The 72089-nt window shown below is 36.4% G+C and overlaps 1 protein-coding gene across 4 annotated transcripts; it reads left to right on the top strand.

Annotated features, from left to right (window-relative positions):
* Positions 1 to 29649: 29649 nt before the first annotated feature.
* On the top strand, positions 29650 to 39971 carry LOC109004775 (squamosa promoter-binding-like protein 18). 4 transcript variants are annotated; one of them, XM_035693894.1, is made up of 5 exons: positions 29650 to 30005; positions 30115 to 30267; positions 30361 to 31080; positions 31385 to 31527; positions 38851 to 39971. In XM_035693894.1, the coding sequence occupies exons 2-5, from the start codon at positions 30203 to 30205 to the stop codon at positions 39717 to 39719; spliced, it is 1797 nt and encodes a 598-aa protein (XP_035549787.1). In that variant the 5' UTR covers positions 29650 to 30005; positions 30115 to 30202; the 3' UTR covers positions 39720 to 39971. The 4 variants fall into 4 exon arrangements, with proteins under 4 accessions (XP_035549787.1, XP_018838995.1, XP_018839003.1 ...); XM_018983450.2 differs by having other exon boundaries at positions 30115 to 31080; XM_018983458.2 differs by having other exon boundaries at positions 29650 to 29859; positions 30115 to 31080.
* Positions 39972 to 72089: the final 32118 nt, after the last annotated feature.

A 72089-nucleotide genomic window follows, 5' to 3' on the forward strand; every position in this document is an offset into this window, starting at 1 on the left:
TCCCTTGAACCCACAATCAATTTGAAAACTCCTCAAGAAAGCCAAAAATCAAGTCAAGGATGGAGAATCTAGACCCGATGAGAACCCGTTTCAAGAACCTAGATTATATTAAAATCTAGACCCGTTGAAGAACCCGTCTCAAGAACCCAGATTACAAAGGAGGAACGCCACAAAGGTTGTGATTTACCTTGATAAGTTCAAAAGTTCAATTAAGAACAAGAGGAGTAAAACTCAACTCACAATGAATAAATTCATCAAATTTCATAAACTTCATAAACTGATTAGAATGAGGCTACATAGAGTATTTAAAGCAAAATCTAATGAAACCCTAGCCAAAATAAACCCCCATCTTCCAAAAGTGCCCCTGGATGAACAGTGCCGCGGCTACAGTGCCGTGCTACAGTACTCGGCTACAGTAACCCTAACCCTAGTTCAATAAAATAATAACTTTCCCAACATGCCTTTGCATAGGCTCCCTTAAGTCCATAATAAACTCAATTATTATAAACTAATAAAATAAGTTCTTTAAATGAATTAAATAAGTTGAAACCCTTCAAGAGTCCAAAGCCTTTAAGTCTTGTCGTTGCCCTCTTCCGTAGCTGATCAAATGAATTAAAATTGGATCTTCATCCTTCAAGCCCCATCTTGAATGTTGGGCTCTTGCTAAACTTGTCCCAAATGGATTACATCAATCCTTGCATTTTCTCATTGATCTTCTTGGCCCATCTGGAAGTTGCAAATGATCTTTAAGACTTGACCCATCTTGGTTCCCATCATTGGCACTGTAGCCGAGGCACTGTTCATCCAGGGGCACTTTTGGAAGATGGGGGTTTATTTTGGCTAGGGTTTCATTAGGTTTTGCTTTAAATACTCTATGTAACCTCATTCTAATCAGATTAATGAAGTTTATGAAATTTGATGAATTTATTCATTGTGAGTTGAGTTTTACTCCTCTTGTTCTTAATTGAACTTTTGAACTTATCAAAGGTCAATCACAACCTTTGTGGCGTTCCTCCTTTGTAATCTGGGTTCTTGGGACGGGTTCTTCAATGGGTCTAGATTTTAATATAATCTAGGTTCTTGAAACGAGTTCTCATCGGGTCTAGGTTCTCCATCTATTGGCTTGATTTTGGCTTTCTTGGGAGTTTTCAAATTGATTGTGGGTTCAAGGGATTTCATTCCCGCGGGTTCATATTAGGGAGATTGGTTGTGAGTAGGGGTTTGAGATACATTTCACAGGGCCATTGTTGCGATGAATGAACAAATGAAAAGGGGAAAAGAAGGAAGATTGCAAGCCAAGAATCATAGAGTAGGGAGGTCGAAGCTGTGGGAACTCAAGAACGTGTAAAAGACAAGGAAGGATTGGAGGGAAGATGAAAGAATGAGAAGGGCCAGGGAAACGAAGAAAGGTAAGGACTGCTAGTCATCATCACCTGACTAAATGATGTGACGGGAAGAGAATGTGGTGATGGTTACAGGGTAACATACACATGTTTTTCTAGTTTTAAAATTTCCACTCCTTGGTAACTGGAAACGACAAGCGAGATGATAAATGGGCTAGCAGGGTAGCCCATGAGTCTCAAATACCTTCTTTGAGTAAAGTGGGGTATATATATATATATATATATATATAAAATTATAATTATTATGAAATTCCACACGCGTACACGTGAGAGGAATTAGTGGGGTAATTGAATGAGTCAATATTGGTCTAACCCAGGGTAGGGGGCCCAAGGCCCATCTTCCGTAAAGGATATGCGACACCCTCAACCCTCGCTTGGGATGGGACAGTGACTAAAGCGTTGGGACATGTAACTCAAGGCTACATACACCCCCGTACATGACAATTATGATGCAGTGCACCTAATGATCTAGCAGTATGCAATAAATTACAGCGGAAAACATTTCTTAACTACATAAGACTGGTGGTAATGTAATGACATGGTACTGAGGTGTAAGCATCCCAAAGTTTTTAAACTTCAATAAAGTACTTCCAAAATAGACATCGTTTCAAGAGTTTCCCAAAAAAAGGACCATTAAAAGTTGATTTCACAAAAAACCCACGTCATGTCTTTTTCTACCACTATTTCCATGATCCCTTGCCAAAAATACAATTTTCCAAGACCATCCCTAGTTAGCCTTTTCTTTATTCAAATTTCTCCTCAGCTCCTAGAAGAGCTGCAACACTTTAGTAATAAATTGGTCGGCGGCTTCCAGCCTATCTACTAAGGATGGCTCCAATTAGCTTTCATGGCTCTTCAAGATCTCCTTAACTATCCATGGAGCTGACCTCTTGCGTTTTCCCATGATCGTTCTCTTGTGGTCTTGTAACAACTTGATGGGAACCAAGATGGGTCTAGTCTTAAAGATCATTTGCAACTTCCAGATGGGCCAAGAAGATCAATGAGAAAATGCAAGGATTGATGTAATCCATTTGAGACAAGTTTAGCAAGAGCCCAACATTCAAGATGGGGCTTGAAGGATGAAGATCCAATTTTAATTCATTTGATCAGCTACGGAAGAGGGCAACGACAAGACTTAAAGGCTTTGGACTCTTGAAGGGTTTCAACTTATTTAATTCGTTTAAAAAACTTATTTTATTAGTTTAGAATAATTGAGTTTATTATGAGAAGGACTTAAGGGAGCCTATGCAAGGGCATGTTGGGAAAGTTATTATTTTATTGAACTAGGGTTAGGGTTACTGTAGCCGAGTACTGTAGCACGGCACTGTAGCCGCAGCACTGTTCATCCAGGGGCACTTTTGGAAGATGGGGGTTTATTTTGGCTAGGGTTTCATTAGGTTTTGTTTTAAATACTCTATGTAGCCTCATTCTAATCACATTATGAAGTTTATGAAATTTGATGAATTTATTCATTGTGAGTTGAGTTTTACTCCTCTTGTTCTTAATTGAACTTTTGAACTTATCAAAGGTAAATCACAACCTTTGTGGCGTTCCTCCCTTGTAATCTGGGTTCTTGAGACGGGTTCTTCAACGGGTCTAGATTTTAATATAATCTAGGTTCTTGAAACAAGTTCTCATCGGGTCTAGGTTCTCCATCCTTTGACTTGATTTTGGCTTTCTTGGGAAGTTTTCAAATTGACTGTGGGTTCAAGAGATTCCTTTCCCGCGGGTTCATATCATTTGGTATTTAGAGCAAGGTTTCCAATCAGGTCTGATTCTATCTTTTAATTTTAGTATCCTTAAATTTAATTCTAGGGCTTCATTGTTCTAGGGTTGCCAAAAAAAAAAAATTGAAATAAAAAGTAGGCTGCCGAAATTCTTAAGGTTTTGGGTTTGGCTGAAATTTGCATCACCTAGGGTTTCAAAATTCTAGGGTTTCCTGCATCTCTAAGTTTATCAATTGCTTGGAGTGTCGTTCCATTGATTCTTTTCTATTTCATTGTCCATGTTTGTGTGTTTGAATTCAATTGGTTGGTTTTCACAATTGAATATTGCTGTTTGTGGATGAATTAGAAAAAAGAAAAGAAAGGAAAAGAAAAGAAAAGAAAAGAAAGGAAAGGAAAAGAAAAGAAAATTCCAAAAAAAAAAAAAAGAAGAAGTTGAAGAGAAGAGAAGGTAGCATATTCAAAGTTGCTACATAGTTACAACAATGAGAAAGAAAGAGATTTGTTGATTGAACCTTACCATCAAAGGGGCTGCTGCATACATCACTCAAGTTGGTATCTTGTCTTATTGCTACTCTTTCATTCGTATAACTTCATTGATTCTCGTGTCATTTTTATTCGTTCATGTTTCTCTTGTTCTTGTTTCCTGAATCTAATTACTAGTTGGGATAAAACAAGGTTGCCTTGTCTTGATTGAGTTCATTTAGTTCTGAAAGAACTTGAGTGGAAAAAACTATTGAGGTAAAAGGCAAGAGAGTGTGAGACTATTATCGGGAAAAAGCCATTAAGAGTGAAACACGAGTAGAGTGTCATTATTCGAGTTGAAACACGTAAGGGAGTGTGTGAGGTTTTCTTTTTTACCACTAACATTCTTCTGTGCAGCACCTTCTAATGTCTCATCGGAGTAGCTCATCACCAAGGGGGCGAGTAGATAACTCATCCTTTGTGTTGCATGCCATGCAACATGAGTTTGGGCGGTTGAACTTGGTGTTAGGTGAAGTGAGGAATAGCATGGATAATCAAGAAGCAATGGTTAGAAATCTGCAAGCAGAGAAAGATAGGAGGCGACATGAGCCTAATATTAAGAATAGGTATGAGAATGGAGAGTATGGTGAGGATGAGGAAGTGCTAACATCTGAAGTTGGATTGGGTAGACATAGAAGAGTTAGGCATGGAAGAGGCCTTAGGGCAAACTCAGGGGGTCGAGATAGAGTAGATAAGAACCTTGGAAGCATCAAAATGAAAGTACCATCATTCCAAGGTAGAACTGACCCTGAAGTTTATTTAGAGTGGGAGAAAAGAATAGAGTTGGTGTTTGATTGTCATAATTACTCTGAGGAGAAAAAGATGAAGTTGGCTGTAATTGAGTTCACTGATTATGCGATTATTTGGTGGGATCAATTGGTATCCAATAGGAGGAGGAATTTTGAGAGGCCTGTAGAAACATGGAGAGAGTTGAAAACTATCATGAGGCAGAGATTTGTACCTAGCCACTACTATAGAGACCTCTACAAAAAATTACAAAATCTTATACAGGGGTCTAGGAGTGTAGAGGACTACCATAAGGAGATGGAGGTGGCTATGATTCGGGCTAAAGTAGTGGAGGATCGGGAGGCCATAATGAAAAGATTTTTGAGGGGATTGAATATGGAGATAGCCAATGTAGTTGAGTTGCAACATTATGAGGAGGTAGAGGGCATAGTGCACATGGCTATGAAGGTGGAGAGACGGCTAAAAGGAAATGGTACATCAAGGTATACTTCGGTTTCTAGTACTTCTTGGAAACCAAAGTGGGACAAAAATGATCAAGTTGTAGCAAAGGAGAAGACCGAACCACCAAAGGGAAAAGATTTAGGTGAGGCTGAAACCTCAAGAAAAAGTGAGAATGAGCTTAATAGTAGGAGTGAAGGTGACAGTGAAAGTGAGATTGTGCTGAAAAGAAAGAGTGAAGGTGAGATTGAGAAGAAAAGAAACAGTGAGACCGAAATGGAGAAAGACAGAAAAATGAGAGAGAAAAAAGAAGAGGGTGAGACTAAAACCATAAGCAAAAGAGAGAATGAGTTGACAAGTAATTATGAAAAAGAGAGTGAAAAAGAAAAAAAGAGTGGAAAGAAAAGAGAGTGTGAAGAAAGTGAGAGAAAAACAAATAGAAAAGTGAGTTTTTGTGCTAAGGCGAGTCTTAATCCTAACGGACTTGACGTATGTTTGCCTAGTATTGTTGTCTCTTTGTTGCAGGGATATGAGGTCATGTTTCCTAGTGGTGTCTTTTGTGGATTGCCACCTTTTAGGGAGATAGAGCACTACATTGATTTTATGCCAGGTGCGACAATTCTTAATCGACCTTTCTTGGAAAAACAAGAGTCATTGACACGCTTAAAGGGACAAGGTAAGTTGTTGACTAGAATGCATACTAAGCGGGAGGATTGTATTGAGACTTTTCCTCATGTATTCAAATACACACAAGGTATGAAAAATTTTGTGGTTGATGCGTTAGCAAGAAGGAATGTCCTTGTCTTCATTTTAGATGCGAAATTGTTGAGATTTGAATATGATAAGGAATTGCATGCTAATAATGATGACTTTGCTAGTGTGTATGGAACATGTGAGAATGCATCTTTTGGTAAGTTCTATAAACTAGATTGGTACTTGTTTAGAATGAATAGATTTTGTGTGCCTACTAGTTTTATGCGTAAGTTGCTTGTGTGTGATGGACATGCTGGTTTGTTGGGTAACCATGGTGTAAGGAAAACTTTTGTTGTGTTGCATGACTGTTTGTGGGAATACCATTTGCCATTCAAAGACTTGTTGCACGAACGTTTGTGGAAGTATCATTTGTCATTCATTGATGTATTGCATGAACATTTGTGGGAGTATCATTTGCCATACATTGGCGTGTTGCATGAACGTTTGCGGGAGTATCATTTGCTTTTCATTGAGTTTGCATATAATTGGAGTGGTCATTCTCGTGAAAATAAGATTTCAGACATGTTGCATAAACATTTATGGGAGTATCATTTGCCATTCATTGACTTGTTGCATGAACGTTTGCGGGAGTATCATTTGCCATTCATTGACTTGTCGCATGAATGTTTGCGGGAGTATCATTTGCCATTCATTGAGCATGCATATTGGAGTGGTCATTTTGGTTCGAGGAAAACTTTAGATGTACTTCATGAACATTTGTGGGAGTATTGTTTGCCATTCATTGAGTTTACATATAATTGGAGTGTTCATGCTACTACTAAATTTTCACCAATTGAAATTGTTTGTTTACTTAATCAATTTCCTCCTTTAGATTTAAAGTCTTTACTAGTTGATGACATGAGTAGCTTGGATGGACTATTCCAAATTCTTAAACAAATTAATGAAAATGCATATGTAATGGATCTTCCAGGTAAGTATCATGTTTCTACTATTTTCAATGTTACTAACAATTTTCCCTTTGATCCAGGTGGAGATTCGAGGTCGAATCCTTTTGAGGAGAGGGGGAATGATGGGATCCAAGATGAGCCTAGTCTTAAAGATCATTTGCAACTTCCAGATGGGTCAAGAAGATCAAGGAGACAATGCAAGGATTGATGCAATCCACTTGGGACAAGTTTAGCAATAGCCCAACATTCAAGATGGGGTTTGAAGGATGAAGATCCAGTTTTAATTCATTTGATCAACTACAAAAGAGGGCAACGACAAGACTTAAAGGCTTTGGGCTCTTGAAGGGTTTCAATTTATTTAATTCATTTAAAGAACTTATTTTATTAGTTTAGAATAATTGAGTTTATTATGAGAAGCACTTAAGGGGGGCCTATGCAAGGGCGTGTTGGGAAAGTTCTTATTTTATTGAACTAGGGTTAGGGTTACTGTAGCCGAGGCACTGTTCACCCGGGGCACTTTTGGAAGATGGGGGTTTATTTTGGCTAGGGTTTCATTAGGTTTTGCTTTAAATATTCTATGTAGCCTCATTCTAATCAGTTTATGAAGTTTATGAAATTTGATGAATTTATTCATTGTGAGTTGAGTTTTACTCCTCTTGTTCTTAATTGAACTTTTGAACTTATCAAAAGTCGATCACAACTTTTGTGGCGTTCCTCCTTTGTAATCTGGGTTCTTGAGACGGGTTCTTCAACGGGTCTAGATTTTAATATAATCTAGGTTCTTGAAACAAGTTCTCATCGGGTCTAGGTTCTCCATCCTTTGACTTGATTTTGGCTTTCTTGGGGTATTTTCAAATTGACTGTGGGTTCAAGGGATTTCATTCCCGCGGGTTCATATCACAACTTCTACCATTTTGGGTGGGGAGTGGTGGTGGAAACTACCACAGTGAGATTTTGAGAAATCTCAGTAAATAAACAAACAACATACAATAGATAACATAAGCATATTGCCTTATTCAACATACAACAAACCATAATGAATGCATGGATATGTATGTTGACATAAAACTTGACTTATGCAATATTGACTTTTTCAAAATAACATGTAACAGAGACCTTTTAACCTTTTCAAGAAAATCTATTTTCCATCTTTTCATCTTTGGTTCTTAAACATATAATGTATCATTTGAGCTCGAGTTCTTGGTCATTCGCATATCATGTCTTGGAGCTCATTACCTTATTCATTTCTTATACCATATGGCTGGATACCACACGGCTTCCCTATGAACCGTGTGTTCCCCGCTAGTTACCGCATCATCCAATGGCCCACTTGACCGTGGTGACTATGTCATATTCTTTAACATACTTATTACGGCAGTTTGGATATTTCGTCTTCACCGTATGTCACCCACTAGCTTTAGGTGCAACTCTGCTCCAGTATCTTTTCCACAATGATCAATTTGAGGTCTGTTGACTGTACTTCGTCGACTCAGGGGCTACCACTCTATTTTAAACATTTCAGATTGGACAGAGGAGTTCCACTAGGGCATTCCCCTGTCCTAGCAGTTGGGGTTGTGACAAAACGTTTACTGACTCGTTTCTTGAAAACAATGCACAAACCCAATGCATGTGACATGGGCTTATGATGATTTGTTATTTTCATGGATCATGTAATCATGTATGCCGAGATTCATGCAATCATACAAACAATATACATCTTGCGTTATGGCTTGAAAATATTAGAAACATGCATATACTTGATTTACACATACGGACAATGACATTCAACGATTAACAAAGGGTAAAACTGATTCACAACATCATTCACTATGCTTGGTCGAAACATATAGTACTTTAAAGCATGATTTTACAAAAGTAACATGGACTTATAACATCTAATATGTTCGGCATAACATCATCAAGCAACATGGCAACATAATCATATAGATCCAAATACAAGGCATAGCTTTACAAGAGGTTTCATTCAACCAACGATCAATATGTCTACACATATATAGGTAAAACCGAGTATATAACATGATAAGAGATTTCATCCAATCCAATATCAAGCAAATGCAAGTTCACACGTCTTATACACATATTATCCAAGAGTAAGTTGAAGTTCTACTTACAAAAATCCAACGATTACAAATAGCAAGCTGAAAATGCATATTGAAAATCATTAGACACGAACATACAGAAACCCTAATCTCATTTGTGAGTGTGTGTCATGTATATGGTTCATGAAATCCATTCCCAAGGTAAGAAGAGCTCTTTAGCATTCCGACTTCACTCTCAAATAAGAAGCTTCAAGAAGAAAGAAACCCTAGCTTAACTAAGAATGGTGGTCGTGGCTCTTCTTCCTTTCCAAAGTCTCACATTTGCTTGAGTAATGCAAAATTGTGGTTCGGGCCTCTTTTTCTCCCTCTTGAGGAGAAACCCTAGCCTTCCCGAGGGTGTGTGTGTGCACGTGTATATGTGAAAGAATCCATGAATCTGAAACCACATTCTTGATCCTCTTTGGCTGTGTGTGTGTAAGAGACAAGTGAATGGTTCTTACCTCGTGTGCTCTTTCCCCTTTGATGGCATTGGTACTCCTTGATATGCTTGAAATGGTGGTTGAAGGAAGAAGGTACATGCATGTGTGGTGTTTGGGTGGAGAGAAAGTAGTGGGAAAGTAAGATACTTGAGTTGAGGATGGTGTAGCCGTGTGACACAACAGAAAGTGACAAAAGGACTCTTCACTTTCGGTCTCTCCCTTCTTATAGGCGTCTGCTCATTCTTTGGAAAGCCAAAATTCATAGTGCATGGGTGCCACTTGGCCGAAAAGCCTCTTCATCTTCCTCATGATGGAGTTGTGTGGGGAAACCAAAAGTCCTTTGGACAAGTGGCGGGAAGCTCTTATATCCAAAACCCTAATTTCCACATATACCCTCCTCCATGTGTCAAGGTTCATTGAAATTGGTGGCAAAAAGGTAAAAATTCCAAACCCTAGATCAATCTTGAACCACTACATGTGTGCATGCTTGCCATGTGGCAAGTGGCGTGTGAGTATTGCCCTAGCCGTCTGCCCCTTACACTTCCCCTCACAAAGATTCTTCCAAAACTTATGTGAGTGTGTGCATGTGCCTTCCCCATGCATATCTTCTTGGAACTCTCATGCTTTCCCTCCATGCATGACAAGTGTCAATAAAGGTGGTTGGCTTTTTATGTGTGGCATGTGGGTCCTTCGGGGTTACTGAAACCCTAGTTTCTCTCACTTCCCTTGCCCACTTCCACATTCAGATTCAACGTAACCTAGAGGTGAGTTATGAATGTGAGACACGTGGCATGTGGTTGGTGAGAATGGCGTGTTCCCTATGTGTGGTCGAGCCTTCTCTCTTCTTCTTACCTTTGGTGCATGCTGGCCAATTGTCATGTGTGTGCTACTCGAGATGCCACTTCCCTATGTTTCCAAATGATGAGCTTCTAGGGAAACTAAAAGGTCTTCCCTTGCCATGTAGTTCCTCCCTTCTCAACCCTCAGCCCCATAGGGTTTCAAGCCCTAATTCCTTTCTAGTGGCCGAAAATCCTATAGGCCTCTTGGGCCTTTTTTTTTGTTTTTTTTTTTTGTTTTTTGTATGTTAGATGCCTAATGCATACAGCCCAAAATTCCTAAGTATCATCTATCATCTTGCTTGGCCCAACAACCATACATAGCCTGATAATGAAAATATGAACAAAGACTTGGCTAAGTCCGGGTTATCACATAATTAGCTGTTCAAAAGAGTTGTGAATCATGGACTATAGTCTCCTGTTTATTAAGGCGGATAGAACCTTGCACTGTGGATACAAATAGAATGGTGACCAGATAATTCCATCTTATTAGGGATAAGCCTTATTGTGGCTAAGTCTTATGCGAAGTTGATTGACTAATAGGAGTAATCCAATATTCTCTACGCCTATATATAAAGAAAGTAGGTAACTGCCTAACAGATCTAATTGAGCATTCTTAAATTACTATTCCCCATTTGTTGTTGACTTAGGCATCGAAAGTGTCTCAGTCACACAGTGACACCGACGTTACTAGTTGCAGATGAATGGTCACAGCTGGTGGTGAGACAAGTCCTTTACATCTTCAGCCTATAAGCTGCAAACAGGAGCAAACCTGCGTGGAGGCCAAAGGAGCCATGGCCATGACTTTCAAAAATGAATAAGCAGTTCTATTTATTTCCAAATAAGAATTGAAGAAATAATTTTTATCACCTAAAAAATTTGAAAATTCTTCAAAACTATAAAAATCTCCTCCAATTCTATATAAAATTACCGAGTTTCCATAAAAAAAAAAATGAAAAGAGATTTCTTGGCCATTTTAAAACCCAAAAATTTGCTTCTTAAATCTAAAAACTGATATATATATATATATATATATATATATATATGTATATATAATAAATATGTCTATACAGATTTTGTCCTATAAAAATATGAATCTTTGTACGTTTGTATATATACTCTTTTTAAACTCAAAAGCCTTCATTTTTTTGAAGTTAAAATATGTTTTTTAAAGCAAAACCCCTATTTGAGGCCGGCATGAAAGACATACTCACCATATGGCTAAGTTGGAATAATTTGATTTGCATGAGAAATTTTAAAATCAAATACCTTACAAATAAAGTTTTACCATGTAGACGACATGGACGATGTGTCTTCTAGACCAGCACGTAACTTTTTTTTAATTTCTTTTTAAGAAAAGGAAACTCTATCACTCAAAAAATGGATTACATCAACTCATTCAAAATATATAATACATTGAATAGTGAATACAATTAGGAACATCTTCAGCTCCTATAAAAATCTTCAGGATAATTGAATGCATCATATGCTAAGTTATGACTAGTAGAATTAGCCCCGATTTGGATTGAGAGATGAGTTGAGATAATCTCATACGGTAAAACACTCTCTAATCCAAATACTCTTTTATCCAACTTTGAGATGGTTTCTATTGTTTTTGTGGGTTTCTATTATTTTAAAACAAATTGGCCATTTCCCATTAAAAAATTATTATTACTTATTTATAAATAAATAAAAAATCATTACAAATACTATACGATCCTTTGTGGGACCCACATCTATCTCCTCTCCAACAACTTAAAACCATCTCATCTCACTTCCAATCCAAACACACAAAATTTTCAAAAACTACCTCAACTCATCTCAACTCACAAATCTCACTATTATTCACAAATAATCTCAACTCATTTCATCTAATCTCTCAATCCAAACGGGCCTGCCTCCATTTATTATGTTTCGTAGTCCAACTTGAAAATGAGTTCATAATTGATTTTGTTTCCTGATGGGAACCAAGGTGGGCCTAGTCTTAAAGATATGTTGCAAGTTCCAGATGAGCCAAATACAAGTTCAAGGGCTTAAACGAAAAAGATTATGCTTTGATTCATTTCATAAGCTATGGAAAGGGCAACAACATGACTTATAGGCTTTGGACACTTGAAGGCTTTCAACTTATTTAATTAATTTCAAGGACCTATTTTATTTGCTTAGAATAATTGGGTTTATGCCTATGTAAGGGTATGTTGGGAAAATTATTATTTTATTGAACTAGGGTTAGGGTTAATGTAGCCGAGTTACTGTAGCGCCGTACTGTAGCCGCGGTACTGTTCACTCAGGGGTATTTTTGAAAGATGAAGTTTATGAAATTTGATGAATTTATTCATTGTGAGTTGAGTTTTACTCCTCTTGTTCTTAATTGAACTTTTGAACTTATCAAAGGTAAATCACAACCTTTGTGGCGTTCCTCCTTTGTAATTTGGGTTCTTGAGACGGGTTCTTCAATGGGTCTAGATTTTAATATAATCTAGGTTCTTGAAACGAGTTCTCATCGGGTCTAGATTCTCCATCCATAGACTTGATTTTGGCTTTCTTGGGAAGTTTTCAAATTGACTGTGGGTTCAAGGGATTCCTTTCCCGCGGGTTCATATCATTTGGTATTCAGAGCAAGGTTTCCAATCAGGTCTGATTCAATCTTTTAATTTTAGCATCCTTAAATTTAATTCTAGGGCTTCATTATTCTAGGGTTGCCAAAAAAAAAATTGAAACAAAAAGTAGGCTGCCAAAATTCTTAGGATTTAGGGTTTGGCTGAAATTTGCATCACCTAGGGTTTCAAAATTCTAGGGTTTCCTGCATCTCTAAGTTTGTCAATTGCTTGGAGTGTCATTCCATTGATTCTCTTCTATTTCATTGTCCATGTTTGTGTGTTTGAATTCAATTGGTTGGTTTTCACAATTGAATATTGTTGTTTGTGGATGAATTAGAGAAAAAAAGAAAAGAAAGGAAAGGAAAAGAAAAGAAAAGAAAAGAAAGGAAAGGAAAAGAAAAGAAAAGAAAATTCCAAAAAAAAAAAAAGAAGAAGATGAAGAAAAGAGAAGGTAGCATATTCAAAGTTGCTACATAGTTACAACAAAGAGAAAGAAAGAAATTTGTTGATTTAAACCTTATGATCAAAGGGGCTGCTGCATACATCACTCAAGTTGGTATCTTGTCTTATTCTTACTCTTTCATTCGTATAACTTCATTGATTCTCATGTCATTTTTATTCCTTCATATTTCTCTTGTTCTTGTTTCCTGGATCTAATTACTAGTTGGGATAATACAAGGTTGTATTGTCTTGATTTAGTTCAACTAGTTCTTAATGAACTTGAGTGGGAAAACTCTTGAGGTAAAAGGCAAGAGAGTGTGAGATTATTATCGAGTAAAAAGCCAATTCAGAGTTACACACGAGTGGAGTGTCATTATTTGAGTGTAAACACGTAAGGGAGTGTGTGAGGTTTTTCACTAACATTCTTTTTGTGCAGCACATTATGATGTCTCATAGGAGTGACTCATCACCAAAGGAGATGGTAGATAACACATCCTTTGTGTTGCAAGTCATGCAACAACAGTTTGAGAAGTTGAACTTAGTATTGGGTGAAGTGAGGGATAGGATGGATCATCAAGATGTGGTAATTAGAAATCTTCATGGCAGGAGAGATAGAAGGCGTCCCGAGTTTAGTGTTGAAAATGGGTATGAGAATGAAGAGTATGGTGATTCTCTTGTTACTAGGCATGCACTCAATACAAAAATTAAGATGGATGATATAGAGTAGAAGAGTGAGAATATTTTTCATACTAGATGCCACATCAACAACAAGGTATGTAGTATGATCATTGATTTGAGGAGTTGTATTAATTTAGCTAGCACTACTTTAGTTGAGAAATTGAATTTACGTACCTTGAAACACCCTAGACCATACATGTTGCACTGGTTGAGTGATTGTGGGGAGGTTAGGGTAAATAAGCAAGTGCTAGTTTCTTTTTCAATTGGGAAATACCAGGATATGGTGCTTTGTGATGTAGTGCCTATGCATGCTAGTCATATTTTGTTGGGAAAGCCATGGCAGTATGATAGGAAGGTGATCCATGATGGGTTAAGGAACATGTACAGTTTTGAAAAAGATGGAAAAACAATCAAACTTGCTCCTTTAACTCCAAAACAGGTCCATGGGGATCAATTGAAGCTGAAATGTAAGGTTGCTCAAAACAGAAAGAGTAAAAGTGAGAGTGATCAAAAAAGAAAAAGTGAAAAGGAGATTGAGCAAACAAGGAAGAGTGAAAGTGAGAATGAGCTGAAAAGCAAGAGTGAAGGTGAGAGTGAAAGTGAAAGTGAGATTGAGCTGAAAAGCAAGAGTGAATGTGAGATTGAGAAGAAAAGAAATAGTGAGACCGAAATGGAGAAAGAGAGAAAAATGAGAGAGAAAAAAGAAGAGGGTGAGACTAAGACCTCAAGCAAAAGAGAGAATGAGTTGAAAAATAATTATGAGGTCGAGAGTACAAAAAAAGATGAAGAAAAAGAGAGTGATAGAAAAAAAGAGAGTGAAAAGAAAAAAGAGTGTGAAAGGGAAAAAGAGAGTGAAAAAGAAAAAGAGAGTGGAAAGAAAAGAGAGTGTGAAGAAAGTGAGAGAAAAACAAAGAGAAAAGTGAGTTTTTATGCTAAGGCAAGTCTTAATCCTAACGAACTTGACGTATGTTTGCCTAGTATTGTTGTCTCTTTGTTGCAGGGATATGAGGTCGTGTTTCCAAGTGGTGTATTTAGTGGATTGCCACCCATTAGGGAGATAGAGCACTACATTGATTTTGTGCCAGGTGCAACAATTCCTAACCGACCTTTCTTGGAAGAACATGAGTCATTGACACACTTAAAGGGAGAAGGTAAGTTGTTGACCATAATGCGTGCTAAGCGGGAGGATTCTATTGAGACTTTTGCTAATGTATTCAAATACACACAAGGTATGGAAACTTTTATGGTTGATGCTTTAGCAAGAAGGTATGTACTTATCTTCAGTTTAGATACAAAATTGTTGAAACTTGAATATAATAAGGAATTGCATGCTAATGATGATGACTTTGCTATTGTATATGGAACATGTGAGAATGCATCGTTTGGTAAGTTCTATAAACTAGATTGGTACTTGTTTATAAAGAATAGATTTTATGTACCTACTAGTTTTATATGTAAGTTGCTTGTGTGCGATGGACATGGTGGTTTGTTGGGTAACCATGGTGTAAGGAAGACTTTTGTTGTGTTGCATGAACGTTTGTGGGAATATCATTTGCCTTTCAATGACGTGTTGCATGAACATTTGTGGAAGTATCAATTGCCATTCATTGATGTGTTGCATGAACGTTTGTGGGACTATCATTTGCCCTTCATTGAGTTTGCATATATTTGGAGTAGTCATTCTGGTGTCAAGAAAATATTAGACATTTTGTATGAACATTTATGTTGGTCTAAGATGAAGAGAGATGTCAATTGTATTTGTGGCAGGTGCATTACATGCAGAAAGGCCAAATTTATACTTTTGCCACATGGGTTGCATACGCCCTTACCTATTCCTAGTGAGTCATGTGTAGACATATCTATGGACTTTGTTTTGGGGCTGCCTAGGAAAGAAAGGAGTAGAAATTCTATTTTTATGGTTATGGATGGATTTATAGAGTTTGCATATAACAGGACCATGCATACTACCACTTTATATTCTCCTTTTGAAATTGTTTATAGACTTAATCTATTTACTCCTTTAGATTTAATGTCTTTATCTGTTGACAACAGGAGTAGTTTGGATGGATGTTCTCAAATTCTTGAACAAATTAATGACAATGCATATGAAATCAATGATAATGTTACTAACATTTTTCCCTTTGATCCAGGTGGAGATTCGAGGTCGAATCCTTTTGAGGAGAGGGGGAATGATGGGAACCAAGGTGGGTCTAGTCTTAAAGATATGTTCAAGTTCCAGATGAGCCAAATACAAGTTCAAGGGCTTAAACGATAAAGATTATGCTTTGATTCATTTCATAAGCTATGGAAAGGGCAACAACATGACTTATAGGCTTTGGACACTTGAAGGCTTTCAACTTATTTAATTAATTTCAAGGACCTATTTTATTTGCTTAGAATAATTGGGTTTATGCCTATGTAAGGGTATGTTGGGAAAATTATTATTTTATTGAACTAGGGTTAGGGTTAATGTAGCCGAGTTACTGTAGCGCCGTACTGTAGCCGCGGTACTGTTCACTCAGGGGTATTTTTGGAAGATGAAGTTTATGAAATTTGATGAATTTATTCATTGTGAGTTGAGTTTTACTCCTCTTGTTCTTAATTGAACTTTTGAACTTATCAAAGGTAAATCACAACCTTTGTGGCGTTCCTCCTTTGTAATTTGGGTTCTTGAGACGGGTTCTTCAATGGGTCTAGATTTTAATATAATCTAGGTTCTTGAAACGAGTTCTCATCGGGTCTAGATTCTCCATCCATAGACTTGATTTTGGCTTTCTTGGGAAGTTTTCAAATTGACTGTGGGTTCAAGGGATTCCTTTCCCGCGGGTTCATATCATTTCCTCTATCACTAGTCTAGTTCGGTTCCAATCCCTCATATCCTTCTTAAGGGAATTCAATACCTATAAAGCATCAGCCTAAAGCAAAATATGTTTAAATCCAAGATCTTGACAAAATTTTGAAGCCATTATCACTGTATAGGTTTATGCTAAGTGAGCTTCAGCTTTAAGGGCTCGAGTTGCTTGTAGGGTGCCTATGTAGAGACTGGTCTTGGAGCTGAAAAATGTGTTCGCTCGACAGGACGCTCGAGTGAAGTTCGCCCGACATGCGCTTGACACTGGGCTCGAGCAAAGCTCAAGTTCGAGAGTTTGCTCGAGGCCCGCTCGACAGTGAGCTCGAGCAAGATACAAACTCTAGTGTTCACTCGACACCCGCTCGACAACCCGCTCGAGCCAATGTTAATTTGGTCGTTTGCTCGAGCCGCGCTCGACATGCCGCTAGAACGAAGTACACAGATTTTGCCAAATTAGAGTTTCTAGTGTCGTTTGCTATAAATATATCATATTAGACTTGTTTTGTAAGACCTGAAGCATAGTTTGAGAGAGAACAATTGTCTAGTGAGTGCATATTGTGTGAGAGAGCAAAAACCCTAGAGAGTATGAGTTGAGATTGAGTGATTGTAATCTCATCTGGTTAATAAGATTTCTGCACCTCTGTGGACGTAGGCAATTTGTCGAATCACATATATTGTGTGTCATGTGCTTAATTGTGTTTCTTTTACTTTATTTGTCATCGTTGGTATGTGTTTTGCACAATATTTCACAACAACTGGTATTAAGAGCCAAGGTCAGATCTAAAGGAGAATGATGGCTGGAGATAAAGTGATCGTATCTGGGATCAAGAAGTTTGACCACATTGATTTTAGGTACTGGAAGATGCAGATCGAGGATTATCTCTATGGAAAGGGGCTCCACCTTCCACTGTTGGGAAAGAAGCCGGAGAGCATGAATGATGCTAAGTGGACCCCGTTAGTTCGACAGGTTCTAGGGCTTGTTCGGCTGACCTTGTCCAGAACAGTGACACACAATGTCAGTAAGGAGAGAACCACAGTGGATCTCATGCCGACGTTTTCAGGTATGTATGAAAAGTCATCTGTGAACAATTAAGTGCACTTGATGAAGAAATTATTCAATCTGAAGATGTCGAAAGATATGTTTGTAGCCCAACACTTGATGATGAGATTAGAGCATTAATTTTGTTGGCATCGTTGCCATATAGTTGGAAGGTCATGAGGATGGATGTGAGTAGTTCAGTCGGCAAGAAAAAACTGAACTATGACGACATACGTAACATGGTCCTTGCTGAAGAGGTATGCAAGAGAGACTCGGGTGACTCCTCAGGTTCTAGATCAACCCTGATTGTTAACAATTGGAGTAGAGGATATGACAGGTCAAACTCCAAGAGCAGAGGGAAGAGCAAGACTAGATCTGGGTAGCAGATCACTTGCTAGAGTTGTGGCAAGCCAGGCCACATCAAGAGAAACTACAGGAATCAAGAAAGTGTTGAGGATGATGCTGTGAACGTAGTGGCAAAAGAAATTCATGATGCCTTACTTCTTGCAGTGCACAATCTGATTGATAATTGGGTGTTGGATTCAGAGTCTTCATTCCATAGCACCTCACATCAAGAAATAATGTAGAATTATGTTGTTGGTGATTTTGAAAAGATGTATGCAGCTGATGGAGAGGCACTCGATGTAGTGGGTGTTGGTGATGTACACATCACACTTCCAAACAGGAGTGTGTGGACTTTATAGCAAGTCAGACATATTCCAGATCTAAAGAAAAACCTTATCTCTGTGGGATAGCTTGATGACAACGGTTTTATAGTAGCGTTCTCTAGAGGAGGTTGGAAGATCACTAAGGGTGCACTAGACTTAGCGTATAATAAGAGATCTAACTCTTTGTATTTAACATCAGGTCCAGTCATGTGCAGGGAAATACAAGAGTGCAAAAAGGTAGGCTTGATCGCACGAAACATGTGAGGAAGTCAGAGGGAGTCAACTTTTTTGTTCCTCATGAAACCCTGGGAAAGTTGGCTAAGGTTGCCAAGATTGGTTGGAGACCGGATGATGGGAACCAAGGTGGGCCTAGTCTTAAAGATATGTTGCAAGTTCCAGATGAGCCAAATACAAGTTCAAGGGCTTAAACGATAAAGATTATGCTTTGATTCATTTCATAAGCTATGGAAAGGGCAACAACATGAGTTATAGGCTTTGGACACTTGAAGGCTTTCAACTTATTTAATTAATTTCAAGGACCTATTTTATTTGCTTAAAATAATTGGGTTTATGCCTATGTAAGGGTATGTTGGGAAAGTTATTATTTTATTGAACTAGGGTTAGGGTTACTGTAGCCTCGGTACTGTTCACTCAGGGGTATTTTTGGAAGATGGGGTTTTATTTTATCTAGGGTTTCATTAGGTTTTGCTTTAAATACTCTATGTAGCCTCATTCTAATCAGATTATGAAGTTTATGAAATTTGATGAATTTATTCATTGTGAGTTGAGTTTTACTCCTCTTGTTCTTAATTGAACTTTTGAACTTATCAAAGGTAAATCACAACCTTTGTGGCGTTCCTCCTTTGTAATCTGGGTTCTTGAGACGGGTTCTTCAACGGGTCTAGATTTTAATATAATCTAGGTTCTTGAAACGAGTTCTCATCGGGTCTAGGTTCTCCATCCATTGACTTGATTTTGGCTTTCTTGGGGATTTTCAAATTGACTGTGGGTTCAAGGGATTCCTTTCCCGCGGGTTCATATCATTTGGTATTCAGAGCAAGGTTTCCAATCAGGTCTGATTCTATCTTTTAATTCTAGCATCCTTAAATTTAATTCTAGGGCTTCATTGTTCTAGGGTTGCTAAAAAAAAAAAAATAGAAACAAAAAGTAGGCTGCCAAAATTCTTAGGGTTTTGGGTTTGGCTGAAATTTGCATCAACTAGGGTTTCAAAATTCTAGGGTTTCCTGCATCTCTAAGTTTGTCAATTGCTTGGAGTGTCGTTCCATTGATTCTCTTCTACTTCATTGTCCATGCTTGTGTGTTTGAATTCAATTGGTTGGTTTTCACAATTGAATATTGCTGTTTGTGGATGAATTAGAGAAAAGAAAAGAAAGGAAAAGAAAAGAAAAGAAAGGAAAGGAAAAGGAAAGAAAACAAAATTCGAAAAAAAAAAGAAAACAAAATTCGAAAAAAAAAAACGAAAAAAAAAAGAAGGGGATGAAGAAAAGAGAAGGTAGCATATTCAAAGTTGTTACATAGTTACAACAAAGAGAAAGAAAGAAATTTGTTGATTAAACCTTATGATCAAAGGGGTTGCTGCATACATCACTCAAGTTGGTATATTGTCTTATTGTTAGTCTTTCATTCGTATAACTTCATTGATTCTCGTGTCATTTTTATTCCTTCATGTTTCTCTTGTTCTTGTTTCCTGGATCTAATTACTAGTTGGGATAATACAAGGTTGTATTGTCTTGATTTAGTTCAACTAGTTCTTAATGAACTTGAGTGGGAAAACTCTTGAGGTAAAAGGCAAGAGAGTGTGAGATTATTATCGAGTAAAAAGCCAATTCAGAGTTACACACGAGTGGAGTGTCATTATTTGAGTGTAAACACGTAAGGGAGTGTGTGAGGTTTTTCACTAACATTCTTTTTGTGCAGCACATTATGATGTCTCATAGGAGTGACTCATCACCAAAGGAGATGGTAGATAACACATCCTTTGTGTTGCAAGTCATGCAACAACAGTTTGAGAAGTTGAACTTAGTGTTGGGTGAAGTGAGGGATAGGATGGATCATCAAGATGTGGTAATTAGAAATCTTCATGGCAGGAGAGATAGGAGGCGTCCCGAGTTTAGTGTTGAAAATGGGTATGAGAATGAAGAGTATGGTGATTCTCTTGTTACCAGGCATGCACTCAATACAAAAATTAAGATGGATGATATAGAGCAGAAGAGTGAGAATATTTTTCATACTAGATGCCACATCAACAACAAGGTATGTAGTATGATCATTGATTTGAGGAGTTGTATTAATTTGGCTAGCACTACTTTAGTTGAGAAATTGAATTTACGTACCTTGAAACACCCTAGACCATACATGTTGCACTGGTTGAGTGATTGTGCGGAGGTTAGGGTAAATAAGCAAGTGCTAGTTTCTTTTTCAATTGGGAAATACCAAGATATGGTGCTTTGTGATGTAGTGCCTATGCATGCTAGTCATATTTTGTTGGGAAAGACATGGCAGTATGATAGGAAGGTGATCCATGATGGGTTAAGGAACATGTACAGTTTTGAAAAAGATGGAAAAACAATCAAACTTGCTCCTTTAACTCCAAAACAGGTCCATGGGGATCAATTGAAGCTGAAATGTAAGGTTGCTCAAAACAGAAAGAGTGAAAATGAGAGTGATAAAAAAAGAAAGAGTAAAAGTGAGAGTGATCAAAAAAGAAAAAGTGAAAAGGAGATTGAGCAAACAAGGAAGAGTGAAAGTGAGAATGAGCTGAAAAGCAAGAGTGAAGGTGAGAGTGAAAGTGAAAGTGAGATTGAGCTGAAAAGCAAGAGTGAATGTGAGATTGAGAAGAAAAGAAATAGTGAGACCGAAATGGAGAAAGAGAGAAAAATGAGAGAGAAAAAAGAAGAGGGTGAGACTAAGACCTCAAGCAAAAGAGAGAATGAGTTGAAAAATAATTATGAGGTCGAGAGTACAAAAAAAGATGAAGAAAAAGAGAGTGACAGAAAAAAAGAGAGTGAAAAGAAAAAAGAGTGTGAAAGGGAAAAAGAGAGTGAAAAAGAAAAAGAGAGTGGAAAGAAAAGAGAGTGTGAAGAAAGTGAGAGAAAAACAAAGAGAAAAGCGAGTTTTTATGCTAAGGCGAGTCTTAATCCTAACGTACTTGACGTATGTTTGCCTAGTATTGTTGTCTCTTTGTTGCAGGGATATGAGGTCGTGTTTTCAAGTGGTGTATTTAGTGGATTGCCACCTAATAGGGAGATAGAGCACTACATTGATTTTGTGCCAAGTGCGACAATTCCTAACCGACCTTTCTTGGAAAAACATGAGTCATTGACACATTTAAAGGGACAAGGTAAGTTGTTGACTAGAATGCATGCTAAGCGGGAGGATTGTGTTCAGACTTTTCCTCATGTATTCAAATACACACAAGGTATGAAAAATTTTGTGGTTGATACTTTAGCAAGAAGGTATGTCCTTGTCTTCATTTTAGATGCAAAATTGTTGAGATTTGAATATGATAAGGGATTGCATGCTAATGATGATGACTTTGCTAGTGTGTATGGGACATGTGAGAAAGCATCTTTTGGTAAGTTCTATAAACTAGATTGGTACTTGTTTAGAAATATTAGATTTTGTGTACCTACTAGTTTTATGCATAAGTTTTTTGTGTGTGATAGACATGCTGGTTTGTTGGGTAACCTTGGTGTAGGGAAGACTTTTGTTGTGTTGCATGAACATTTGTGGGAATATCATTTGCCTTTCAATGACGTGTTGCATGAATATTTGTGGGAATATCATTTGCCTTTCAATGGCATGTTGCATGAACGTTTGTGGAAGTATCAATTGTCATTCATCGATGTGTTACATGAATGTTTGTGGGAGTATCATTTGCCTTTCATTGACGTGTTACATGAACGTTTGTGGAAGTATCATTTGTCATTCATTAACATGTTGCATGAACGTTTGTGGGAGTATCATTTGCCATACATTGACTTGTTGCATGAACGTTTACAGGAGTATCATTTGCGTTTCAATGAGTTTGCATATATGGACTCTGTTTTGGGGCTACCTAGGAAAGAAAGAAGTAGAGATTCTATTTATATGGTTGTGGATAGATTTATAGAGTTTGAATATAACAGGACCATGCATACTACCACTTTATATTCTCCTTTTGAAATTATTTATAGACTTAATCTATTTACTCCTTTAGATTTAATGTCTTTATCTGTTGACAATAGGAGTAGTTTGGATGGATGTTCTCAAATTCTTGAACAAATTAATGACAATGCATATGAAATCAATGATAATGTTACTAACATTTTTCCCTTTGATCCAGGTGGAGATTCGAGGTCGAATCCTTTTGAGGAGAGGGGGAATGATGGGAACCAAGGTGGGCCTAGTCTTAAAGATATGTTGCAAGTTCCAGATGAGCCAAATACAAGTTCAAGGGCTTAAACGATAAAGATTATGCTTTGATTCATTTCATAAGCTATGGAAAGGGCAACAACATGAGTTATAGGCTTTGGACACTTGAAGGCTTTCAACTTATTTAATTAATTTCAAGGACCTATTTTATTTGCTTAAAATAATTGGGTTTATGCCTATGTAAGGGTATGTTGGGAAAGTTATTATTTTATTGAACTAGGGTTAGGGTTACTGTAGCCTCGGTACTGTTCACTCAGGGGTATTTTTGGAAGATGGGGTTTTATTTTATCTAGGGTTTCATTAGGTTTTGTTTTAAATACTCTATGTAGCCTCATTCTAATCAGATTATGGAGTTTATGAAATTTGATGAATTTATTCATTGTGAGTTGAGTTTTACTCCTCTTGTTCTTAATTGAACTTTTGAACTTATCAAAGGTAAATCACAACCTTTGTGGCGTTCCTCCTTTGTAATCTGGGTTCTTGAGACGGGTTCTTCAACGGGTCTAGATTTTAATATAATCTAGGTTCTTGGAACGAGTTCTCATCGGGTCTAGGTTCTCCATCCATTGACTTGATTTTGGCTTTCTTGGGGTATTTTCAAATTGACTGTGGGTTCAAGGGATTCCTTTCCCGCGGGTTCATATCACCGGATACTCTTGGTGTAGTGGGAGTTGTGAGTCGCCCTATGGATGTGCTTACTAATGGCAATGAACGTGGAAGACTGAAGTCGAGCTTGACTTCAGTGCGTCTTCTAGCTTGAAGACGGAAGCTGTGAGCTGTAGAGATGATAGGGCTTGGCTGGAAACAGTGGCTGGCATGTGGAGACTGAGAGATTGTTGGGGAGTATGTGGAGACTGGTTTTGGAGTTGAAAAAGAAGTTTTCTGAAAATGTGCTTGAGCGAAGTTTGCTCGACATGTGCTGGACACTGGGATCGAGCGAAGCTCAAGTCCAAGAGTTCGCTTGAGGCTTGCTCGACAGTGAGCTCGAGCGAGACACAAACCCTAGTATTCGTTTGACACTCGTTTGACACTCCACGCAATGTTGATTTGGTTGTTCGCTCAAAGCGCGCTCAACACGCAGCTCGAGCGAAGTACATAGATTTTGCCAGATTAGGGTTTCCAATGCCATTTGCTATAAATATATCATATTAGACTTGTTTTGTATGACCTGAAGCATATTTTGAGAGAGAACAATTGTCTAGTGAGTGCATATTGTGTGAGAGAGCAAAAAGCCTTAGAGAGTGTGAGTTAAGATTGAGTGATTGTAATCTCTCCTTTAGTTAAGAAGATTTCTGCAACTTTGTGAACGTAGGCAATTTGCCAAATTACGTATATTGTGCGTCGTATGCTTGATTGTGTTGGTTTTACTTGATTTACCATCGTTGGTATGTGTGTTTTGCACAACATTTCACAACAAACCCCAATGCCAATTTTATCTCAAAGTTTTGTCAATAGCAGGTCCTAGTTCACTTAAGTAAATCCCTATAGCATGATTCTCCCATAAGTTACTAGTTTGTGTTGCACTTGCCTTTACAGGTTTGGCAAGTGGGATGAGATATAAAATTCTCATCTTATCTCATTTTATCATTATAATTTTTTTAAAATTTCTACATAAAATATAATAAACAATTCAATTTTTTTAAATTTCAATTCAACTTTTTTAAATCTCAAGACAATAATAATATTAGAAAATAATATTTTAAACTTTTATCTAAAATAAAAAATTCTCATCTCACTATTCAAACTCGCATAATTAAGAATTCCTTCGATTCTTCCTTATTCAAACGTTAATCTGACTGCCTCCATATTTCCATAAAGCTGGAGTCACTCTGGATAGACATCTTTTAAATTTTGTCGCAGCATGCATTGATTCCAAACATCCTTTGAAAGCTGAGCAATTTCACAGATCATGTCCCACAGTTTCAGGAAATTTTGTACATATTGAACATAACCATCTTGAGTGACTTTCTATTTGCAAAGAATAGAGAGGGTGGGAATTGCATCTCTGCATGCTCCCCAGCTGAGAGACATTTTCACGGAACCTTCAACTGCCAGATTGCCCTCCGAGAGCCATTAGACCTTCTTCCTTCGGAGGGTATATTGAAGAACTCTTTTTAAAGTCTTAATATTTATTATTTCTATAACCAATTATCAAATTGATAATGATTTTTCTAGTATACATTGAATGGGTATGAATGAAATTTCATCCCTAATTATAAATAAAAAATGCATAATACACAAATATACGTACATCCAAATAATGATCATTATATAAGACTACTGGTCCCACAATTACATCCCTCGCCGAAAAAGATTGGACTGGTAAACCTCGAGACAACAAATGTCTTAAACATTATCGTTTGGAAAGTCGCCTAGGAGGAGATAGATACTTCCTACACACGACAAGCTTGCACAATTTTTCCTACTGCTTGATAACAACTCCACTCTATGTGTATGCTCCTTTTTGACAATGTAGTCGCAAAAAACTCGTGAGCTTTTCTTTATTCTACCATCAGTAAAATTATCTAAGTATTCATGTAACACAACACACTAGAAATATTTACTAATTCACTCAATAAATTAATTAGTTATCAAACATATAATTAATTTGACAAACATCAAATACATAAAATAAACGAAATGCGTAACACCAATATTAATATCGAAGAGAAATCCTTTAAAGAATTTTTTAAAGGTAAAACTCAACGGAGAGTCAAATCCAGAAAAATCAGTTTTATTATTTGAAAATCAATTACAAGTAAAACTTAATTACAAAACTTTTGTCAATTGACACTCTTACTTGACCAGACAAATGATTCGTTTGTCTTTTACGGCAATAGTAGTTAAAATCTCTGACAATCTTCAAACATTAGCTTTTCTCCTAGAATTCCAGTGACTAAACTCGATCACCTCAACTCCGATACGGAGTATGCACGCACTCAAAAAGAAAGATAAAAAAACTCAAGTGCCCCTCTCTGAGAAACAGTATGAAAATTCTATAATGAATTTTCACACCAAAATATGCACTGGAAAGTGCTCTAGAAAATATACAAATTTGAATCTCTATTAATCATAACTAATAGGATCCCTTAAATAAGCAATCTGAAAATCAATTCCAATTGCAATAGGATTCTGCTGACAGAACAAATCTGATAGGAGTTTGATCTGCAGCAGGACTCTGCTGACGTAATGAGTCTAGTAGGAATTTGATCTATAGTAGGACTTTGTTGACGGTCACAAAGTCGTCTCTAGACATAATGCTGACATTTCAGGATAACTCTTCACTGCAGTAACAGATTTCAGATCAACATTTACATTCATCCAAAATTACCAACTTAATGATAGGATAAACTTTATTATTTTAGTCACCTAATCATGTACAAACTTATCAACTTAGTCACTTAGTCCTAACCAAACTTTTATATCTACAATCAGTACTCCATAATCCTCGACCGGAGTGAGAGTCCAGTTAATTCCTAACCATTCAAATATTTGCTACAAACAACATATTTAAGATAGTGTGTCGAGAGTACCATTAATTTATAAGGATGATATAAATTGATCTTGTAATATAAATTGATCGCTTTTTATTTATTTATTTATTTTTGATACGTTGGAAGAGAACATCTCTATTTTAGATATGTGAGTCTTGTACCATCATGTCACAGGTCGTTGGCGCCTGTTCTGTATTTGTTTAAAAATACTAGTCATTATCATCTCTTTAATATTTTTTGCCGTGATGTCAAATTATTAAACTAAATATTAGTTTAAGCACGTACACATTAATTAAGGTACAAATTTAATTAAAGAAGATGAAAGGAAAATGTCTTTCTTGTTCCATGTTCATCAATCAAAGATCATATGAAAGAATAGTACCGCAGATTATTAATTTGTGAAAGGGTGACGATTACATGCAACAATTGATAAGGATGGAAAAGAAGATGTGGGTGGTGCATGCATGGTTCGCAATTCTAGAGTGGGGCCTGTCTTTTAGATCCCAACACAAACTTAATTACATTAATTATATAGTCGTTCTTTTTAAACCGCTCATTGACAGTGACACTGGATTATTAAGACTACTCATCTTGGATGGCAGTGCTATTATGCATTATTATACATCCATGATTCCATAGTGATGGGCTACTTTCCTACGGCCTCGTGCCCCATATTTTTACTAACTTCCACAGAACAATCCTTCTTTTTCCTTCTCATTTTTAATCTAATTATTAAAATATAACTAAAAATTTAAAAATCTGATGACATATAATTCAGTTTTTTTAATAAAAAATCTGAATTCGAACTCTCCACTCCCTTATAAAAAAAAAATTATTAATTTAAAAAAAATTATTAAAATATAAATAAAACCGTGATCTGAAATTTTCTAAAATACAGCCATTACTTTCGGTCATAGTTAGAAGATTACTTAACAACGAACATGGCTCGGGTTCTAAATATAGGTGTAGAATTTAACTCTCCTCCTCCTTAAGGCTTAAGATATGGAAAATGCTATTTTGACTAATGACCAAAATGGATTTTTTTTTTATAAAAAAAAAAAAAACTTGTATGAATAAAAGATTATTTTTATAACCAATTTACCAAAACACCTAATTTCAAAAAGTGAATAAAACCCAAAAAAAATTCACATTTTCGATCCTTGTAGCAGTGCCCTTGAGATATACCTAAACTTCGTCTAACATAAAAAAACATGTTTGATGCATTAATGTACATTTTGAATTGAAAGGTGAGCTGAGATCATCTCAACTCATCTCATTACTATTCATTATTATTAAAAGTATAATCGGTCTGGTTTGATTCGAATTCAGACAAAATTTGAGATCGAATCGGTATGTACCGATTTTATATTTTCAAAAACCGATTACTCACAAGTTACCCCCTAAATCAGTACTTCCGATTTTACCGATTCCAGTCCGATTTTTCAATTTTAATATACTATATTATATATTATATAATATATATAATAGTATATTATAGTATTATAGTATATAATACTATAATAGTGATATATTATAATATATAATATAGTGATATATTATAGTATATGATAATATATAGTGATATAATATTAGTATAACTATTAATATAATAGACTATAGTGATATAAGATTTTAAAATTTAATCTTATATTAATTAGTAATTTATCATATAATATAAATCTATTTTATATATAATTATATATTATATATAAAAATTATATACAATATAAAAAATTATAATATATAGGAACTAATCCGGTTTGGTCCGATTTGGTTTTAGAAAAAAAAAAATCGGAATCAGACCGATTTTGTCCGATTTTCAGAAAAATAAAACCATACTGGACCGAACCAAACTCAGTACTGGACCAAACCTACCAGTTCAGTCCGGTCTGTTTATCGATTCACCAGTTTTTTTTTTACGCTCCTAACTACTATTCACAAATCTCAATTTACAAATTTTACTACTATTTATAAACTATTTTAACTTATCTCATCTCATCTCTCAATCCAAACGGAGCCTAAAATGACAATTTCATTAGTAAAAGGAATAATGCACAATAGAAAGGATGAACATTCCTCAGAATGAAAATTAGAAATTTACTTGTCATTGCTATGCAGGTTGTAACACATGGATAGAGCTGTCAATATGCATTTTTCTTGTTTGCGATACTGCGATAGGTTGGAGCATATAATTAAATTGTAATAAAAATTAAAAAAAAATTATAATAATTAAAATTTATAAGTTTTATATATGGATTTTTCTTAATTTTTGAACATTAAAATATCCGATTTATACTTTAGACTGATCAACAAATCTTGGATTGTATTATGACGCCGCATCATGATTCTATTTTTACTAAAAGCTAGAAGAAAATTTTTGCCAAAAAAAAAGCAAGAAGAAAATAAAAAGTTTAAAATATCTAAAACAAAGCTTGAGATATAGAGCTTAAAAAGAATAAGAAATTAACTAGAACAAGCCAAAATCCTCCTCTTCTTCTTCTTCTTCTTTTTTTTTTTTAAAAAAAAAAAAACATAAATGGACCTATTATTCAAAAAGAAAGAAATATGCATCAGCTCTATTTTTGGAGGAATAAATATTATCTCATTTAGATGAATAGCTATTTCCGAAAATAGAAAACATAACCAAATCTATAAATGGAATATACCTCTTTCCTAAGAATAATTATTTAATTCCCATCGATTAATCCACAACCAAACAACTAATCCTCCAGCCTCAAAAAAAAAAAAAAAACAACTAATCCTCCCAACATTTGGTATCAAGGGAAAGAAGTCTGATAAGGTTTTCTCTGAAGGATGAAGTGATCTCAAGTAATTTATAAATAAAAATAAAAATAATAAATAATAAATAATTTATAAATAATAATAAGTTATTTATAAATAATAATAAAATAATACGAAACTATTTCACTTATCCTTAAAGTTTCGTTTGATTTTGTGGTTGAGAAGAGATGTTTTGTTAAAAATTAAATAAAATATTGTTATAATATAATTTATTAATATTATCTTTATTTTATAATTTAAAAAATTAAATTATTTATTATATTTTATATAAAAATTTTAAAAAATTATAATAATTATATAAAATAAAATAAGATTTTGGGTAACCAATCGATATCCTGATAAGGACATTAGTGTGGCTGTTGCTTTGTCAGTCTGATGAACCAAACTTTGACCTTTCAACTGAGTTCGATGAGAATAGAAGGAACGCCTGACCCTCTCTCACCTATTTGTTTTGGAATTGACGCGTTGCAACCGAATATTCCTGAGACGCATGAGTGATATAATCACGTTTAAAACCATACCCCAAACTCCCAAATTAATACCAGTTAAACATTAATAAAGTATATATAACCTATAAAAAAGTTCAACTACCAATACAACTAGATGAAGTTCAACTGTTTTACTGTTTTTACATTTATTTAAGAAGGAAAAAAGAATTAAAAAAATGAACTTTTTAACTCTCCTAGAGTCACTGTATACTATAAATGTCAGCGTTGAAATTGCAGTCTCATACTTACTAAACAAGGCAACAACAAGTAGTTAAAAAAACTCTTCAATGTTAGCTCACCTTCCCACTCCATCACTCTCTCTCTCTCTCCAAAAATAGCAACCACATCATCTTCCATGGAGTTTGGGACACACTGAATCACTGATATCTCTTTCACTTTGAGTTGTCTGTCTCAGCCCCACACTGCAAAGCCACTATTTCACAGTACATTGGTAAAGTAAACCTCTCTCTCCTCTCCCTCATACCATTCAGGTAACTTTAGTTTCCCTTTCTTTCAGTCACTGAACAGTTTTCTCATTCAGTATCTGAAATGGGTTCTTGCTTATATTTGTCTCTCTAGTTTCCACTGATTGAGTCCTTACATTAGAAACTCTTACCTGTCTCCTGCTTGGATTAACGTGGGTTTCTGACATTTCTGTAGCTTTTGTACCGTTTGGTTATCTGGGTTTGGGTCTTTCATATTTAATGGGTTTTATTCTCTTTTTTTTTTTTTTTTTTTCAATCTAGTTGGTTTTTCAGGAATTGAGCCTCCCATGAATATGAAGCTTCAAGAAGGGGAATTTGTGAGGGCTCTCTCTTTGTACTTAGATTGGCTATGTGGGTCGTGTGCGGTGCTTATCAAGATTATCCAATGGTCAACCGTAGTTGGTGCTTATACGCGTTAGTCGAATTTGAGGTTAAAATTCAACTCGGTTTATGGGTAAAAGTACCGTATAAAAAAGTGATTTTTTTTCCTATTGTGCTGAACTGTAGTGGGTTTTTGCGATCTCGTGAAACTGTGATCCTGTTGCATGAAATGGAGCCTTGGAATTACGTTTCTGAAGGGAAGGGTTTTGAATCCGATGAAAGAATATCGCCAAATAATTCACTCTCGAGAAACAAAAATGCCTTGTTTGGTTGGCAATTGAGAACCCCATGTAGTTTTGGCAATAATATGTTAGTCTCTGGAGGTCAACAGGCTGTTGAGAATCAAGGTTTTGGGGAATTGGGTTTTCCAGAGATAGTTGGTAAACAGTTAGCGGACAACTCGATGAGTGAAGTTTTGAGTGGTCAGTTTGGCGGTGGAAGATTTGTTAATCCAATTATGGCCATTCCAAATGCATTTTCTGCTGAAGATCATCATGAATACACTAGTCCGAAGCTCTCAACTTCTATGGTGGACTCTAACAGTCGGGTTTCATCCTTGTTTGATTTGAATCTGGGGCGGCTTCCTGATCAGCAAGATGCCCAAAACTCTAAATTCCCAAAAGGAGTTCCGATTTTATCTTCGTTTGAGTCATCTACAACTGCGAAGAGAGTGCGGACATCAGGGTTGAATTCGCAGTCTGCATTCTGCCAAGTTTATGGTTGTCATAAGGATCTCAACTCCTCTAAAGACTACCACAAGAGGCATAAAGTTTGTGAGGTTCACTCCAAGACTGCCAAAGTTATCGTCAATGGCATTGAACAGAGGTTTTGCCAACAGTGTAGCAGGTGATGATTTTTGTTCCAATAATCAATATAAAAAGCCTTCACCTAATTACATCTTTAAAGCTGACATCCATCTAAGAATGTATGCCTCAAGAGTTCATTTCCCTTTTCATGTCCTTTTGGCAGCAAGAAGGAGCATTGGTTCAGGAATTTTTTAAATAAAATCATTTTTCCAACTGATCTAGAAATGATTTTTGCAATGTTAAACCTGCATTTTTAAAAGTTAAATTAATTCTGTAAGCCATGATGAACTTGAGGTTGTTCTAGTGTAACATGAATTTTTTTTGCTGCTATACAAATGATCCAGGTTTCATTTGCTGGCTGAATTTGATGAGGGTAAGCGTAGCTGCCGCAAACGCCTTGCGGGTCATAATGAGCGTCGCAGAAAGCCTCAAATGAGTATTCATGACTCTGGACGGGCCGGTAGATCATTGCTTCGGTCATTTGATGGTATTTCTCATCTAACTTCAATTAATTCTTTACTATTGATTCCATTTCCTTTATATGAAAAGAATGAAAAACGAAAAGAAAAGAAAAAAGAGATTTGTGATTTCTATATATGCTTCTATTGTGCATAATTTCGTAAGGGAAATTCTACCTATACAATTATTTTATAATTTTTATACAGCTCTTGAATAAAATATAATTATTTTTTAAAATCAAATCTATCAAAGTAAAACAAATTTCAAATAAATTTAAAATAATAGTATTATTTTATTAAAGAGTTTTGTAAAAGTTGTGAGATAGTTGTGTTTGCCTCAGTTTTGATTGCACAAGAGATTTCTTTCTTTAATTAGGGACTTCTTTTTTGCGCATAGGTTTTATTAAGTGATTAAGATTGTTTTTACTGCTCATTTACTATTAAAATTTTGCACTTGCTGATTTATATGCGATAAGTATTGCTCAAGTATCTCACTTACAAAAAAAAAAAAAAGTTCTTGCTCAAGTATCTATGTTTATTCCACATTTGATTGACTTAGGACTTGTTTGGATATAGAAACTATTTCACATCATCTCACATCATCTCATATCATCTCATCTCACTATCCAAATGAACCATTAATATATATATATATATATATATATATATAACTTCACAAACATATATATATTCATGTTGATAATTGATATCATTTCTTTAAAGTTTGTGTTGTATCCTCCTAGGGAAAACTTAATATATATATATATAATTGATATCATTTCTTTATTCACCTAGGGGTGTAGTTTGACACGATTGGGTTTGGAATACACACATACCGACTCTTGACTCGATGGAAAACAAAACCTAAAAGCTTTCTTCTACTTCTGCCAAACCCTCACAAAATTCAAAGTAGTAGACTTCTAAAGGCAACCTTCCATCTTCCAAAAATCACCAGCAGCTTCAAAATTCAACTTCCAATCTAGAAAGGGCTTGAGATCAGGGAATTGCTCCACTCCCCTCACCGCTAGATTCAGTTGAGGAACTCCCAATTAGGGTTGAGATAGCTTCCCCCTCTCTTTACCTTGTTCATATATCTGTCACACCTCAAATTGTTGGCTCTATTGCCCTTCGATTCCCTCATCATGTGACTGGTCGCACCACGATCAACAACTATGGTGGTGATCGGAGGAGTCTCAATTTGTAAATCCTCACAACCTAACTTGACTTTTGACCCAAATTGAAGCGGAAGGAGAAAATACTTTGACCAACTGAGCCAATACATATTGAATATGACAAATTAGTGGACTCAAGTTGAAAGCAATGGGTTGGGTCAAGCTTTGTTCATTTCATTATTAGTCGAATCGACGAATACAATTCTGTTAAGAATACAATACAAATAATTAGATTTATCTCTTCCTATCAATTTAAATTTTTGGGACAAGTGATGATTTCACATAGTATCAGAGCCAGATTCTGAGTTCGAACCTTGATTCTATACTTTACACAATTTAATTAAATATTCCACTTGTTGGGCCCACTCATTGAGGGGGAGTGTTAAGAATGTAATACAAATAATTAGATTTACCTCTTCCCATCAGTTTAAACTTTTGAAACAAATGGTGATTTCACAAATTCAGCAATTTATATTTATATTCATGAATGCTTCATTTGTTTTTCAATGGGTTCAAGCTTATTTTGAGCTACTTAATTTTGAAAAAAAAAAACATATTATTAGTACTATATCTTATTGCTTTATCTATGAATTTTGACAAACTGATGTTTAGTTTTTGTTAAAATCTTTATATAATTTATATATATGCGTGTGATTATACTCAGATTTAAACTTGTATCGTATTTGGAACATGATTTCTTTTTATTTTTTTAAATACTTAAGTTATTTTTATTATAAAGTTAAAAATAAAACTATAAAAACTTAGATGAGTTTATACAAAATTATTCGAGTCAATTAGAGTTTTATACAAATTATATCATTTAATAATTTATCATAACTTTGATTTATAAATAAACAAAAAAAACTTTCATAACTTTTTATATTCATAAACGATTCATTTACCATACGAACCAAGCCAGGTTCTAATTTGGTTGAGCCGGGTTCGTCACTTTTTCCGTAGAATTTTGTATACGGCCCAATGTATGCATTAGGAAAGGTGCTTGATACTATTTGGAGGTGAGTGCAAGTAAATCTTGCGACACCTTAGATTATGTGGGTTATGAAAGTTCTTTTAAAGGAGATGCCAAGTCTTCTATTAGGTGTAAGTTAGGTGAAATTGGATTACATGGACGGTTATGATAAAAATCCACTCAAGTTCCCTATTGGAACGAGATGATAAAATTTAAAAGAGATAGTCACATCATGTAAGGCTATAGCATTTTATGCTATCCTTGTACAGGTTGAAAATTAATAAAAGAAAAAAGAAAACAAAGAGAGATTTTATTGAATAGGTGTCATAAGCTCTATCCGAGACATAATAGGTTGTTTCTTTGGAAATTATTTGTTTATACAAAAATGAAGTAGCCAGTGGTGGAGCGAAGTGTGTGGAGACAACCAACTCAATCAGCATCAGCCAACCCATTTAGATTGAGCGCCAATTGAGTGATAAATCTCATCCCGTTCTTGAATGTACCCTGAATATATATATATATATATATATATATATATATATATATATATATAGCAAACAATGCATTTGACAACTTGAAGAAGATGAGAAAGACCGAGCTTATGCATAACATGCTTGGGATCGAGTTTGGTCAATGCATGTGAGATATCCTTGGGCACTGTGGTAATAGATTGTATCTACTGGAGAGTCATTAGCATTGTGCAGCTCGAGCTTCTGGGAAAGGGGTGTGCCCACATAATTATAATCTGTGATCATAGAGGCCTTGGATAGAGAATCACAAACATACTTGTGCATAGATAAAAATAGTCCACTTGAACAAGTAATAACTTCAATGCCTAAAAAGAAATTCAAGGGCTCTAAATCTTTCATGTGGAATTTAGAATGTAGAGTGCCTATTAAAAAAACATAGAATGTAGTGATCATAGGTTGAATATTGAGGGATGTTGGGGCATGATGACTTGGTTCCATGGAAGAAATAGGGAGATCAATATTTAATTCTCATAGTTGAATTGGCATGATATGTGAGAATGCTTGATCTGGAGTCTAGTGTCCTCATTGCTTGAGAAGAGGAGCCCCATATGTCTGCTGGAGATAAGAGTGTTGTGCTTCGTGTGCGAGAGAAGCATTCGGTGGAGAAAGTTGAGTGAGTGTAAGAAGGGGTGTGTGCGGGCTATTGGCCTTTGGTATAACAGATACAGATGATTCCGGACAACTAGTGGGAACGGAGGCTAAGTGACATGAACACATATAGAGCGTTGTGTGTTTGAATAAATCCTTTCAAGCAAATTTAGAAAAAGGTAGAAAACATCTGTTTGATGGGCGGGAGAAAATAATTACTTGGGAATAATTTGGAGGAAAATATTTCATAAAAAAACAAGTGCCAAGATCGTATATTGTTAAGCTGCGTTTGAATGTTGAGATTAGTTGAGATGAATTAAATTCTTTATGAATAGTAGTAAGTTGAGATAATGAAGTAAGTTTTGTGGGGCCCACTTAAGATGAGTTTAAAATGTATTTTGATGTTAAAATGAGTTTAGATATATTTATAAGAATTTGAAAAAGGTTGTGGGTCCTGCGTGTAAAGAGGTGTTGAATTGAAAGATTGTGGGTCCACATATAAAGAGGTTTTGAGTTGATATAAGTTTAGTGGTTTGAGAGTTGAGTATTTGAATGTTAAACTAGCTTAAAATTAGACTGAACTGATTTCAATGCTGTCCAACAACCAAACGGGGCCTTAGTGGGTCAATGAAGGCATCTATATTTTCTGTGGATTAGACTAGATATTTTTTCCAATTCTCAATTTTAATGGATGGTCCAATCCAAAAAGAGATGAAAAGGATATGTTGGGATCCATAGTGGTGTGTGATCTTAGAGGATGTTTGGAAAAAATTTCCCTCACATCCCATCCCATCCCATCTTATCTTATCTCATTTCATTTCCTTCCCAAATATCATTCAAATACAAACATTTTCAAACTAATCATTACAACCTTTTCAAACTAAGTATTATAATTTTTTTAAATTTATAAAAAAAAATAATTTAATTTTTTCAAATTCAAAAAATATATATATATATTAAAAAATTATATTCTAACAATATTTTGACTTTATAATATTTGTTATTCAATTTTTTCTCTCATTTCTCAAAATCAAAATATTTAACTCAAATTATCTCATTATTATTCACAAATCATCTTACTACCATTCATAAAATTTTCATTTCATCTCATTCCGTAAACATTCCCTTGGTGTTATTAGATTTGGTTTCTACAGTGTTTGCTATGTTTGCAGTGTCTTCAAATCTGATCTCACTACCTTATTCACTTGCATTAATGATAGTTTTTTCTTAAGGATTAGCTTAAGTGGTAAAGATCTTGATCCGAGAGTATGCACCTCCCAGATCTATGATTCAAACTTTGGGTGTAAACAATTTCTAGAACCTGAATACTATTAGTGAAAAGCCAATGATTTACGTAATCTATATGATGTGGATGCTACACGAGTCTAGAGTTTAACTGGGTATAATTAATACATGTCGTGTGTCCATGATCTCACGATTTCCTTTCATAAAAAAAAATGATATATCAAAGTTACCATTTCATCTACATTAGAGCCTAAATATCTGAACAATGTGTCTTGGGGTTTGACAACCCAAGCTTCTTTAAAAGCATAAAACATGTCCGCGACCAGTTAAAAGGAGTTGGAATCAGGTTGAAAGAGGTTTGGAAGCCAATAGAAACAGTGGCATCTGGTAGCCGTTTGATTTTAGGTTTTATTTTTTTTGGGACTAGATCCCTTGGACGAGAGACACTCGTCTCTTGACTAACGGCTCAAGTTCTACTAGAATTACGACCTAAGCCACATCTCTATGAATTTAAATGTATCATGAATATTTTTTAATGAAATTGTGATTTTTTTAATTTTTAAAAAAATATTTAAAAATATTAAAAAAATATATGTTAAAAAAAGAAAAAAAGTAAAAAAAGAAAAAACACAACAATTTTACTAATGGTAGCTCTCAGCAGTTGGGAGCGGTGGCTCTACAATCAAATTTTCTTTGGGAAGGGATTAATTCTTTCTACCAAAGAAAAAATAAAATTTATTATTCAAAATAGGGCATTATATTGTTTTTGTAAATTATTTGGAAAGAGAGTTAATTATATAATCGAAACGGGACCTCCCTCCACTTTCTATTTAATTTATAGAGTAATTAATCATTTTTCCACGTGTCAAGCATCACTAATTGTTTATTATTATTTTTTATTATGGTATTTGAGGTCGTTGTTTGCTTCTACTAATTTTTTGTAGATGTGAAGTTCGTCTGTCTTATACACGTGGGGTAATTAGGGACCTAGTTATAGAAAATCATCTTTTATTTCTTATCCACTTGGTTCACAGTTGAATGACTCTCAATCCATCTCTCCACCACGCATGAAACTGCTTTCCAATTAGCCTCCTACACGTTCTCTTTAGCAGCTTAAAGTAAAGGAAAACACTAGTTTCACATACCCAAATCCTCTTCCGAATTTTTTTTTAATATTTTTTTTCTTAATAATTAAGTAAATATATTTAAATGAATATGTGATTTTTTTTAAATATCTAAATAGTTTAAAAAAATGGTGAAAGTAAAAGTAAAAAAAATAAAAAAAGATTATCTGTAGAGGATTTCCTCTGAGGGTCATGCTACAGTGCCCGCTAGGGGTGTAGTATTATTTTACATGTGTTTTGTTTAAGTTATTTTTTATATAAATCTTTTAATATTTTTAAATATTTTAAAAAAATAAAATAAATTTAAAACATCATTAAGAAAATACTTTTTTAATCAGAAAGTAAAAAAAAATAAATATTAAAAAATACTTTTTTAATCACGAAATAAAATAAAAAATTATAAAAAATATATTTTTTATAATTTTTTATTTTACTTAATGATTGAGAAAATATTTTTTAATAATATTATATTTTTTTATTTTAAAAATATTTAAAATTATTAAAAGATTTATATAAAAAAAAAACTTAAAAAAATACATAAAACTAAAATGCTAGATCTCCCATGTTGGGAGCCCCCAATGGGAGATCTAGCATTTTCCTTCCTCTGAACATCCTAAAGTAAAATAAGGAAAGTGGTCGTCCATCTGCTGAGCTTTGGGATTTGCACCCATCACATCTGCCTCCTGTTAAATATTTTAACATGAAAAATATTAAGATATTCAATTTTATATGATTCACGATAATAAAATAATAATAATTAAAAAATATATATACTTTTATTACAATTTAATAAAGAATCTTACCTGACTGTGAGAGAAGAATCATTCTAACAACTTTATCTTCAAGTGTTTTCCAATAGTTATAGGCACAATTATATTATAGGTGAGAATCCTTTAACCCTTCAGTATTAATATTATTTATAAACTTTTACCATCATAAAATCTAAGACATTTGTGTCTCGCTATGATTAGAATAGATATATTTATACTCCATTATGATATTTTTATTAAGTGATAATATTTGAACTAATCTAAATTCATTAAAATATGAATATGTGAGACATAGAATTTTAATAAAACTTTTACATTTTGCTTCTTATGTATCTTCTTCTATATGTATTTTGCCGGTGTCTGTCTCATGCGGCCTTAGCTAGGCACCTCAATCAATGATGCACCACATGAATGCACCTCAATCGAAATCGCTGCTGCGCCCCATGCTCATATATGCGCTTTAAATTTTGGATGTGCTCCACACGAATTAATCACTGACACTCTACTGCCTAGGTGTGTACTCCCACGCATCACTGGCCTTCCATGCTTCCCACCCCCTAGCGGACTGTTGCCTACTCCAATTAGTTTCTACCCCAGCCTCAGCCAGCTTCCACCTGACCCACCTCGTCTCGTCCTGTTTCGCATGCAGAATCAAACCTTTCCAGAGATCTGAACTGGTCTGCCTGCGAAAAGTTTATATCTTTTTTCAAAAACGTAATACCTACTTTTAGTTTAATTAATGCGTCTGGAAATGTCAAATTTAACAATATTGTATGTCACCAGGCCAGTGACTTTGTCGTTTATAATATGACTCGAGTACACGCCTCTTTTATCTGAGTTTTACATAGAACTTGTTGTTTCCTACTGTAATTTGACTGTTGTCCTCTTTTGCGTGTTCTCAAAATCATATTTATTGTGTTTCTCTGACTCTGATGATCTGACTGGCCTTGTAGGGAGTGATCAGGGATATCAGGTGGGAACTACATCCTTTATTTGCCAAGAGATTCTCCCTAGTGGCCTCTTGCATCCTGAGAAATATGAGACCAGTGAATGGGGTAGGCATGTCAAAGTTGAAGATGGGACTGACTATAGGCATCTGTCAACCTTTCCTGTTACCAATGGCCATCTCCATTCCAACTCCCTCTTCCCTCAAGATATTGAAAAACAGTACTTTCACCCTTTTCAGGACAATGGAACTCGGACAGCAACCGGGAACTTTTTCATGGAATATTCGGATCAATATATACATGATATAGGAGGAGGCCCAACTCCCAGTTCACATTCTATTTTCCACAACACCTCGTTAGGGAGTGAAGAATACAATGTTTTTGATGCAGCAACAACCGTTGAAGGGTTACCGAGAGTACCAGATCCCTCCGGTTATGCTCTCTCTCTTCTGTCATCTCAATCACAGAACTCTTCGAGCCAGCGGCCAGCCGGAATTCCCATGGTTCGTCCACTGATCATGCCGAGTAACCATTCCCATTATGGCATGGGTCGATTCACCGAGAAGTTGATTGGAATAAGATCACAGCATTCGTCTGGTGGAGTTTCAAATAAACTCCCTTTATCCGAAATGAATTCTGCAGAAGAGAATGATCATCACTTGGGTCCCATACTGATATCGAATACTGGTGATGCAGTCAACTTGGATGGGATTTTCCAAGAGTTTGATATATGGAATCCCAATGATCGCCATTCCTGTGATCAAAATGGGCCTGACTTACTTCAACTGTCATCACAGCTTGAGCGAGTGGAGCATCAGAGGCAATCCTTGCAGGTGAAGCGGGAAAATGACTCGTCCTGCCTCCGGATCTCTTAAATTAATGCTCGGAAAGGCAATTAATTAAGGTATATGAATCATATATGCATTCCTTGGAAATCAAATTTGCTGTGCTTCTATATTACATATATAGCAACCTGAGAGTTTCCTTGAAAACAAAAAGGAAAAGAAAATTAATATATGCATGCGTTTATCTGTTTACGCTCAAACTTATATACCTGTTGCCGATCACGTTAAAGTACTCTATATCGTGATCCTACTTATTTTCCTCGCCGGCCTATGATCTGATTGAAGTTTTTGCTAATTGTGATAAACTTGAGAGTTATCGAAACGATGAATAATGGTTAGAGATCGAATGAATTGTTATGACTATACTACCCATTCTACTCGTAGAGCTGAAATCTATAATCGCATTTGGATTAGAGCAGGATGAATGGGATTGGGGCCAGTACCAAACATCCTGCTGCCTCCCACGGCATTCAACCACGTATATAGGAAGGAACAAGTATATGTCCTACTCCAAAGTATATATATGTCTCTTCCAGATTGTAGTTGTTAAACTCTATCATGGTGTTACTAGGGTGGTTATGAAAAGCACCTATACATTTGTTCATTTGACACAACCGATGATACAGCCCGTCGCCCTAGGGTTAAAAATGATGTTAATTTCAAAAATCTTGGGGACCCAAAAATTACTAACTTTAAAAATTTATTCTTACTTGAGCACCAAGTATAAAAGATTTCATTACATAAATAAAAGATGCTTTATTAAAATTGAAAGAGAGTTTAAAGAAGCACGCACTTAAAGTTTGTTCATGTCTTGTGCCATATAAAACAACTTAGTAGAAAAAAAATCATGAATAAAGAAATTTCCGTGAAAATTAATATACTCTAGGCCTTTGTCTCGTGTCTTCATGAGCCTAGTCCTATTGTAACGTTCTTGAGTAATCGAGAACTCTTTTGCTCTCCCTTTCCACTTCAGTAACACTAATCACTCAACACACAACAACTGTAGGAAGTTAGATTGACACACGAAAGGATCATCAAATGTCAGATTCCATAATGAATCTTGACCAGGAATTTTTGAGGAATTTCAAACCTCCCAAAGTTAGAATTATATTCATCCAAGATGATTTATGTAACACCCGGATCCAAAATTGGTATAGTTGGACTTCGGATTTTTTTTTTTTTTTGAGCTTGATATTTTAGGTTTTTATATTACCGACATGAGTAGTGATTTTTTTTTATTTGGAGATCTTGGCCCTTTTTTTTTATTCTCTCCGCATGTTTTATTTCTTTTTTTCTTCTTTTTCCGTATATATTATTTTTCACACGGCTTATTTCCGTCGCCCACAGCATGCATGCACACTCACGGCTTACCCTTCCATCCGCACACACGTCTCTTTTATCTCTAGGGTTTTCGCATTATATATATAGACACATGTTATTCCATGCTAGTAAAACTACTGCCCAAACACAAGCCGCCGGACCACTTTGAATCGCAAGCCAGCCCTCCATCGTCCATACTGCTCCACACGCAGCAACTCCTCCTTGCAAACAGCCCAGCCCAGTCCCCACCCACTCGCACGGCAACGCCACCACAAGCCTCCAGCCCCTTCCGTTGACCATACCCCTCATCCATTCGACGGAGGAACGCAGCTTCACCAACGCCGAATGACCCCTATTTTTGTTTCCTGAACAGAGGAAGCCACAACTTGAGTCGCCACCTCCACATCTCAGGAGAGCCACGATGCCATCGCCAGCAGCAGTAGTGTACACCAAGGAATAAGTCTCCACAGTCAAAAGTCGTCCAGTTGTCACCTAGCACCATCTTTCACCGCCGACACGCTGCATGATATGTAAACCCCCTCTCCCTATCTCTCAGTTTACTCCCTCTCCCCCTCACGGTTGCTCTCTCTCTGTCATTACTTAGCTCTGCTTATCACACTGCCGAAACCACCCAGCCAACCTCAAACCACTGGCTAAATACTCTTCGTCAGCCCTGTTCAGCCGTGCGTTCATCATCAGGACGCCACCCAACTGCCAGCATATCCACCGAAGCCACTCAGCTCCGATCGGATCCCTGGTGTAGCCTCCTTCCTCGGTGAGCCTCGTCACTGCCTCTTTCTTTTCACACTTGAAAACTATTTCCGGTTTTAGTGAGCTTCTGTTGCATCTATTTGTGGTTCCAGTAACTTGTTGCCCTGCTTTTTGAGGTGTTTTGCTCTTACGCAACGTTAGGGAAGATTAGATCTAGGGTATTACGGTTTTACCCTTCAGTTACATGTCAAATCACTAGGTGGTTTGTGTTTTTATTTTTTTCGGTTGGGTTGTCTTTTACGAAGGGTTTTTTTTTTTTTTTTTGTTTTTATTAAAGATATTTCTTATATTATTGTTAGTCAAAAATGTTTCTTAAAGTGCTTTAAATTTGTTATTTCTTTCAAAAGATTAATCGATAATGTTGTATTTTTACTATGACGTAGTTTATTATATGGTTGCTGTATAATTTAAAATATTTTGGTATAATTATATTATCTAGTATTAGATTTTATAATTACACTTCAATAGTAAACAAGTTAGACTTTTAAATGTTTTTAGTCGAAGTTATTAAATGGACATTGCCAATTTTAGAAAGGGATGTTATATTTTGGGCTTTTGAGGGTTTTAGGTTTTGAGGAATTAAAATAGGTTATTTTATAAGCGTACGCTTAAATACCGAAATACGTGATTGATTGGAAATTTACGGGAATTACTTGATTATTTGATAGGTGACGATTGTTAATTGTCGACATTTTGAGAAAAATTCTGAAAAGCTAAGAAGTTCAGGTAAGCGGGGTTTCTATGCTAGATTTTGCATTAAATAAAATGAACTGAGGTCCTTTTTGGAAAATATGCATGCTTTGTTATGAAAAGAAATTTGAACTACCTCAGTTATTTGTTCTGCATTACTCATGAGATTCTGTTTAAGAAGAAAGTATTTTCTGTCATAACTAGTGTAGACATGAGCTTATTTTTGACATTCTGTTTCTGAACTTTGAAGAAGAGAGCGAATATGAAATTTTGTGCATAAATTATGTTGTGATATGATTTTGTTCTGTTCTAAAGATTTTGTTCAGTACTCTGTTTGGATAAGACGTGATTTCTGAAAACCTTTGGCATGACTCTTTGATTCTGAATTTGATTATGTTTTCGCTCTGTTCAGTTACGGCCCTGTCACAGGTGATAATAGTGGCATACGACCCAACCACGGGTTACAATAGTGGATACGGCCCAACCACGGGTAATAATAGTGGATACGGACCAACCACGGGTTATAATAGTGGATACGGCCCAACCACGGGTAATAATAGTGGATACGGCCCTGCCACGGGTTAGAGTAGTGGTCTCTGTTTTGAGTGTACACCTTGGTGACAGAGTGTTTTATGTTTTGCTTGGCTATCTGCAGATGCACAACCCTACCACGAGGGTTATACATGGCCTCTGTTCTGATATGAAGTTCTGATGATGATGATGATCATTGATGCTATGCCAAAGAATATTTTGAATGAAATTATTTCTAAACCTTCACTCTGATATTTTGATAACATGTTCTGCTTCCGCACTCTGAAAATGAAAATATTTTGTTCTGCATTCTGATTTCTGTAAATGCTCATGTTTATACACTGGTATATATTCTCTGCTTACTGAATTGTTGATAACTCATCCCTTATCTCCATATATTTTTCAGATAATTTTGATGGTTCAGCTGGAGAACAAGAGTAGAAAGTTTAGCAAGGTGTGATGATCGTGGTGGAATAAGTGTCTGAGGGTACAAATGCTTATTTGAGAGTCATTGTTAGTAAGCTGATTTATTTTTCTGGTATATGATTTGATGAGTTGATGATGTTTTCGAGTTTTTGGAGAATTTCTAATTTATGTTATTGGGGATTTCTTTATTGTCGGCATTGAGGAACTTAGATTTTTAGTTTGATTAAGTGGATTAATATTTTATGGGATTTTCTGGATTTTATAGTTGTGTTATTTAAATTAATTTTAAGTATTAAGAGCTAACTCTCTGAACCTCCGGGAACGGGGCATTACAGTTGGTATCAGAGACAGGTTTGAATTCTGCATACTATAAACCTTGGAGGTTTAGATTTTTGTGGGTTCATAGGATGTAAAAATTTTAGTATAGGAACTTGAGAACTATAAGGACGATTAGGTGGATATTTAAGGTTTTAGTTTTTGTAAGACTTTATGATTGAGTTTTGAGACTTTGATGTTTTGGGATTTTTAGATCCGACAAGCTTACTTTGTGGACTATAGGAGATAATTTTTATAAGATTAATTCAAGGTTTATATTTTTGTGGTTTAAATTCTAAAGATGTATGAGAGTTTAGAGCGATGTCGGGTTTACAATTATAGATGGTAGGAAGGATTATATGAGTTGGTTAAATATATGGCTAAGGATGGGTAGAACAAGTTCAAGATTTTAGTGATACATTTATTTAATTTTTAACTTGTTTTAAATATTTTAACTGGTATTTATATTTTGTTTATACATGTTTTGTTTTCTTTCCCTAGAATGTTTAATTGAGTTTAAGATCCCAGTATGGCTGCTCGTCGTCGAGTTCGAAATCTTGGAGATTTGAACGGAAACAGCATTGAGATGGGTTGCACGTTCGAGCAGTTTAATCGCACTCATCTGCCCACCTTTGATGGAAGAGGTGATTCCAATATAGCTGAGGATTGGATTCAGGACATCGAAGAGACATTCAATGTTTTGGAGTGCACCGATCAACAGAAAGTTCGTTTCGCAGTTTTTAAATTGATCGGAGAAGCGAAGAGATGGTGGAACTCTGAGAGAGCCATTAGAGAAGCTGGTGGAATTGGAGAAGTGAGCTGGCCTCATTTTAAGCAAAACTTCTTCGACCGCTTCTTTCCGAAAGCAGACCGGGAAGCTAGAGCCCGAGAGTTTACTAACTTGGTGCAAGGGACCATGACGGTACGCCAGTATGCTGCAAAATTTGCAGAGTTGTCACGCTTCGCCTCATATTTGATTCTAGATGAGGAGAAGAAAGCTCGAAGGCTTGAAGAGGGTTTAAATCACTGGATCTACGAACGGGTTATGGTTTTACAAATTCAAAACTTTTCAGAGTTGGTACATAAAGCGATGCTAGTGGAACATAATTTTAAGAGAAGTGCTGAGTTGCAGGAACAAAGAAAGAGAGCTAACTCTCCGGACTTCCGGGAACGGGGCATTACAATTTACATGTGCATCTCATATGCTTTTATTGCAGAATTAAAAGGAAGACTAAAACGCTATCTTTACAATGTAAAACGCAATTCAATTCTTAACAGCCAAAACTCACCGTTTCATTAAACGGCTTCTAAACACTACAAAACATAAAACACACTGTATCACTAACTCTAATTACAAAAACTCCCCGTATTGATAACTGCCCCAACTCCCTTTTGTTATATTTGTTTCCTTCTGTTATTTATATTTCTCTCTTTCTGTTCTTGAGTTATTGTTCCTTCAGTCCTTTCCTCAACTCTTCTTCTTTCCTCCAAAGCCTTGCCCCCAACAGCCATACAATCCCCACCTCTTTAAGTCCTTGCCCCTAAGGCACCCGCGACAATTCACAAAACTGACCTTACTAAGTGAGAATATGAGTTCCTGAAAGTCCATAGTAATTCCCAAGAGTTGTCCTCCAAAGTAGCCCCAACCCACTTAACTAGCACCTCAGTACAAGCTCTATCACCTACCTTTTTCATCCTTCTCTAAAGAATCTTCTCAAGTTCAGGCTGAACAACTCCTTCACTGTCAACTGGAGGCATGGTAGGTAAAGGAGAGATTTGATCACCTAGTTTCTTCTTTAAGCAAGAGACATGAAAAACAGGATGAATCTTTGATGAAGAAGGTAAATCCAATTTATAGGCAACCACACCAATCCTATCAACAACCTAGAAAGGCCCAAAATTCCGAGGGGATAATTTCATGTTATGTCTCAAGGCCACACTAAGGAAGGGGTAAGTGTTCCATTCCTCATGCATGGCATGGGGGGATCTTTCCATGAGAAGAGTGTGATGTGGCTTCAACCTCACGAGAAGGGCCAATTCGAATAAAGATTGCCTGCGCAACCATCCACGTAGGTGGCTTCTTATCAGCAAGAAAGCGTCGCGAGAGAGGACTATAAATGAGAGGGAAGAAAGGGTGGGACCTCGGTCGGTTGAAGAAAATGAAGTCCAGCATAGTGATCTGATCTTGAAAATCAGTCTTCCATTTAGCCTTTCAGGGGGGTTCTACTACTGGGTAGTGAGTTTCGGATAATAGTGTATGTCTCGGAAAGGAATTGGAGTCCAAAGACGCTGCTTCTTCCGAACCAAGGACCTCGGCCATGAGAGGCTTTGCCTATGAATATTGAAATTCCAAGTTTGCTTGGTGGAATGGCTTTTTTTTTGCTCCGAACGCTGTCAATAATCAGGTTACGAAGAAACGTTGTCCCAACTTATCCATCGGGTGTTCATTCATGCCCAAGAAAGAGGGGGCTTGACAAGAGTTCCACAGCTGCTGTCTCCCCCTTGAAGAAATCGGCTAAAGAAACCGTAAAGCTTGGAAGTGTTGATGGGTAACTCTACAAAGTGAGTTCTCTTCCCCGATCCGGTTGATTGCCTTGCTTGTCTAGTGTCACAGTTGTTGATTCGCAATCGGTTGAATCAAAAGAAGGCTCCTTTTTCTTTTTGTCTCACACCAGCAGTTGAGATCGAAAAATCATAAGTCACGATCTAACATCGAATGAACTACTTTGTTAGCGCCATCTCTCCTCAGACTAAACTGGTGACAAGATTGACTTTCTTTTCTTTGGCAGGATGGGGTTGATGTTCAGTGGCTCCAATCCCGAATGGGTGTAGAATGGAACAAGCTCGCATGCTCTAGCTGTAGCCTAGGAGAAGAGAAGCAAGCTACCTTCGCTTACCTCCCATCTATATCTATAGGCGGCAATGGTAAGAGCTGGTAAGCATGGTAACTGTATAGGCGGCCGGGGCCGGCGCTCCGCGTTCTATCTAGGTTCCGCTCTTACGTACGCCCCACCTCACATAGAAGAAGGGGAACCCCTTCCATAGAAGAACCCGTGTGGGTGGGAGGGGATTCAATCATTCATTCATCAGATACGTCTTCCTATAAGGCTGTAGCTTTAGGAAAACCCAATCCCCAACTTCAAAACTCCTTTCAGTTCTTCTTCTATCGACATACAACTTCATTATGTTCTGTGCTTTCTTCAAATTATCCTTCAAAAGACATAGCACCTCCTCTCGAGTCTTCAAGTGTTGATCCACTACTGCATTGGCAATGGTACCAGGTACCTAGGTCAATAACTTTGGGGGTGGAACCCCATACAAGGCTTGAAAAGGTGAAACACCTGTTGAGGAGTGAACAGTGGTATTGTAACACCACTCAACCATGGGTAACCAACTGCACTAGCTTTTTGGTTTAGAACCAATGTATGCCCTTAAATAACCCTCCACACACTTGTTTAAAGCCTCAGCTTGGCTATCAGATTGAGGATGGTAAGCTGAAGTGAAAGCCAGTGTAGTACCTTGTATCTTGAATAACTCTTTCCAAAATAGGCTAGTGAAAACTACATCCCTATTAGACACTATGGTCTTAGGAAGGCCATGCAGTTTAAACACTCTAGAAAAGAAAATTTCAGCTACCTTACTAGCTGTGTAGGGATGTGACATTGGAAAGAAATGACCCACTTTAGTCAGTCTATCCACTACAGTTAGGATAATTGTCATTCCTTTGCCAAGGATTTTGAGGGATGGGTAAGGGTTGAAGTAACCCAGCTAGACAAACATTCTCATTCTTGTTAACTTGACAAATCTGACATTCCTTCACTAACTTTCTGATATCTTGCCTCATGCCTGGCCAATAAAAGTCCATCTTTGCTTTATGCAGTGTCTTGTGGTACCCTACATGACCAGCCTCTGGACTATAATGAATGTGTTGTAGCACCCTCTTCTGAAATGGGGATCCAGGAACTATTATTAGCTTCCCCTTCCTGAGAAGCGGGCCCTGCTGTAAGGAAAATCCCATGGAAACTTGTTTGCCTTGCTGCAAATCATTAATCAAGTCAGTAAGCTCAACAGAAAGATTATAGCTTTGTTTTAAATCCTCTAACCACAAAGGAGTAGGGAATGAAATTAAAGCCAATGTAGCTGGCTCCTCTTCCATTTTCCTTTAAAGTGCATCACACTTTATTTTCCTTACCCTTCTTGTATTCCACTCGAAAATCATAGCCCATAAGCTTTGAGATCCACTTCTGCTGAGCCACAATAGCCATCTTTTGTTCTAATAAAAATTTCAAAACTTGTTGATCAGTCTTGATTCTAAATGTCTGACCAAGCAAATAGGGCCTCCACTTGCCCACAACACACACCAAGGCCAAGAACTCTTTTTCATAAGTAGACAACATTAAAGCTTTGCCTTTCAAAGCCTTGCTAAAAAAGGCTATTGGGTGCCCTTCTTGCATCAAAACAGCTCCTAAACCAACCCCAGATGCATCACACTCAATAAAAAATTCTTTTGCAAAATCAGGCAGTTTCAAAACTGGAGGTTGAGCTACTGCGTTCTTCAAACTGTGAAAGGCTTCCTCAGCTTCCTTAGACCACATAAAGGAGCTCTTCTTGAGTAGCAATGTTAAAGGAGCAGCTATAGAACCATAGCCTTTAATAAACTTCCTATAATAGCCAGTAAGGCCCAAGAAACCTCTCAATGCTTTTACATTTTTAGGGACTGGCCACTCTATCATAGCCAGCTATTTTTGTAGGAACAACTTTAACCCCCTCTACAGAAATTTAATGGCCAAGATAATCTACCTCAGTGACCCCAAAATGACACTTAGATTTCTTAGCAAAGAGAGTATGCTACTGTAAAACAGATAAGATTGTTGATAAGTGTGCAAGGTGTTCCTCCAAGTTTTTGTTATAAATTAGAATATCATCAAAGAAAATTTATACACATTTTTTGAGATATGGTATAAAAACATGGTTCATTAAACTTTGAAAGGTGGGAGATGCATTGGTAAGCCCAAATGGCATTACCAAGAACTCATAGTGGCCTTCTTGAGTTCTAAATGTTGTTTTAGGGATATATTCCTCTTTCCCCCTAATTTGATGATAGCCTGACCTCAAATTAAGTTTTGAAAAATACTTTGGTCTACACAAATCATCAAGAAGTTCATTGATGATAGGAATTGGGAATTTTTCTTTGATGGTTTCTTGGTTTAGGGCTCTATAATCCATACACATTCTCCATATTCCATTAGCTTTTTTAACAAGGAGAACAGGTGAGGAAAATGGGCTTTGGCTAGGTCTAATCACACCATTACTCAACAAATCTTGTACAATTTTTTCAATCTCTGATTTTTTATAATGAGGGTACCTGTAAGGCCTTACTGACACTGGTGTAGATCCACTTTTCAAAACAATTTAATGGTCAAAAGCTAGAGGTAGAGGTTACCCCATAGGTTCTTCAAAACCAGTATTAAATTGTTGTAGCATCTTCTCAACTTCTGGTTGTATCTCCCCCTTCTTTTGTTCTTCCTACATTGCAACTAATTGAAAAAACCAGCCATATTTTCTCACAAAAGAAGATTTCAATAGATTCATTCTAGCTTCTACTTCAACTCTTCCAGAAACAAGGCCTTGTAACAACAACTTCTTGTCACCTACTTGAAACTCCATAGACATATTAGTAAAGTCTCACTTAATGGAACCTAATGTCTTAAGCCACTAGACTCCAAGGACAATGTCACACCCACCTAAAGTAAGGACATTAAATGGGATTATGAACTTGGAACCCTGAATGTTAACAGCTTCCACACATCTCCCTTGACTGACAATCTTTGCCCCATTTGCCACTTGAACTTGCAATCCCACATCCATCTCTACCTTCAATTTAGCTGCCTCAACCACAAATGGGTCGAAGAAATTATGTGTTCTTCTATAATCCACCAGAATTTCCACAGTAAAAGACCCAATCCTTCCTAACAGTTTCATGTCATTGCTATTTACACAACCTGAGATAGCATGTATAGAAACCTCTAGGACCTCATAATCCTGTAATTTAGGCCCTTGAGTTTCTGGCAATAATTCTTCCCTCAATACAACATTATCTTCTTCCTTCTCTTCATTATCACCTTGCAAAATATACACCTTAGGATTTTTACAGGTGTGATTGGGATTCCACTTCTCATCACAGTTAAACACAACTCTTTCTTCCTCTTTTCATCCATTTAAAGGGAAGTAACTTTCCTCATAGGAAGAAAAGTTCTCTGCCCTTTATTAGCTAAATCACCCCCCATTATCAGCATGCCATTTTGCCTCCAAGACTTCCTTGAAGACAAAACATGTTCTTCTTGCAACTTTGTCAAGCCAAAAGCAGAACCAAGATTAGGTGGATTAAACATTTTAACAGGTATTCAAATTTCATCTTTTAATCCACTAATAAAACAACTCATCTTATGCCTCTCGGATAAGCCTTTCAACCTATTCGTCAAAGTCTCAAATTGTGATGTATACAAACTAACAGAAGTAGTTTGTCTTAACCTGGTTAAAGCCTCCATTGGGTCATCAAAGGCTGATGGCCCAAATCTACCTTGCATTGCCATCACGAAGGACTCCCATGAATTAAACTGTCCAGCATCTAAAGCAGTCTGGTACCACACCAATGCCTCACCATCCATATGGTGTGATGCTACCATCAACTTTTGGTGAAATGGTACTTGATAAAAATCAAAGTACTAGTTGGCTTTAAAAACCCAACTAGCAGGATCAATACCATTAAAACGTGGGCAATCCAACCTAAACCCTCTATGAACAACACCTCTTTCTTCATGATATCTAGGCGACACCTCTCTATCTCTAAAAGGATTGTTGTTCATAGCTTCACACAAAGAACGTAACATATCAGAGACTTGGTCTAACCTTTCTGCCATTCCATTAATAGCTTGCTGATGATTCTCCAACTGCTTCTGAACTGCTTCCTGCTGTCTTTGGGACCCATTTTGCTGATTCTTTAAGGCTGCACGCGTACCTTCTGCCATCAGAGCTCTCCAAGATCGACTACTACTGATATCACTTGTAAGGTTCTTGAGTAATCAAGAACTCTTCTGCACTCCATTTCCAGTTCAGTAATGCTAATCACTCAACACACAACAACTGTAGGAAGTTAGATTGACACACGAAAGGATCATCAAATGTCAGATTCCATAATGAATCTTGACTAGGAATTTCTGAGGAATTCCCAACCTCCCAAAGTCAGAACTATATTCATCCAAGATGATTTACATGTGTATCTCATCTGCTTTTATAGATACAGAATGGAAAGGAAGACTAAACCGCTATCTTTACAACGTAAAATGCAATTCAATTCTTAACAGCCAAAACTCACCGTTTCATTAAACAACTTCTAAACACTGCAAAACATAAAACGCACCGTATCACTAACTCTATTTACAAAAACTCCCTGTATTGATAACTGCCCCAACTCCCTTTTGTTATTTTTGTTTCCTTCTATTATTTCTGTTTCTCTCTTTCTGTTCTTCTGTTATTCTTCCTTCAATCCCTTCCTCAACTCTTCTTCTTTCCTCCAAAGCCTTGCCCCCAACCCCCGTGACACCTATCCAGCAACTTCATCCACACATTAATCATTATCTAGTATAGTCATGCTTTAAAACAAAAACAAGTTGGATATTCAGTAAGAACTACCTCATACTGTAAACATATATAAGAATATAGGTTTTTCATTCATGTAAGGGTTTTGCTACACTGCACCCCAAGACGTACTACTCATAGTTACCACCTTAGGTGGCACAGACACGTGGAGGCCCATGTGTTATAATAAAAAGAAAAATTCAATTGTAGCGTCCAAGCCCTTTGAGCCCTAATCTCTAATACCCTGCTGAAGTCTCCATAGTAACATTGTCAAATATTGAGAATTTGATAATAATAACCCATGGCTTTGGCTAAGTGGAAGTTATGATCCTTAAAGAAAAGTGAGCTTTTGGATCATAATTTGATAAAATTACTTCCATCCTTGCTTTAGTTAAGATTCCTAGAGCAATGAAATTTTTTGTGAAAATAGGTTGCCAAGAGGCCAATAGTAGGATGACAAGTAGCATGAAGAAGACTTGTCACCTTAATGGGCTTGGTAATTGGTTCATAGCAAGCCATGGAAGTTAGATGGAGTTGCAAAAGGCTCAAAAGTTGGTTAAAATGAGGGTCCAAGCTTGATAAGAAAAAAGGGTCAAAAAAAGGTTCAAGATAAGGCCCAACTAAGTAAGCTAGTGAGGTCCAAGGAAAGGCCCAACAAAAACTAAACATCAGCCCAAGGGAAGGGTCATTTCGAGGCTCACATTAAGGTCTAGCTCAATAAAAGTTTTATGCCCAATAAGAGTGCACCACTTGGAGAATAAGCCTAGGATTCTCATCACTATGCAAATAGGACATACCACTATCTAGCAAATGGTTTTCCTTATTTTACAAACCTCCTACACGACCATAGGATTTATTTTTCAACCATGATCAGCCCTCCATCATGCGTCCAAGTTCAAATTTCCAAAACCCTTCATCATGCCATAAAATAGTAATTTTGATCATCCATCAAACACCATGCATGCCGATTTCTTCTAGATCTTTTCCCCATCATTTTTTTTTTTTTTTGTGAATTTTCCTCTTTTCCTTTGATTGATTTGGATCAATCTTCCACAGCTCTAGAATAGTAAATAAATTTCAGCTCATGTCATGAAGTGTGAGGGCATGCCAATGCCAAGAAATAGCACCAATTGGATGCACTAGGTGCAAACCAATGCACTCCAAGTACAAGCCAACAAAACCTTGTTCTTACAACAACCTCATCAATTGATTTTCTGCATTTGATTACCCCCTCTCATGTTACCTAGCTCTGGAAAATTTAGGCCTAAGATGAAGTCAAGAACAACTTGCATAGTCACTCCAAAAATCAAACTTTTTCACCTTAGAAATGGAACATGTATAAGCCGAACTGCACCCTTGTTCTTCTAAAATCTTCTGCAACAAATCTAGGCCTCTTCACATGCCTATAGCACCACATCCAGGTCTGAAAACTTGTCATCAAATCACACTCATGTTTCCTAAGAAATAATCCTAGCAATGATCAAAACCAATGGACACATTGGAGAGAAACCATGTGCAAAACTCTCATCTGGACCCTTCTCCATTCAACTCCATTTATTTTGCTGCACAACCAACACCAAGTGTCCAAAATTCATGTGTCAATACTCCTCTAGAAAAGCTACTCAAATATTGTGTAATAGTGACCAAGAACTTGCAACAAGCATAGACTAAGAACTGAAAAAAAGCTGGACAAGTTTGGAGACCCAAAACCACCAACATTCACTTGTTTTCCCTTGGGGAATCAATTGATTTTTGTCCCAACTTCTGAAACCACCTAGATCATGCACCTATCACCCTCATCTGGTCCTTTTTCATGAGTCAATAGTATGATGTGTTTAACTGTACAGATCTGGAAACTCAAGCATGCACTCCATCAAAAGCTAACACCAATCACCTTCACTTCACTTCAACCAAATCATGCACGACTTCACCCACTTTCACCTCTTGTTTCCTCACTCAAACTCTATAAATAACACTCCCCTTCCCTCACTTCCTCCCACGCCATTCTCAAGCAATTTCTTAGCTTCCTTGAGTGCAAAACATTCATAGCGTTAAGGAGAGTGAAATCGAGAGGTGAGAGTGAAGTCTTTGGAGTGCGTTTGATCTTGAGAGCTCCATAAGCCACAGATTGGTGAGTAACTCTACCATATCTCTTTATTGGAAGTTAGAATCACATGTTAGGCTTTGATTTATGGTATGAGGATGAGATTTCGAGTTATATGAGTTTAATCTTTGGGAAGCATGTTTCGGTTCAGATTTGGAGTTCTTCATGAATAAGTTGTTTTGATGTTAACTTTTAACCATAGCATGTCCTTATATGATGCTATAAGCTTAGCTAATGTCTTTTTTAATTGATTGAAGGTTTTGAAGAAAATAGCATGTCATAATAGGTTTATAAATCAATATCTTGGGTTTGATCATCTAGTATGTTTTGTTTTCAATGTGCGGCCAAAATGCAAATAGTGAAGTTTAGGGCAGAAATGGTAATTTTGGAAAAATTAGGGGCAGTTTTATAAATATTGGTTTAAGCCCTCTAGAATCTGGAAATTTCTCATAGTTATATGATTCCTAACTTAGAGTATCTCTTATTACAACTGCATCGATTCCTAAAAAATTGAGAAGTTTGTAAGTTATCCTCTAACTTCCTCTTAGATAATTTATTTATGATTTTTGTATAAACACCACATTCATGTTATAAATGCTATTTTGATCATGAAATGAGATATGATACAACATTGAGCATTCAGTTACTTGCATACATGACATGTGAAGTTGGCATTATTTTAGCATGTTACATGAAAATGTCGTTTTCGCAGTAAGCATACTACATGTTACAAAAGAGAAAATGTCATGACATATTTTTTCGTCATAAGCATAGCATGAAAATGTTTTTGTCACAGCCCAATGCTAGGATGAGGGAATATCTTAGTTGAACTCTTATGTCTACTATTGAGTGATTAAAAATGGAGTGGTAACCCCTTGGTTGACGAAAAATTATCAACAAACTCCGATTGGTTCCTGTTTAAAGGATTCAAGTGCGAAGTTGTTTTTAGCATCTAACATTGGTGGGTGCATATGTTATGAAATGTTTATGATCAATGCATTGGGTATTATATCTGCGCAACTCTGAATAGTATCAATCTAAGTTGTACTATGGTCACCAGTAGGTACTCATGGTGCAAAATGGAGAACCGTGATGTTACGATATGTTAATGCTCGCTCTAATAAACAAGAGATGATAGTTTTGAAAAAATGAAGTATGAAATATTCTTGTAACAACCAGGCCAATAATTCGAAGGTCGGAATATTGATAATTTTTATTGGGTCTAAATTATATTTAATGGGCCATATTGAATAAGCTTACGAGCGATAAATTATTGAGGTTGATTAGGAGTTTTAATTAGGCTCAATAACTAGGTTAAATCCCATTTATTATTTATTGAACGAGTTAGACTCCTTTTAGAATTTAAAGATTGGCAATTATAAATTTATTTCAATTTAAAATCATCTCTAATAGAAGTCCCCTATGCAGTCTCAGTCATTGTCAATCCTACATTGAATGAACTACTATATCATATTTTTAAACTCAAACTCGAACTCATCGGCACCCTCTCCTAAATCTCTCTATAAATATCTTCATTTCGTGTGCTATTTGAAAAAAATCATAAACCTCCGTATGGGCAACGACCGAACCCAAGATACACAGTCCAACACTGTGTGTGGGACATTCACCATGCCAATAGCCGACTACCTCATTCTCCTCACAACATCCCTCACATTTTCTCTCTCATTCTAGTTCATGCGATCGATTTCAAGCTGGAAATATTGGATTAATGCTGCAACGTAAGTAGCATGATCATGCTCTTACACGTATGTGCGATAAATGACAAGTCTTTTATAAAAGTATTATGCATGTATGCCCTTCATTGGAAGCCCCTTTTTATATACCCAATGCAGGATTAATTTGTGAATATCATGATTTTATGTATAAGTTTTGTGTTAGTTGCAAAACATGCATGAAATATTTTATGAAATCCATGATTTTTGTGAAGATTTATGCATTAAAATATTTATAAAAATTCATGATTTTATGAAAGGAGTTATGCATCGAAAGATTTATGAAAAATCATAATTCTATGTGAGGAAATATGTATCATGACATTTTATGAAAGAATGTGAGTTCATTTGAAATCTATAATATGACAAGTATGCAAGTTTGATTATGATAAAGTATGAATGATAAGATACGTAACGGCCTATGTTATGATATGAAGATGATACCATATATTCTAGGCATATTGCATTGTTGGTTGAATATGCTGGTAGTGCACCCAGTGCGTCTTCCTTATGTATGGATTCCAAAACCCACAGTCTCGGGCGGAATAAAAATCTACTTAGATTTGCTAACCCTAACTTATGGGGGTCAATAATGGGTATTGGCCTATGACAAGTGAAAGACAAGTTCATGTTTGTGATATTTACATATGTATGTATGAGTATGCATATTTTCCAATAAACCTTATGTTTATTATGTTTACTATATGATATGTTGCTTATTGAGTATTCGACACATTTTTGTATGTTTTTATATTTTAACCTCCCCAAGTGAGGATTGAGGATGGAGTTGCAGGACATGACTTGGCCTATGGAGGCGAGGTAAAGGCCTAGATAGTTTATGTTATGCTAGCTTTATGATTTTGAGTTTAATAAGTTATTTTGATAAGCACATGAGACCATATTGATTTTAAGTAAGTGTTTCCGTAGACTCTCTTTTGGATTTTAAGTATTTATCAAAGATTATCTTTATTTATTTATGGAATCTTTTGTACCTGGCGCTTCGTTAAGAAAACAAAATTATTAAGTCAAGCTTAGTAGTACACCGGTTGCCCAAGATTAAAAAAAATGACTTTATTGGGAATGTGGTGTTACAATTATCTATAAGAAAATGTGCATAAAAGTTTTCTGAAAATGTTAAGGAATCTAGATGAAAGACAAATACAGTTTTTTCTTTATATCATGCATGCATCTCATGTTTATCTTATCTTTGTGTAAGGTAGTTGTTTAACTTATTAAGATTTCTAGGAATCTCACTATGGTAGTTGTGACGCCCCGAAATTCCGCTTGGGATCGGACGGACATTTGAAGCGTCGAGACATACAACACAAGGTTACCTGCCCCCGTTCATGACATATAAGATGTAATATTCCTAACATGCATCTAGCATTATGCAATATTCGCAGCAGATAATTTTTCTTTTTAGCAATACTATGCACCAAACTGAAATATCTCAAATACTTAAAACATACTTCATTCACAATGACGTACTAAACAACTGAGATCACAATAATAGTCCATATGATTGTGATAAAAAAAAGTGCTGGAGATTGAACTCCACAAATACAAGTAGTAACCTGAGGTAACTACTGTACTACCATCTACTTCGCACCATCTCTTACTCGATCGTTTCCAGATGGTCGATTCTCGATTCTCCTTCACATCCTATAACAAAATCTACCATTCGGGGGGAATGGTAGTTGGGACTACCACAATGAGATTTGATTACAAATCTCAGCAAGTTAACAGGAAACTTCCACACAGGTTAATGATGCATGCATGGCAGTAAAAGCATGAATACATAATCAAATCATAAGTAATCATAGCATAACTTGACATACAACATAACATAATTGGCATAACATAAACTGAAACTGAAGCTTAGCATGAACGTGAACTTGAAACATAACATGGACTTGAAAGATAGCATGAACGTGAACATGCATAATTTGAACATGAACTTGAACATAACTTGAACCAGAGCATGACATAACATAAATGTGAACTTGGAATATAACGTGAACATGAACATAACATAACATGAAACATGACTTAAACTTGGAATCTTATTCAATAGACTTAATCATTAACATGACCATATGGGTGCTACACAGGTCCCTTTGAGCCGTGTGTCCCTGCCGATTACCGCATCACATCACAGGTATCTATACCAGCTGTGAGTGCGTTAATACGTACTCCACAGTTGTTGTGGCCCCACGTATTCTACGTGTCACAATTGCTGTGTCTCACGTAGTGTATGCTCCACAGTTGTTGTGGCCCCATACTTCATGCTCCACAGTTGTTGTGGCCCCATGACTTATTTGTTTGTGCCACACTTGCTGTGGACACACGTAACATAATGTGTGGCATCATCGGCGTTGGTGCCTGGCACGCTCCGGTGACTAGCTAATTAGGCTCCATTCGCAACCTGTTGACTGTACTTCGTCAACCCAGGGAATTTCATACCTATTTAGACACTCCAGCGTGAACAAAGGAGTTCCACTAGGATATTACCCCATCCTAACGCTTAGGGTCGTGATTGACATGAATGACTTAACTGGCAGACATGACATTTCGTAACGTGACGTAACATGAACGTGACATAAAAGACAGAAGTCTTGACGTAGCATAACGTGACATGAACGTAAGACAACAGACATGACATACTTTGAGACATAAATGTAGCAGACAACATTTCATAACATGGCATACATGTAACAGGCAACATTTCGTAACATAGCATACCATGTAACAGACAACATTTCTTAACATGGCATAACATGTGACAGTGAATATTACGTGACATGAAATACATGTAACATATGGCATACTTACCTTAACATGACATACTTGCAATGTATAGCATTACGTGACAAAATATCTTGTGTACAGATGAATAATTCATGACAGAATAAATTCTGTGTAACAGATAAATATGTAATGACTTGGCATGGCACATATGATAACATGCATACATACAATTTAGTTCCCTTACTTATCACACATACACATTAAATTGATAGTAAGTTAAAAGCTAACTTACCTCGATCTTCGCGCTTCGAGACAAAACTCAAGTGCGATCACGGGAAACTGAAAGTAGTGATTTCTAAAAATTAAAACTTAATCACTAAACAATTCAGGAAAATGGAGAAATATCAACTTAGAGTAAAATTACCATTTTACCCTCTACATGTGGAAAAATGACTATTTTACCCCTAACTTAAGGATTTTGCATCCTAACTCCAAAAATCACCAAAATTTACATACCTTATGTAAATTTTGTCCTAAGCTCAAATATCAATTCAGAAAAATTTAAAACTAAACACAAGATTTAAAACTCTATAGGGCCAAAACTTACAAGGGCTATTTCCTTTGATTTTTGTTGTAATTCTTTCAAATCTCAAAACGCATGATTAAACCAAACTTTTTTCTTCTAATACACTCATAACATATTCTTAAGAATAATCATGTTTTGAATCATGAACAAAAGTCATCAAAATCACTAAAACCATACTTGAACTTTTTGGTTTCTCTTCTAAGTTCAAAACAGAATTTTGTTTCTAACTTGTTTTGATCAACCTCTTGATCCATGACTTATAAAGAAGTGATCTTCAAACCAAAACATCACATGGTTTAAAAAGGTGTCCTAAAACAGATCCAAGCTTCAAACTCAAGATCACATGGTTAAACATCACCCAAAACATAAATTTAGCCAAGAACATAATCACTTTGACCTAACCAAATATCTCAATGCATAAAATTTCATATGTTCGAAACTAACATCAAATATCTTCAAAATAACATTCTAACATGTATATAATATGCTTAGGATCTTCCAATAAAAATATCAAAGCCATTGGAATAAGATTAAACCATAAAAGATTTAAACTTTCTCAAAACAGAAATTGTTTTGCCTCTTCCAGTTTCTAAGTTTCTAGACCTAAGAAAATATTTCACCAAAACTTTTAATCATGCAACAAATCCTCAACCAATAATCATATACACATGTTAACAGTACTCCATAAAAATTTTGGACCAAGATCTATTCATTAGCTTGGTCAAAAACTCCCAAATATAACACACTCTCCAGTTTATCGCCCAGAATGACCTTTCTGGGGTCTAAACAACTTTTGACCGATCAAATGATCTCCAAATGGAACGAATAAGGTATCCACGTAAACTAGACTCCAAAATAAATAACTTTCATGAAGGAAACTTTGCTAGAAAACACTTACAAAAGCTTCGAAACAGGCGTTCAAAAGAGGTACGAAAAACTGTCCGAGAGTGTCTTTTGTGTTCTATGAAGGAAAAGTGTAAAGGAGAGCTTCTTTTCGTGGGAAGTGGACTGGAGAGCTTCTTACACAAGCTGTGTAAAGTGATAGGACTGAAGGAATGGTTGAGTGTTGGCCTTTTCTTCTCATAAAAATCAGACCAAGATCTTTTCTCAAGGTGGAGTGTGAGAGTGAAAGAGTGAGGTGGCCCTTTAGCTTTGTCTTTCAAGAACCTTCTAGGCCCTTCTTGTAAAGATCTGGCCAGCCAAGTGGGGGTACAAAACTTAGCCATGAAGCAATCCTATGGTGACCAAATTCGTGGGCCTTAATGGGCCTAAACCGAATGGGCCTAAATTTTGGGGTTTAAAGAGGGTTTGGGTTGCTATCAAGCCCAAATCCAATATCACTTGGTCCAATCAATTTTTCAAGGTTAACAAGGTTAGATAATGATGTTCTAACACAAATTTGAAGGATTAATAGCATGTGGAAGTGATTTAATCAAGTGATTAAACACAATGCTAGAAATCGGATTAGAAAATGTTTAGAGGCCAACTTTAGGGTTTTGGGGAAACCGTTTAGGGTTTCGATTTCAACAGAGCTTTTGGGCTTTCAATTGGATTCCCACCATTTAGGGTTTCACTAGGATTGAAAACCTCTTTGGTCTGGCAGAATTTGGTTGAGCAGATGAAACAAAGTTTTGCTTAAGTAGCATGATTTCACAGCTTGATTCCTTCAAATCCATCAAACGTTCCTCATGGTGCCAAGTGTCTAATATTATTCACTAAGTGTGGCTAAGATCTTGCCAAGTGTCCAAATAAAACTTATCTAATCTAATTTGGACATTCCACACTGTAATTTTGAAACACTGCAATTGGTGCGCTTACCGAGGTTACTATTCACTCCGAAAAAGTGAATCATAAACTTAACACTAAAAATTCCTAAATATTCATATTAACCTATAGTGAAAATCTTTTACTAAAATTCAACCTCAAAGTGCCCATAAAAATAATTTCACAATTTCTAACAGACGTTTTGTCTGGAATTATGAAAATAGACTATTGCACCATAAAATCCTAAATAATCCATTGAGTCTAATGGCGTGAACCATAATGCATTCTGACACTTCTAACCACCTCAAATAAATAAAACTTATATTTCTAGCACCATAGTGAGTGATAACACTGACTATGTTTATAGACTAAAACCTATGCGATTGGTCGATTCGTAAAAACTTATGGAGTTTTCACGAGATTCCTAAAGTCAATAGAAATTCCACCAATGAATTTCTAGCGGGCTGTTACAGTAGTCCCACTACCATTCCCCCCAGAATGGTACAAGTTGTGTTAGGACTGACCTTTGATGAACAAGATCGTGATAAACTCCACCCCTTGGCTTCAGATGATTGAGAACGAGCCTACCTCGACCTAAAGATGGAGTTAATAGTGATGTTCTTAGAGATGGTCATGTTCACCATGGAGCATATTAGAGAGATGACTTGATTTGTCCTTTTATGGAAGCCCGATGAAGTTTTCTGTAATAAGGAGACTTTATATCCCAAGTTTATGTTTGAACTTATTACTTAATATTTGGACCTCTTTAAGTATGGCACTATCTATGTTTAATTTGAATATTGAGATGTTTAGTTTGTTCTGGTGCAAAATTTTTTAGAAGTCACCCTTTTGTCGTTGCGATTATTACATATTGTTAGTTGCATACAAGGATATATTGCATATTAACTGTTATGAATAGAGGTATGTAACCATGTGTTTCATGTCTCAATGTTCCAAGGCTCTGTTCCATCCCAAGCGAAAGTTAGGGGCATCACCTAATCGATTTCCTCCTCAACATTGCCACATTCCATCTCGAGCTCTATGAAATTGTCCCCGAGCTAGAGCTCTTTGTATCCTCCCCACCGAGAAAGATGTAGACCAATGACTATCAAGCTTAGCTTTGTCATTGAGATAAACAGCATGACCAACACTCTTTAGCTGATTGTCAATAGAACTAACCAAGGCTTATGTGGCAGTCATGCCAGTCAATGTTGTGGTGGAGAGATCGTGCTGTTCCGGCTTGATTTCCCATTTGGGGCATGTGTCCTCACTTGATGGTTTAAGTACGTCTCCAAACTAGAATTTTTGGATCCTATATTTTTCTTCATCTTTAACCTCCCCCCTTTAAGGAATGTGAGCGAAAGCAGGCAATAGCTTGGACAATGCTTTTTGGTTTGAGAATAGTAGGTTTCGTGTGTCCAAAGGACTAATTTTGGTTTTGAAAACTCGATTTTGTTTCAGAAGGACGATAGCTTTTGCTTGGATGATGGGAGGGAAGTGACTCACTCAAATATGAGTAGCACAAAGGCTATCCCAAGTGCAGGAGGATGTCGCGTAATAATTAAGAATAAATTCCTAGTTCGTCTCCTCAGAGAAAGTTATTTAAAACCAAACTCGTTTAAAATGGTGAAGATATTCAAAAAGAGAAAATAAAAATGATGGTATGTGCAATGGATGGAAGAGTGCAACAAGAATGAAATGGGCACTAGTCATGGACTAGATTCATATTTTTGGATTTTTGAGTGTCGCAATGAGATGTAAAAGACTAACAAATTGAAATTAACAATCAAAAAATTAACTAAACTGAACAATCTTAATAGAACTAAGAGATTAATAAAACTAAGCTAAGAATTAAACTAGATTAGAAAGTAATTGACAAAATACGAACTGAAAATCGAAAAGCCCCAAAATCAAGATTCTAGGGTTCATCCTTGTATTCAAATAACAAATTCTCAAAATTAATCCATAGCAATTGTAATCATTGTTCAATGAAATCTTAAAAGAGCAAGAAAAATAGCGACTTTAAGTAAAATAAATAGCAAATAAATTGCCCAAATTTCTAAGCCAAAATTCTCAAAATTACTCTATAAACTTTAAACTAAAATGAAATAAATAGTAGAGAGTGAAAAGAGCAAGCCAAATGAATAGAGATGGAGGTGGTAGGCAATGGAGGAGGCGGTTGGAGCGGCAATTGGATCCTGAAAGAGTTTTTCAAATGCACGGCCTTGCTCTGCAAAAGTTCCCAATTTTATGCTAATGATATGTTTAAATAGGGTAGGAAAGAAACCCCAATGTCTTCATCTTCCTGCACACAAAATAACTTAAATTTTAGGACTCAACTTGGCAGCCACGTAAGTGCTTCAGGAGTTCGAATTTGGAAATCTTTATTAGAGACAATTTTGTAGCCCTTTAAGATAGTTTTCCAACACATCAAAACTCGTATTAATCCGATATTTGAGCAAAACGTTATGATTAAAATACTAAAGTGTATCCATTTTGTCTCCTAACGCATTTTGGACTCTGATCCGAATTACTCTCAAACCCCATCATTATCCTTATTTGAAGAGTCCTATACTACTTGAAAGTTCTTAGGTTGTTCCAATGTTTTTCCCACTTGAAAGTCCTTTGAATTTGAAATTATAAATAAAATAATAGAAATTAGAAATAAAATAAAATAAGAATAATAGAATATCAAAAATATGTTGTGCATGTGAATAAACATTGTCCAATTAAATCACAAGTTATAAAATTAAGCATAAATTATGCTATTAATCAATTTAAATCACAACTCGGATTTATTCATCTTAACCATTTTTTCATCTAAAATCAATAATAATGTAATGAAATAAATAAAATATATTACTTCTAAATGTATAAAATATGCAATAATTCAGCTCAATTAGGAAGATGGTTGCAAGTCTTTCGAGTTTCAGAAGTGGGCCGGATTTGTTTTTTAAAATAACACATGGGCGTATGCGTGTTTGTGCCACCTAAGGTAGTAACTTTGAAGGGGGGCCTGAGTAGTATTATTCTTCATGTAATAATATTCACAATTACATTCAATCTCATTTATACTTTTACATTCATTTTCTCCTTTAACGTCATGGCCAATACACAATCCCATGTTAGCAACCCTTGCGGTCTTAGCTTTTCTTGGGATTAATGTGAAAGAACCCAGTACGCCTCCTTAGAATGGTCATCTCTAGGTGCACTGCTAGTAAATTTAATCATACTTGCAAGTGCACAAACTGTACCGAAGTATAGTTTAGCAAGAACGAGGCCAAACCCATAGGGACTTTAAAAAACATAGGAAACCAATCGAATATAAACTAAATAAATTCTAATTTAGTTCATAAAAATGAGTTCTAAAATAAATATGAAGTTTAGAACTAAGTAATTAATGAATCAAAGCAAGAAATAATAAATTTAATAAGGTAATCACAATAAAAGAACTAAAATAAATTCATAAAGATGCAAATTAACCTAAACAATGAAGAAACTATTAATGGAGAAGGAACTAAGGTCTTGGAATCCACATCATTAATTCATAGTAATATATTTATGATTATTGATTCTTCCTGAGTCTATATGATAATCTAGTAATCAATCTTGTCATCATGAAAAATATCACCGTTAAAACATATTTTTTAAAACATATTTGTTAAAACAAATCACAAAAGAAGTTAGCAAGTCTAATGACCTTTTTTTTAAAAAAAAAAATCTATTATGGGCAATGTGGTAATTGAGATTTGAACTCTCATTTCTTGAGAGTGTTCTAGGTTTTTTTTGGGATACGCGATTGCCCATTGCGGTGGCCGTTGGCCCCCTGGTGAATCCTTCACCGACGGGGACGTCCGAGGGGCAATGTTGGTAGGAAATCCTATGTCTGAGGGCAGGGTGGTTTCATAGGTTAAAATACCTTTGAGGTATCCAGTCGACGTCAATGGCAAGAAGGGCTTTGTTTTTTCAGAAAGTGAGATGTTGAAGGCTGCTGAAGAGAGTCAGTTTGCTTTAGTTCTGAAGTTTGTTTGTTCCAAGCCTTCGATAGATGATATTAGGTTGTTCGTGATCAAGACATGGGGCTTGCATGAGATTCCTACGATTAGCTTCATAGATGATCACCATGTTCTTATCATTATGCAGTCAGAGAGAGATTTTGTTCATGGATGGGCTCGGGAGGGAAGATCAATTCAGGGTTGTGTGTTCAGGATCTTCAGATGGATAAGGGACTTTGATTTAAGGATGAAATTGTCACTAGCGCCTCAATGGATTTTCCTCCCTAGTTTGTCGTTGCACCTATATCGATTTGATTGTTTATAGATTTTTGCTACCCATTTTGGTCGTTATTTGGGTTCGAATAATGCAACTTTGAATTGCACTAAGGTGACGGGGGCAAGAATGTGTGTTGAGGTTGATTTGAAGGATGACTTGGTCCAAGGTTGTACATAGTGGTCTCGAATAACCTTACCATCTGGCAACAAGTAAGGTATGAAAAAAATGGTTTTTATTGCACCAAATATTGTAGACAGGGACACACTGAGGTGGTTTGCAGGTTGGGGGAGAGCAAGTAGGTTTGGGTTGTGGATAGAAAAAACTAGAGTGTGAAAAATGTCTGGAAGGAAAAGATGGTGGAACATATTGGTGTTGGCCAGATGGAGGGAGAGGTGAAGGATTCTGATGGGGTTTGGGTGCATCAGGATGTGGGGATTAATGCGATAGTTTAGGATGCGATAACTGGTCCAGTTTTGGGAGTTGTGAGTGCAAGTTTGAAAGGCCTTGATGTTAAGGGTGCAGAAGTGCAAAACCTAGAAGATAACAATGTTAAGAGTTTAGGAGAACAGGCTGGTTTGCATATGGAGGTTGTTGATACATGCGAACAAATGGATTGTAGGGTTGAGAAGGTTGATCAGGATGTGCTATTAATTGATTTGAATGGGATACTGAGAGGGTTGGAGAACGATAGTCTTTCTATGGTTGTTGTTGCAAGCTCAGGGGATGAGAGGCTCATATCTCCTGAGGTTTCTTGAAGGTTTTCTTGCTCACCCCTAGATGCACGTTGTCCTTCGGGAAGGGGGCTGGGTGGTGAATCGGTGGGTGGACATGTAGTTATAATAGATGAAACTTTGGAGATGGAGTGTAGGGTGTAGCAGAAGGATCGCAATGATCAGTCTGGTATGGACATTGGCTATGATTAAGAACAAGATAATGAGAGGCCTTTCCAACCTCTCGTACGTGAGCAGTCGTACATGTCTGATACAGAAGTGGCTGCACCTTCAACAAATTCAAAAGTTCAAGTAACACAGGGCAAAAGATACTCCCAGTGGGTTCAGACTTGCTCAACCAAACTTAATTTATGACGGACACCATCCTAGTTTGGAATGTGTGGGGGTTAGGCAAATCTCGAAGAAGGTTACGTTCTCTTATCAGTAAAAGTAATTCTGCTATGCTTGCTATTTTCGAGCCTTTTGCAAAGGACATAATACAAGGTTGGCGACTTATCTTGATTTTCTGAGGTATTGTAGTAATGCATGCATGGGTGGTAAATTATGGTTATTATGGAGGGATAATGTGATTTTTCCTATTGTATCTATGTCCGACCAAATGGTAACTGGTTGGTTTCAATCAGAGGATACCAAATTTTTTATCACGATTGTTTATGCGAGATGTCGCCAAGTTGAGCGTAGGAACTTATGGCAAGATTTGGAAGATGTGCATACGGGGGACTCACCATGGTTGGTTATTGGAGATTTTAATCTAATCCGTGAGGATGGGGAAAGGATTGGAGATAATCCTAGGTCTTTGTCTGCTATGGAGGAATTTAATTGTTGTCTTGACAACTGTAGCCTTTTGGATCTTGCTTTTGTTGGGAGCCATATGACTTGGTGCAATGGACATGAAGGCCAGTCTTGGAGTGGGGCAAGGCTTGATAGAGCAGTGATTAATTTAGGATTTTCTAATTGCTTTCTGGATGCACATTATGAGCGTCTTACTAGGAAATATTCGGATCATTGTCCGATGGTAGTTCATTGGCAGCGTGAGGCTCACAAGTATGATCTCGCTCCATTTCACTTTCAATATATGTGGATCTCTCATGATTCTTTTAGGTATTGTGTTGAAAATGTTTGGAGGCAACTGGTTAATGATCGGGGTCTTCTTAGCTGAAGAGGACGAAGTTGGCTCTTTGAGCTTGTGATTGACAGGATTTTGGACGAGTGGACCATCACATTAAGGAGCTTGAGGTGCGGTTGGAGTCACTGCAACATCAATTGCAGGGGGATTTTTCTTCTAAATTGGAAGAGGAATTCTTGCTCACCAAGTTAGAGCTTGACATTTGGGAACAAAGGGAGGAGGTGCGGCTAGCTCCAATAGAAAAAAAAGAAATGGCTATTGGAGGGGGACCAAAACTCTAAGTTTTTTCATGCAATTGTTAATCAGAGAATGAAGACTAATTGTATTTTTCCATGTTTCTCTCGGATGGTACTGTTCTTGATTCCTCAGAGGCGGTTCATCTTGGTGCAATCAAGTATTTTTCAGGATTTCATTTCTGGTAACAGGGAAAATGATGAGGCCGATCGTTTTTCTCTTCTAGAAGGTGTTATTACCATGGAGGACAATGAGTCCCTTTGCCGAGCTCCAGTTGAAGAAAAGGTTAAAAATGCTTTGAGGTCGATTTTGATTCATAGTAGTTCGGGTCCGGATGGTTTTGGGTCAGGATTTTTCTTGAGTTGTTTGGGAGATTGTAAAGGAGGACTTGGTAGAAGCGGCAAAAGAATTTTTCCAGGGTACCGATCTACCACGGTTTTATTCTTCTTCATATATTGTTCTTATTCCGAAGGTGTAAGACCCTAAGAGCTTTGACAAGTTCTGCCTATTAGTCTTTGCTCCATGGCTTATAGATTTTGCTTCAAAGAATGACTCAGTTTCTTCCTTTGCTTATTTCACAAGAGCAAGGGGCTTTTATTCTAGAGCAGAGTATTTTTGAGAACACTACTTTGGCACAAGAGATGGTTCATTCTCTTAATAAAAAAATTTGTAGGAGGAAACATTATGGTAAAGATTGACATGGCAAAAGTATATGATAAAGTTGACTTGGGATTTCTTATGAAGGTCCTTCGGCCTTTGGTTTTTCAAATAATTTTTGTACACTTGTGGAGGGGTGTGTGAGATCGCCATGATTTTCAATTATGATGAATGGGACATACGAGGTTTTTTTCAAGCCGACAAGGGGTCTTAGACAAAGAGATCCGTTGTCTCCTTATTTGTTTATTCTTATGGAGAAGGTTCTATCTCGGCTTCTGGGGCTGAATTTTGGAGAGGGGAGGATTCGAAGTTTCTCGCACCCTACCGGGTGCGCCTTTGATTTCTCATTTACTTTATGCAGATGATATGTTGGTTTTGTTAATGGCGAGAAGAGATTCGTACGATGCCTTATACAGATTTTGGGAATTTATGAGAAATGGTCGGGGCAATTGATTAGTAAAGAAAAATCTACTTTTTTCTTTTCTAAGCATATTTCTATGTATAGGAGACAGAGTTTGATGCGATTGCTTGGTTTGTTGAGGGCTCAGTCCCGGTGATTTATCTTGGTGCACCGCTTGTTGTGGGGCGTCTTAAAGTTCGTGACTCGGAGCATTTGATGACGAAAATATGAAGGAAAGTGGTGAGTTGGAAATTTAAACTTCTTTCTCAGGGTGGTAGGCTCATTCTACTTAGACATGTTATTTCGAGCATGGCTACTCACTTACTTGCAGTTCTTAATGTTCCCAAAGCAGTTCTCAACAACGTCAATGCACTTATTTCTACTTTCTTTTGGGGAGAATAAAATGGTAAGCATAAAAAGAAGTGGTGTGCTTGGGTGCATTTGTGTAAACCTATTCAGGAAGGTGGTCTAAATAATCGACACTTTGGTGAAGTCCAATGTTCACTTCATATGAAGTTTGCTTGGTGCCTTTTGTCGATGGACATGTTATGGACAAATTTTTACTGTGCGAAATATGTGAGAAATGACCATATTTCTCTGGTTGTTTTCGTGGATGCATGGTCTCGGTTGCGGAGATCCATTCTTAAGGTTTTACCAAAAGTGTTAGATAATGTAAGGTTAAGGGTGAAGGAAGGGAGAGGCATTGTCAGTACTCGGACTCTATGCAAAATGCACATTTGAGGATTAAAGATGTGTGGTTGGAGGATGCTTGGGATAGAGACAAACTAGTTGAATTGGTGGGGGAAGGATTCATTAATTTGGATGCCTAATAGTGATGGTCGGTTTTCAACAACTAGTGCTTGGGATATTATTCGTATTAAGGTTCCAGTGGTGTGGGGGTATGGATTGGATTTGGCATGGCCTCTTGTCGAAAAAGATATCTATATGTAGTTGGAAGGCTAGATTTATCTGTCTACCGTTTGATGATAAAATACAACCGGTGGGAATTTCAATGGCTTCTAGGTGTGATTGTTGCAATTCAGGCCAACTGGAAACTATTGATCATGTGTTGAGTAGAGGCGATGTTGCGTCTATGGTCTGGACGTTTGCCGAGGTTGCGTTGGGTGTCCCTAGTTTGCAAGCATCCTGTTGGAGGTCCCGTATGGCTCACTGCTTTGTCTATGCTAGGATGTCTACTTTGTGTGGGACGTAGATTGGTCTCTTGCCTAGTGTGATTACTTGGAGACTATGGTTGCATAGGTGTAAAGCTCGGATGGAGGGTCATTTGGAAATGGTGGATGGTATTTGGTTGGCTGTGAAGGCATGCCCGAGGAACATAGCGGTTCAGATTAATAAAACTTTGTCAATCCCTAATTCTGTCTGAGAAATGCTACAGGCTTTAGAAGTTCATTTTCGAGATTTATCTGCTAGTGTTCCTTGCATTGTGTGATGGAAAAGACCATTGGAGGGTCGTGTAAAACTCAATATGGATGAGAGTTGTAGGGGAAATTCTGGCAGTTGTCAGGGAGGGGGTGTAATTCGACATTACAATGGTCGTTTCATTGATGCGTTCTCATCATTTTTTGGGCTCGGTACCAATAGTCAAGTTGAGATGAGATTTCTACTTGCAGAGATAGAGTTGTGCAAAGAGTTTGGCTTCATTCATATTGATATTGAGTGTGATTCAAAAATTGTTGTTGATTGGGTTAAGGCTAGACAATGCACGATCTGGTACCTATGGGACTATTGGGATTCAGTTCTTCAGTCATTTGCTAGTATTGATTTTTCTATAGCTCATCAATATAGAGAGGGGAACTTGGCTATAGATTTTTTGGCAAGATGTGGGGAGGAAGGCTTAACAAGGAGGTTTGAGGTTTTTTATTTACTTCCCAACACCTTGAGAGGTATGATTCGGATGGATAGATTGGGTTTGCTGGACATTTGAAGTTAGTGGTTGTTATTATTCCATTAGTTTTTTGTTTGATTGTGCAGTTTACACATTTTGTTTTATTGTTTAATTGGTTGGTTTATTGGTTTGGTGTTGATCTGATGTATAAGGTTTTCCTTCGCCATAAGTGAGGATTTCTTTCAATAAAGTTTAGAGATACCGTCCTCCTAAAAAAAAAAAAAATTACCAAAGATATTCATTTTATTTTTAACAAAATTATGAATCAATCTCTCAACTAATTAAAATTACTCTAGATCATGAGAAACATGATTGAACTCATATCAAGAATTTTCTCTTTCAATTGATGTGAATCAAGAATAATGGATCGTTGAACACATAAATAAATGGGAAAAAATTAATCTCATAAATAATATTACTAATCTTCAATGAGGTTTCATCCTCAACTAAGAATTTAGATAGACATGTTCATGAAAATAAACTCCAAAATCTAAACGTAAATAAACATCAAAACAATATTTAAAAGAAACTAAAGAAAAAAAATATAGTACTCTCAAAACATAAACATCGTTGCAAAACTAAAGATTTGAGATGCTTGAGCACAATTAGCACTTCTTTTCCCCTTTTAATTTGTCTGTCCCCGCTATTTCATGTGCATCACTTCTATTTATGAACTTTGGAAGCCCCCCCTTTCAATTTTTTTCCTACAATAATGCTCATCTCTTCTTCTTTTTTTCCTCATTATCTTCATGTTCTCTTTGTTCCGTGCGTCCAATGTGCAGTCCCTTTTAGCGCCCAACCCCTGCTTGGAATTAGATGGTGATTGAAATGCCTGGACAAGCAACATAAGGCTACATATCCCTCATACATGACAAATAAGATGCCATGCACTTATGTATACTAGCAATATGCAATAAATAACGCAACAGAAAAAGTAAAGTTCGTATGAAACTAAGCAATGCCTAAAACAATTACCTTAGCATATGGTACCGTAAGACTAAACATAACCCAAACATTTCTTTTAACATAACATTCATATCAAAAGTACCAATGAAAGACATGTTCATTGCCTCCCAAAACATGGGTATCCAACAAAAACCATTTTTCCCCAAAACAAAGGGACTGATCACAAAAAGGCCTTAATTCATGCGACATCCAAAACATATTTCCTAGCATAGGAAAATGGTCCCTCTTTTTTTTTTTTTTTTTTTTTTTCTCACAACTAGTAGGGCTTCTTTCTTTTCTCCAAAAATTGATCCTTGTCTCGATTCTTTAGGGCAGGTTTGGGGGGTGAGATGAGAATTTTGTGTTTTGTGTTAGTGTTTAAAATATTATGTTTTAGTATTATTATTGTATTGAGATTTGAAAAAGTTGAATTGAGATTTGAAAAAGTTAAATTGTTTATTATATTTTGTATGAGAATTTGAAAAATGTGTAATGATGAGATGAGATGAGATAAGAATTTTGTGTCTCATCCCATCCCCCAAACCTGCCCTTAATCTCTTCAGCTCGTCAATGAGCTGCAAAGCCTCGAAAATGCAGTGAAAACTACAACAATGAGATTTCGAGAAATCTCAGCAAAAAAAATACAACATGCAATTGTTAACATGAGCATACAAGTGGAAAATCACGGAATGCATGCATGAACATGTACTTGACACATGATGTGACCGAAACTTGACTTATGCACTTGACCTCTTTCAAAGACATGTAATGGAATCTCTAGACATTTTGGAAAAACATATTTGTTGTCACTTTCATGTTGATCATTTCGTATCTTATCACGTGATTCATATCATATCATATCATGTGAGCTCATTGCCTTGTTTTTTATAACACATGGTGGACAAAACACGACTCTCCTAAGCACCGCATGTTCGTGCACCACCAACGGTATGTACACCATGGTGAATACATCTTATTCATAATCATTATAACACAACATGACTTCATCGAGTTATTTTCCTTAGTCATGGCACCCACTAGCGTTAGGTGCTACCTCGCTTTAGTATCATTTCCAAAAAGATCCATTCAAGCCACATTGATGGTTCTTTGTCAACCTAGGGATGACCACTTTATTCTTAAGCACTCTAGAGTGGACAGAAGAGTTCCACCAGAACATTCCCCCATCCTAGCATTTGGGGTTGTGATAAAATATTTTTAGACACTTTTTCTTTTTTTATATAAAGATCATTTATCCAAATGCATGTGACATGAGACCTAAGACATATTCCTTCTTACACTTGACGTGTGACACATGAAATGTCGTGTATGAAATAATCAAGCTAACATATTCCAGTCATGGAATGATAACATAGAACACAAGAACTATCAAAACAACTTCATGAACATAGAAGAACATGACTTGGCCGAAATATCAAGGCACATTAACATGGAGAAATTTCACTTTAACATGTTCCAAACTTGAAGCATAATAGATAAAAATCA

This window comes from Juglans regia, chromosome 9 (assembly GCF_001411555.2).
Source record: "Juglans regia cultivar Chandler chromosome 9, Walnut 2.0, whole genome shotgun sequence".
Taxonomy (NCBI): Eukaryota; Viridiplantae; Streptophyta; class Magnoliopsida; order Fagales; family Juglandaceae; genus Juglans; species Juglans regia.

Bases quoted from the DNA above. Each gene is read 5' to 3' on its own strand.
- LOC109004775 (XM_018983450.2), top strand. From the start codon at position 30,203: ATGTGGGTCGTGTGCGGTGCTTATCAAGATTATCCAATGGTCAACCGT. The intron at 31,081-31,384 runs GTGATGATTTTT...CAAATGATCCAG, and splicing joins TTTTGCCAACAGTGTAGCAG to GTTTCATTTGCTGGCTGAAT. The intron at 31,528-38,850 runs GTATTTCTCATC...CTGGCCTTGTAG, and splicing joins ATTGCTTCGGTCATTTGATG to GGAGTGATCAGGGATATCAG.